Consider the following 53,315-nt stretch of genomic DNA (forward strand, 5'->3'; position numbering starts at 1 on the left):
TTTAGCCAAAAATTTCTAAACATCTTCTATAGTACAAGAATCACATTAATAACAAACAGACTCATATTATGACAACAAAACATATATCTATATCATAAAAAGACCAAGCAAGCACTCAAGTGCTAACAAAACAAAAAATAGAGGTAATATGTGTAGTACAAGTAGATATGTTTAACATGTAAGAAATTGATAAAGAGGGCCAGAAGTTTCTTCTCATTTCATCGAGAACTAATAATTCAGAGGAAAAAAAAAAAACTAAAATACTGGCTGGAAGATACTGTTCATGTGAACAGTACCACGTGAGTGGGCTGGCCAGCCAGCCGAATACCCTCTCAAACATTGAAATAAGCCCGGAGATACAGCGAGTGCAGGTCGACCACTCCCATCAGGAAAAATAGCAGCAAACTTATCTTCTCCTGCCGTAACTGTGATAGAAACCACCAGAACCCGCAATGTGGTGCCGTTGTTCTACTGGGGCTGAACGTTCATTTTCTTCAAGCTCAACTAACGCGGCAACAAGCTCCTCAATTGACGAATACCGAGACATGTTTGGTCGTAGCTCGCCAAATAAATCCTGCAAGAACACATAAAATATGTCCTCAGTCAAGAAAAATAATACATGTATTCAGAGTCATCAAACATTTCAAAATTCAAGTGTTACAGTATACTATGATTCTCTTTGAACTTCATGTAAACATAATTGCAGCAATATGATTTACCAATAGCTGATAGGAATATTGCCTCGACCAAATGTAGCATGCTGGTCTGAGAGTACATTGTGGGGTTGTTTTGCCAGACGTGCAGCCAGTATATTACTGGAGCACTGATTGTGGGCCTTGTGATTGTGAACCAAAGTCAGGCTCTAAACGTCATACACTTCCATTTGTCTATCATCATTTACAATTTATTAGGCTTTCCATTATCAAATTAAATGCCGCTGCCTAAGCACACTAAGTCAAATAGGAGTAAAGATGCAATCTTATTTGAAATAAAGGGATCTGGTCCCATTGATAAGAAAAAGTCTGCATGATCTGATAAAGAAGCAAACCACACACCAAAATGTTGACAGGCATGAATCATTGTGATTGTGGCCCACCACGACACCAAAAAAAGGGTCCTGGATGTCCAATGTTTAATTATACATAGGTAAGCAAATTATTGGATAAACATCAGATACAAATAAGTTCATTGCCTCATATTCAGAACATCAAACCTACCAAGAAAGCATTCTTGATCACTCACAACATAGATTTAACTACATGCATCATACAACTTCTAAATTGGTTTGACTTCATGATTGAGTCTGTAATAACATAGAAGTTTAATGTATGTATTCACGCATGATTGCAAGTTGTATACAAAAAGAACTAACCTGAATGTCAAACTCTATGTCGAGTGGTAAGGGCCCTTTACTAATAATGTATCTTTGAAAGTGTAGCAAGAATTTGTCGAGCTTCCTTTTTGAAGATCGCTTACTGAAATAGTGACCACAGGTCTGTAGAAGTGTAATGATCAACCTGATTCTGAAGCAATCTTCTGGTGGATCCAGCACATCTTGCTGCACAAGTGAAAGGGAAAATGTTCAATGAGAACTGGGATGCAAGTGGGTACTCAATGGTGTTTTTGGGTCAGCTAACTAATTACGGCCAAATGCCATTCTGGTTCATTTTTCCACTCCTCTCAAACTACGGAGATACCATTCTAGTTCGTTGGGTCAAATTTTTGGGTCGACCCGATGACCCAAAATAGTTTGAACTTGCATGCCTAATGAGAACAAATGATGGATCTAACATTGTGATCAGTCATCCTTCAAACATAAGCTTCCATTTGTTACAAAATATGAAAGAAGCTGGCTTAACATATAGTCATAAGCTTTGTGGTAATTCTTTATTGCCACGTACACCCTCCGTCCCAAAATAAATCAACTTCCAGCTCTTTTGGGACGGAGGGAATAGTGTGTAAGGAGGTATGATGTCAGAAAATGAATTTGATGATAGCAATGGTCCTTAAATCATTGTTGAACGATGGAATTACTTACTTCAGGAGTTCCATGACCAAACACAATGATAAGGTACAGTGCATAAAAAACAACTGATGAATCTATATGCTTGTAGCTGTATAGCTCTCCAAGGAACCGCATGTGGGCAAGCCGCCTTTGTTGCATCCCATAGTCATTCAACTCCAATCCAACCCTTATCTCTTCTAAAACCTAAATCAAAATAAAAAAATAAATAAACATATAACGTGGATGTCAATTAGTTTATCACCAGAGTAACAGCTGGATAACTGAAAACTGCCAGTTAATTAATGTGTTACAATCATCTTATGGTGACTACAACAGAAAAAGAAAAAAGAACAGACTCCAACAAATATTAAAAAAATATTCCTTTTTCCTTTATTTATGCAGTCAGCTAAAGGAACTAACCTCATCTACCACTGCGACAGCAAAGTCATCATGATAGCGGCTGAGACTAGCAGTGAGAAGAGCAATCAGATGAACTTGGCTGTACTTTCCTTTGTGAACCTTTAGAAAGCACTTCAGAAGGTAAAAAATCATTACAAAAGCCAATAGCAAAGAAGTAACAATCAGAAGCCAATATCCTCCAGCAGATTTTGAAATAATTATCCTGTAGCAAAATTTTGACATACAAGTTAAAATAGACAACACATACTGTCTGCAATATCTAAAACGAGGATTTCATGCAATTCTAGAATATTGTTCCAGTGTAGAAACAAATCCTCCACCTAACAAGAATTAAAACAAGAATTCTTCCAGCACTTGATTTGAATGATTGCTTGTGCAGAAACGCATTACTTCAACCACAAATATTAGCTCCATCTAGGTATGTCCTAAGTTAAGCTTTTTTTTTTTGACTTTGACAATCGACATACAAAATTTTACTCCTACCTATTCAAGAGAAAAAATTATATAGACTTCATCATGGAAACTAACTTTATTTTTATACATAACTGTTTCCATTTAAAGTAATATATTTTTATGGATTCTTGTTAAAGTTTTAAAATTTGACTTAGGACAAACCTAGATTCACTTATATTTGTGATTAGAAGAGGTATATATGAAATAAAAATAGTGAAAGAAATAACTACCAGGCCTTTCAGGGTTTAGGTTGCTCCGGCGGAGGGAAGTCTTTTGATCAATTATCTTTTTATATTCTTCAAGGCGGGCCTCCTGCATATATAGAGTGAAAGAATGTCAGGATTAGTGAGCAGGATCCTGATGTTTATGACACTTGAATTCAATACCCAGACAACTAATGGAAACAGGTATTTATAGGTAACACAAGTTTAAAATTACAAAGGTAAATCCACTCGAGCCGCATTCAAGGGTCCAGTTTTAAAAAGTTGCCTTGAGATAGGATACTAGAAACTGACAGACAGAAAGAAATTTTCATTTGTGGAGTGCTTTCACAGACACACGCTCTGACCAGAATAGTTTGTTGATGGAGATAGGTCCAAGATTTGTCTTTGCCCAAGTGGACAGATAACTGCTACTGGTGGCATTTGGTTGGTTAGCTCCATGACTAGAATTCAGAGTATGCAATGGTTACCGGTGTCAATATAGTGCTCTGTCCCACACCCCTCTCATCATTCAAACACTCTATGCCATAAAATATAAGTTAAACAGCTGCATATAGTTAGGTCAAAGTTGGGGGGTAATAATCAAAGTTTATCTGTGTTCCCCATTGAATCCACAAGACTTTATTATGGCAGGCCTATCAAATGCCCAACCGATTCTAGGCATAGCAAATAAAATCCCAATCCTACTAATTTTTTGCCCTATCAGTGCCAGGATCTGCCAATGAAATAAGATTAGAGGAGACTAATTTATCAGTATCATTAGGTGGACAAATTACAAGGCAGAACAATAGGATAACCATCAACAGTAAAATTGTGAGTTATGCCAGAAGAATCACCCCCTCCCCTCCGTTCGGTGGTGGTGCGGTCTCCAGTACCCGGACCCAATAAACAAGCAAACAGAGCGCACGAAACTAGAAGATGAACCAGATCTAGGGAAGATGAACCAGATCCTAGGTGCTCGGTTTCGCGCAGCAGGAAGGGAAGCGAAGGGGCCGGCATACCTGGGTGCTTGTTGCCGGTGAAGGGCACGACGAAGAACTAGGCACCGTGGCGGCGGCGTGGTGTACGCGTCGATGGGCGGCCAAACCCTAGGACAGCGTGGCCGCGCCAGGGGCCATCCGCCTAGGTCGACGTGCCAGCTCAGGGGCTAGAGAGAAGGCCGCGGCGTTCGGAGGAGACGACCTCGTCGGGGGGCGACGACGGTGGTCGGCGCTCCCGAGCACAGCGGCCGGGGGGGGGGGGGGGGGCGCTGTCGCGCCACCAACGCCTCACAAGCCAGCGGTGGGGGGCCGGCCAGGACGACGCGAGGTGGGAGGAGGAGGACGAGGGGGCGGCCGCAGCTGCAGCGCCGCGCGTGCCAGCGGCCATCGCCCTGTCGGCGTCGGGAGAGCGAGGGAGGGAGAAAGCGAAGAGGACGGAGGGGGTGAGAAGAAGCCTCTGGAACAACAGCCAAGTATTTATTTGTTGGAGCATTTGTAGGGGCAGCTGGTTATTGAGCCGCCCCTACAAATAGTAACACTGGGGGCAGCTGGTGAGTGAGCCGTCTCTACAAATCCGACTCATTTGTAGGGGCGGCTCGTATCACCAACCGCCCCTGCTATTCCATTTGTAGGGATGGTTGGTCTCTGAGCTCCCGAGCACGCTACTGTAGGGGCGGCTCCATCACCAGCCGCCCCTACAAAAAATTTGTCCCGTTGCTACAAACCGTTTTTCACGTGGTGAGCATGTTCACTAGTTGGATAAAGGTGATCGAAGCACACGTTTCTTCCACCAATATGCCTCTGAACGAAAGAGGAGTCGGGTTAATAACTTGTGACGGAAGGAGGTGTGGTGGTAGAAGATGAGGGGGCGATCAGGAACCTGATCTCTAATTTTTATAAGAATCTATTCACTGCCACTGCAGGTTCTCGTATGGAGGAATTACTGTTGCATATTTCCCTAGAGTCTCTGCTGGAATGAACCATTCTCTACTTCGGCCATTCACGGCAGAAGCGGTGAAGGGTGGGCTAGATGCGATTGGCAACTTCAAAGTGCCTGGTGCTGATGGTATGACCTCTTTGTTCTACAAAAAGTATTGGGATACGGTTGGGGAGGATATTACTAGAGAGGTGCTGCAATTTTTAAATTGAGGTGATCTGCCTCGACAGTGGAACGAAACTATTGTGGTTTTGATTCCAAAGGTGCCGAACCCAGAGAGCTTGAAGGATCTCAGGCCTATAAGTTTATGCAACGTACTATACAAAATTGCCTCCAAGGTGTTATCTAACCGGTTAAAATTGATCCTGCCTGAGATTATTTCACAGAATGAGAGTGCATTCGTCCCTGGGTGACTTATCACAGATAATGTATTGGTTGCTTATGAGCTAACACATTTTCTTCGGAACCAAAGAAGTGGCGGGGACTGTTATGCATCACTGAAGCTTGATATGAGCAAAGCTTATGATAGAGTTGAATGACATTTTCTTGCTAGGATGATGGAGAAGATGGGATTTGATAGCCGATGGGTAAAGCTGATAATGCAGTGTGTGTCCACGGTGTCATATAAAATCAAAGTGAATGGGGAGTTGACTGAGGAGATTGTTCCCACTCGAGGTTTGCGGCAAGGGGATCCCCTATCTCCATACTTATTTTTGATATGTGCTGAAGGTTTTTCTGGGCTGTTGAATGAAGCGGAACGGGTTGGAAATTTAGAGGGTGTCACTATATGCGAGGGTGCACCGAGTATGACTCATTTACTGTTCGCGGATGATTCTTTGCTTCTCCTGAAAGTTAATGAAAGTAATGCAAGTCATCTGCGACATGTGCTGCAACTGTACGAGGAGTGCTAGGGGTAGATAATAAACAAGGATAAGTCATCAAGTTTATTCAGTAAGAATTGTGGACAGGTGATGAAGTTGGGGTTTATGGCTGCTCTGGAGTTATCTCAGGAGGCCAAAAGTGATAAGTACCTCGGGCTGCCGGTTTATATGGGCAGATCTCGCTCTAAGATGTTTGCATATTTGAAGGATAGAGTATGGAAGCGCATCCAGGGATGGAAGGAGAAATTATTGTCGAGAGCTGGAAAGGAAACTTTAATTAAAGCTGTGGCACAAGCGATTTCGAGCTATGCTATGTCTTGCTTTGACCTCACCAAGTCACTGTGTGATGAGATTAGCACCATGATATGCAGGTGCTGGTAGGCACAACAGGAGAATGAGAAGAAGTTGCATTGGCTTTCCTGGCAGACACTCTCAAGCCGCAAGGAGAAGGGAGGGCTGGGTTATCAGGACCTGCATTTGTTCAATCTAGCTATGCTGGCCCGAGAGAGCTGGCGGCTTATCCAGTTTTTGGACTCATTGTGTGCTCGTCTACTAAGAGTAAAGTATTGGCCTGGTGGAAATCTGTGGGCAGCAACTAAGGTTCCGGGGTTGTCATATACCTGGCGGAGTCTGTTGAGGGGTCTGAGAGCGATGGCAGTAGTGTTCGTATTTGGGAAGAACCATGGATTCCATCTGGTTTTTCTAGAAGGCCAAGAACCCCTCGGGGTGGTACTCTGCTGTCCAAGGTCTCCAAATTGATTGATCCCTATACTGGCAATTGGGATACTGAGCTTGTGAAGGATATCTTTTGGGAAGAAGATGTGCCGAACATACTAGCCATATCGGTACCGTAACGCCATCGGTGTTACACCATAAATTATTTACTAAAACATGTCATGAGCATCAAGTTTATATGTAATGCATGTAATAAAGTGTGTAGATCAATTTCCATAACTCAAAATGATCAACTAAAATGCGAAACGGAAGTTGATTCGATAGTCATGTTATATCACTTAGGGTTTAAAACTAATTTTTATTAAGCAAAAATGCTATAGAACTTATATGTGTCACCTTAATAAAAATTAGAAGTACAAACTTTGTAGATGATAGTGAAATACTTGTGGTTGAAAAATAATGTTACTTGCTAGTATTTCTAATAGTCTAGAAACAGAACTTAAAATCAAATTCAGCTTAAAAACTTAGAAATTTTCAAGTCTGCCAACAGTTAGACACTGCTATGTTTAGCTATTTATTGTGAGAGATTAGGTTGAGCAGTGGTGTAGTGTTATAGCTCGATTTGGTAGTCTCATGTGCCATCTTGATCATGGTGAAGACGGTTTAGGTCCTAAAGCAACCGTTTGGTCATGTTGAACACTTTAAATTCGTGCGTGTCACGGTTTCGGGCTGGTTGGCCGCGTGGCCGCGATCACCGCGCTCGGGTGCTCGGCATCGCTACGTTGGTCGCGCGTGTGCGTGCGCGCCCTGCCACGTGCGGCCGGCCGTGGCCGCCTCTGGCCTAGCCATGTCTCGACTGCCGCTGGCCCCGCCGCACGGAGCCGCCGCCGCTGCTTCCAACTGCCCCGCTCGCGCCGCGATGGAGACGTTGCCGGCGCCATCAACTCGTCGTCGCGTCCGCACTGCCGACCCGCCTCGCGTCGCGATGCTACCGCTACCGACTCCACTGCGACGCTGTGCTGCTGCCGCTTGCCTTGTCCTAGTTCGCACGTGGGCTGCCCCGTGCCGTCATCCCGCCTTAATGGCGCTGTGGTCGTGCCTGCCGCGCCCCACCTACGTCCACGCGCGCGCACATGGTTTGGCCGCATTGTCGTGTAGTGGGTACAGAGACGCCGCCTTAAGTCCAGTCGGCCACGTCCCGCCAAGGCGTGGACGAGCCGAACCCACTGCCGCGCCCCGTCTCTCTCTTCCTCTATTTTCCGCCACCGTCGGGTCACGTCACGGTGATGCTAGAGAGCGAGCACCTCTCATCAATTCCTCGTGCTCGCATCTCCACCCTCACGTCTCCTCTCTAGCCGACCCCACCCTGCCTTGACTCGCGTCACGCTGAACTCCAATTTTGGAGCTTTGCCCGCCGCAGTGCCGTTAAGGCCCATCTTCGCCCACGTCGTGGCCGTTCTCCACCACTTCGCCCCGCACCAATTCCTCTACACCACTAGCTCACCTTGGCTCCCTCTTCGTCATGCGCGTTCTAGTCGCAGCTCTAGTACCGCCTCCTCGCTGCTGACGCGACCATGCCTTTGCGGTCCACCGTTCACCTCGCCGCGCACACGTGGCCAGCCTTGCTCGGGTCGTCTCCGGCCGAGCCAGCTTCTCGGTAGGGTCACTGGTGAGTTGTCGTTGCTCACCCGTTATCCCTACCGTCTTGTTGTTGCTGTGGCTTACCTGAACGTCGTCGCCATTGTCGCAGGGTGCCCGCCATCGTGGAGAGGTCCTTCTACAGTGTCTCGCCTCGTGCAACCACCACCCATCGTCTCGCGTCGAACCCTAGGTGAGCGTCCGGCTCGTAGATAGGTCAGCGTGGGTCCAGTGTGGCCGGCGTGAGCGCCAATGCCACCGCTCGCCGTGCCGGCGTGCGCGGGGAAGGTCGAGGGCCTTGCCGTTGTAAAGAGAAGAAGATCTGAGGGTTTTGTTGCAAAGTCGCTGACTATAGAAATAGTAACGTGGACTACGGGTTGTTTTGCTCATAGTCTAGGGGCGTTTTCGCTAATGTGCCAGCGCACGCAGGCTTCCTCGTCGTGGGCCGCCTCGCGTGCATGGACCGGTGCCACGTGGGCCGCAGCGCGGGCTGCCGTGTGCTCGCGCGTGCTGCCCGCGTGTGGGCTGCGTTGGGCCAAAATCAGTTTAGTTTTTTCGTGGAGAATAGAAATAACTCTTCATTTGTATTTCTCAGCTGAACTTTGATTATTAATATAAAATCATGTAGGTATCCAAAAATTGCGAAACCAATTTTGTTAAGTTCCTAAAATTGTGCTCTATCTGATAGTGTATTTAGTTCATATATATACTTGTTGATACCAGGATCTATTAAATCATTTGAGAGTGCTCAATATTATTAAGTTAATTATTGTAGGAATTTTTGTGGTAAAATGGTGATAGCTTTATCTTTGAAAATTTTACAGTAGCTTCATGATATTATTATGTGCTCACTGTAATTTTTGTAGCTTTAGAATAGATTTAACATAAGGGTAGTTAATTGCTCTTTGTTTCAAATATACATTAAATTATTAGTAGAAATAAAGATATATCCTTCATTTGTGTTTGTTAGTTGAACCTAACACTTTACTTGATGAAGATGATAGTTAACTTAGTATCTTAGTCATTAGAGCTAGCTTTGTAGTTTACCATTTGCATTCTCATTTTAAGAGTTGCTGTTGCTAAATACTAAGTGTTGCATCATCATCGCATGCATGTAGAGAACGAATTGACGGATATCGTGACCATCAGAGATCACGAGTTCGAGGAGGTGATCAAGGAGTACGAGGAGAAGATCCTCATGCAAGAGGAGGTCTCGAAGCCACCACTAACTGACTGAGCTGACACCGCGCCTGCCCAAGGCAAGCCCCGGTGCATAACCCTTATTTTGAATGATCACTAGATATATATATGTGATGTGCATTTATCTTACAGGATTTATATTGAAACTACATGCATAGATAACCTACCTATGAGTCCTGCTAGCATAGGTTGAGTAGCTACTATACTTAGGCTGTCGGTAGCGTGAGTAACCTGCCATTACTCACAATAGATGATTATTATTATCACTCTCATGATAAAATGGTGAAAAGAAATGGAGACCGGACATGGATATGGTACGGGTATTGGTGGGTATAAGAGGTTGTGTCCCGCGGCCAACGGGGCATAGTTTGGCCACACTATTTTCCCTATCCGTGTTGATTAAGGACTGCCGTTGCATTGGATTCTAGTCAGGTCACAGACTTATTATCCTTAGCATATGCTTGTTTATGAGAGTAGGGAAGGCTCATTGCTCTCTTGTCGTGGGTTATGGCTCTTTTCGGACCGACTAATTGGAGGGGGAATGGTGGAGGTCTAAGCACCACACTGAGTCCAGGACTCAGGTGTGGGGGCTTGGAGTCCAAGTTTAGATGAGGACCTGGACCCCTTGATAGGAGAGTGGTGGGTTAGTCCTGCTTGTGCTTGGGGTACAAGTGGGGCATGTGTTTCAGAGTACCTAGCTAGGCTACATTGATTCGTGAATCACCGTGTAATATGGTATGACTTGTCTACGATCTAGCACCATAGTCAGAACTAGAAGATGAAAGATGGTGAAATGGATCTGATTGCTCAACTGTTGCTTGAAAGTAGAATAGGTGCTTACCTAGAATGGTTAGCTAATGACTAATCATGACTACTAACAAAAACATACATAAGGATTCACTACTAGTAATGGTTTTTGCAAAAAGGAAACCCAGCAGACCATAAAGTTTATCATATCCGTTGGAGTCGAGAAATTATTCCCACTAGTCGGGTAAGTCTTGCGAGTATATTGTGTACTCAGGGTTTATTTACCCCTGTTGCAGGTGCAGCTTGAAGAGTAGCTTTTGTGTGTGGAGGATTCTTCTGGTGGACACAAACGGATCCTTGTACCTTATCGTTAGATGTTTATTTTGATTCTGCTGTTTAAATTCTGCACTCTAAACATGGTATTGTAATAATGTATTTCTGAGAACTGTTGTTGTATGAAATAGACTAAGTATTATAAATTCATTCTCATTAGTGGATCCTAGAGGAAAACGTGGATGGTTTGAGTTCTCCCTTAGGGTCTGCTCGATGAAACCGTCTCATATAGCTTGCTTTTGGGGTGCTTAGTGTCTGGTGGAAGACGAGCGCCTCTGGAAGCATGCTATTTTGGGCGGTTCTACCATAGATACACACTGATCGTGATGATTTTGTGGCATGGCGCTTTGATCAGAAGGGTATTTTTCGGTCGAATCGGCCTATCATGTGTTGGAAGATGAAACTAAAATGATGAAGGTCCGATAGCGGGGTGAATCATCTGTGCCTTCTAACAACAATGGTGAGAACCTATGGAAGAAAATTTGGAAGCTTCCTGGACCTCCTAAGATCAAGCAATTTGTGTGGAGGGTGGCTATTGATGGTAGTTAACATCCATTATAAACCGTCAATAAAACATGCATAAGGGCACAATTGAGATCACCAACAAAGGTCTAGGGGTTTAAACTAATAAATTCTATGAGTTTTGGTGAATCTGTGATTTCTGCAGGGTTTATCTAGAAACTGTCAAGGTGGACCTACATGTCAGATTTAATTGTGCTTATAAAAGGACCTTGATGTCGCCTAGAGGGGGGGTGAATAGGCCTATTTAAAACAAAACTCAAACTTGCTGTTAGTATAGGCGCAGCACTGCTGCTCCTAAGGTGCAGCACTGCCATACTAAAAAAGCAGCACTGCTACGCCTGTAGACAAGCTTGAACTATAATTCAAAAACTACCCAAGGAATATTGGATCAGGTAAATTACTGAACCTATTCCACCACTTGAATCACAGCGGAAGCTTAAGCACAAGTGGATCGGGACCAAACCCTAGAATCACCACAAACACAAGTAAAGCAATGCAAATCACAAGAACACAAGTGAGACATCGATTTATCCCGTGGTTCAGCTCGCCACTAAGGCTTGACTATGTCCACATTATTGAGGTTGCCACAAAGGCTTTGGGTCTCTTTCAACCCTTTTCTCCTTCTCAAGTCAAGAGAATGAACTCTTGAGATGAGGGGTAATTTCACTAGCTATTTGGGGTGATTACAAAACTCCTAGGGCTGCCACATAAGTTGGCAAGCTCCACAGGCAACGCTCTAGCAAGCTAAGAGCAAGCTCCAAGAGTAACAAACATAATCCATCGGCTTGAACACGAACCAAGTGCTTTGGTAGTTGAAGAACAGTTGAGGCTACTCTCTAATGCAGTTTAGAGGCTCAAACTCTCTTGGATTTGGAATAGAATCAAAGGGAGAAGCTTGAGGAGCTCCAATGGTGAGTTAAGTCGCACCTAGGAAGGAAATGGTTAATCTGAACCAGTGACCGTTATGGGAGAGAAGAGAAGGTATAAATACCCCCTGCTCCCAATGGTCAGTTAAGTCGCGGTAGTGCCACGGCTGAACTACGGTAGTGCCTCACTACAGTAGTGCCTCACCTAAACTACGGCAGTGCCTCAGTGTGGCATTGCCTTGCCTCAGCGTGGCAATGCCTCACCTATCAGGCAACACAAAAGATAGGATTGCAAAGCTTGCTGTCTTGGCTAAGGCTTTAAGGATATTTGGTAGGTAAATGAGCACTTGGTTGCATATTAAAGCTTATGCATTATATCCTCCTTTATAGTATGGCTTTTCCTAAACTCAAATTCAAAATATCAAAGAATTTAAATACCTTTGAGTTGGTCACCGCATCATTTTATAATTGGGGACTCCACCATCGAATGTATTGTCCTCATTCCCATTGTACCTTGAGCATGTGACTTGAACCATTTCAACACATGTGAGTTCAATCCATGGCTTCAAGTCATTTCCACTAATGATATGATCCTCAACACAATATGACTCCTCATAGCTCGATTAGTTCCTCGACTCAATGCAAGTACTCTCTTCTTTACCTTTGTCATGGTACCTCGGTCCTCAAGCCATCGCTTGCCCTTCACCTTCGCTTAGTCCCTCGAAGCCGTTTCCTTGCTATCTTCACCTTATTGAGCCATACTCAAGTCACATCATATTAAGCATCCATTGAAAAATCATTTCTTCAATATTATGATCCTTGCTTGAATTTCTTCTAGATATGAATGTTGAGATCAATCAAGCTTTAGGTGGATTTACATAGATTGAGATATATGAATCAACATCAAGATGGTCAAGCCAATTCATGATTCCTTGTATCCTTTTCATTTTGGCTTGACACTTCTAACATTCATTTCAATATATATCTTTATACTTCTAGCTTGATAAAACTAATGCACAGTGATTTTCCAAATCTTTATCCATACAAGTAAAGCAATGTAGAGACCGACTTATATCCAATATGAATTGTGTCCTTTGTCATTTGACCTTTGCTTGTCATTTCCTCAGTTATGCATTCTTGATTCATTCTTCAACCTTGATCAAAGCTAATTCACTATCAAACTCTTCTGGTTCATGAAAAGCAAGCCATCACTGAGACTAATCCAAAATCAATAACTCATGTCTCATTTACCATTTGTTAAATATGCTTGCTTTCTCCTAATACTATGATATCCCACAACATAGAAGTCATTTCATCAACTTCATTTGCATTGTTGTCTTTTGCTTGAACTAGATTGTTTCCATAATCTTCTAATACAACAATATACAATTTGGCCTTCATTTCAACACTATGTGGTATATCATCAAGTTTGCATTCTTGTTGAACCTTTATACACTTCTCATTCCACAATCCACAAGTGTATGCAATAGACTTAATTTCCTATTCACCACTTAGCAAACTTGTTAGACCTTTAATGGTGTTATCATTCAATTCACCAAAACCCACTAAAGGGCTAGATGCACTTACAGTTTATGCACCACGAAATGGGCACTAGAAGGTTCTAGAGGACATCAAAGGACACCACGTTGAGGCAGAGAGCGAGGGGCTACCAGGTGGGGCTGCCTGGCCCCACCTACAAGCCCCCGGCCCTAGGGCCCACCTACCAGCCTCTGTGTCGTCAAGTTGGTTTCCCACCACCTCCTAGGTTGCATCTACGTCATTCCTTAAGTTGGTTTGATCCAAGGGCTCACGTTGGATGCTCTGGGCTATATAATCAGCCCCTGCCCCCCTGAAGGCATCAAGTCATTTGAGAATACAAAAACCCTAATCATCCTCAGAGGTCCATCATATTCTAGGACATAGCTAGTTAGGCTAGGTCTAGAGGGAGGCAAGCATGTTTCACTTGAATTCCCGATTGTGTCAAGAGCGTGGTTCGGTATAATCTTTGTACCCCCTCTCTCTTTTGTATCTCCATTATTTTTATATGCTTGCTACAATTGTTATGGAAATATTAGTATTCGTCTTATTCATGTTCTTCATTATAATGTTCATCGCCTAGTTTGATTATATACCTAGTATAGCTGGATTATTATTATTATATCCATGCATATGTTCGTATAGCACTCACCCTAAGGATCCATGGGTGGGTGTCGATATTGTGTAAGTGTGCTACTTATACGTTGTTTACCTATGGATACACCCTATATTCTAGGTCATGTGGTAGATCATGGACGTGACACTCCCGTTGAGTCCTTTGTAGTCCACTCCCTGATGTAGGTAGCACGTAGGATCTGGTTATGAAGGGGGACAAGCTCTGTTCTTATCTCCCTTAGTAATATCCCTTATATGTAGATATGAAGATTATCTTAGCAATGACTATTAGGTGTAATTGCACTAATCAATGCATACTTTGACTTATAATTAAGAATGACTTAGGAATTATTCCTCTAATATTATACCTGACCATGCTAATGCCATAGAAAGGAGTACTCTGAGTGATTTATCATTATCATTGATCAATACTTATCATATATATATATATATATATCTTATCCTATGACTTACCCCTGTTATGAGTAGAATATTGGTTCTGGTTTACTTCTCCATCAATGGTATAAGTTATCAATATTTGTCCATACTAGACCTTTCCTATGGTAAAAATATAAATAATGATACCTGGAATACTCTCGGGTAAAGTGCTACAATGGTATATTATCTATGCGCTTACAGATCCCTTTTCATTCATATCTATATATTCCTCCTAGTCACATAAATTAATAAAGAACTATTTAGTATTATTCTAGTAGTAATACTAGATAGTACCAACAAGTATCTCTAGCAACATCACTAGGGATGACAACCTAGTAAAGTAATGTTATAAGATATAGGTTTATAATAGGTGGCTATTAAAATAAGTGACAAGTTAATAAATACCAACAAGCATTTCTAGTGCCGTTGCTGGGGAAGGTAGCTAGGCAAAGGAAGTATTGATAAACTTATACTTATTGATGTGATCGAGATAAACCATATACCCCTGCTCAAGCAGGATTACCCTTGTTTTGTCTACTTTCATATCTTATGTGGGGTAATGTATGACTGGTTTTGACATTTTGACAAACTACGTTGATAATCCAGAAGCATTACTTAAGAGAACTAGAGCTAAACTCAAGAAAGTTTTAGCTTTAGAGTCAGAAGACAACCAGATAAGGCGAAGCTTAACACCAGAATTTGAAGCCATGGCTAACAAGACTCTCCGTAAATTCTCTGCTCCAACTACAACTAACATCCGTACTAGACTGACAACCAATGTCAGAGACAATGGATTTGAGCTTAAGTCGGCTCTCATCAACATGGTGCAAGTGAGCCAGTTTTGTGGAAAGGCACATGAAGATGCTAGTGCTCATCTCCAACACTTCTTGGAGATTTGCAGCACTTTCACCATCAAGGGAGTAACCAAGGACGCCATACTACTTCGCCTCTTCCCATTTTCACTTTTGGGGAAGGCGAAGCAGTGGTTCTACACCAACAAAGATAGAAACACTACATGGGATAACTGCTCCACTACCTTCCTAGCAAAGTTCTTTCCCATAGGCAAGACCAATGCTCTGCATGGGAGAATTTCAAGTTTTTAGCAGCAACATGATGAATCTGTCCCTAAGGCATGGGAACGCTTTCAAGACTATATATCAGAATGTCCTCATCATGGGATGAAGAATTGGCTACTCATGCAGACGATCTACCATGGGTTGACCAACAGTACCCATGAGACCATGGATGCTGCTACTAGAGGTGCATTCTTATCACTTACACTTCTAGCTATGACCACTCTTGTGGAGAAGATGGCCTCCAACTAAGGTTGGAATGAAGAATGTGTTCAGACCCATAAGAGAGGTGGAGGTATGCATCAACTCAAGGAGGTAGACATGAAGAAGCTCAAAGACCAAGCTAATGAGAAGCAAGAAGTCATGCACAATCATGATTCACGCATGACGTGTGAAGTATGTGGCAACACTAGACATTCAAGGAACAGCTGTCCTGAAAACCAATGATCAAATTCTAGAAAATATAAGTAACAGAATGGATAGCTTTGCTTATGCCATTAAGAACCAGCATAGCTTTAATAAAATGATAGAATCACAAATAGCTCAGCTGGCGGCTGCTGTTCCTCCATCCAACAAAGGTAAGATTCTGAGACAGCTGAAAGATCTAGAAATTGCAAATCTTGTCGATATTCACAATGCAGCTTACTACTACACGGAGCCGTCGACGGGAAGGTGGAGAAATTATACCTTGCCTAACAAGAAGAGCGATCTAGGGAGACCTATCACCCCCATCGCCATTGGACCTCACATCTTCTAGGAAGCTGTCTGTGACTTCAGAGCAAGTGTCAACATCATGCCTAAGGTAATCTATGATAAAATTAATGGAGATACTTTGTTATACATAAACATGCATTTGCAACTCGTAGATCAGTCACTCTGCTACCCTAAGGGAGTTCTTGAAGATGCCATTGTTCGAGTGGGACAATCATATGTTTCCATAGATTTTGTGGTTTTGGAAACAGGTGGAGATAAAAGGACACCTATCATCCTGGGATGACCTTTCCTAAGCACCGCGAAGGCCATCATCTACGTGGACAGTGCCAAGATCTGTTTCACAATCAAGGATAAAAAGAAGTAGTTTTCTTTCAAGAACCGCATCTTACAATCTCATAGTCATCCACAAAAAGGCATACCTTCCCGAAGAGACAACAGTGACCAAGAAGAAGAACAACCAAAGAAGGAGGAAGAACAAGACCAGTCAGCCACAAGAAGAAATTGTCAACATGATCAACACACTCCAATCAGAGTACGACCACCTCCTCGCTTCACCATTCCTTGATAAGAAGGATGATCCTGGCATACCGACGATCGAGTGTACCATTGGAAAAAGAATCTTCCACAAGACCTTCTGTGACATTGGATCGGACATCAATATAATGTCCAAGGTAACGTATGAATATTTATTCAGTAACAAACCTTTGTTCCCTACATATATGCAGTTGCAGATGGTGGACCAATCAATCCGATTCCCTAAGGGAATAGCGATGGACGTTATGGTAAGAATACAAGATCACTATGCCCCTATCGATTTCATGGTCCTAGACATGGGAGAAGAAGACAATACACTCATCATCCTTGGAAGACCGTTCCTCAACACCACCAACGCGATCATTTACTTCAGATCTGGACAAGCCCACTATCAATTCTCTGGAGAAAAGGTATGTTGTTATTAATAGTTATACTACTTATGAACAGCCGAAGAAGAGCCACTATAGGAGGAGACGTCGATCTTCTCAACGTCAAAGGAACCAACACATATGGAATGAATGGGGAGATGAAGAACCTAAAGCACATGTGAAAGATGAACCTACTCTGCCTAAGACAAGTCCACAGTCTAGGCAGGTGTGGAAAGAAAAGGTGACATCATCATCAGAGTCACCATCACAAGATGTGCAGCCATCTGGGTCTCCACCGCTGAGACCGGATGATGCACCCAAGGAATGAAGGACTTCTCTCCAGTCAAGTCCTGTCCGAAGGACTTAAAAATCCAAACCCTCACTGTGAGGTAACAACGGTAGTTATCTATATTTACTTTCTAGCATTACATAAATTATTTTTCACTTTAGCATATTTACTTTTCTGTATTTGCCTTGCACTAATAAAAGAAAAATAAAAAGTTTCATTACTGCATATAAAATCTTAAAGACCCATATGAATAAATCTATGGTGTGTAAACACCTACGGAAGTATTTACTGTGGTGGCATAAAAAATAAAAATACTATGCATGCATATTTTTTCTTCTGCATTGAAAAGAATATTAAATGGACATCATGCTAAAATTCTACCAAAAGAAAATCTATCTAAACCCACAAGGACAACAAATCTTTGAATTGTTGACCGCTAACCCCTTATCCTAATCTGTGCCATGAGTTTTGGTGTTCTTGTTGGAGTATTTTGCAGGATGACACATAAGATCAAGAGCAAGTTTACCCGGATGTCTTCATCCACCCAAAGTACATCTTCCTAAACCACTGCTGTACTCGCTACACATAAGGAACCCAACTTCTGGATGAATGAGAAGGACATCATCTGGCAAAACCGCTCTGAGAAGGATCACTCAACATTCAACAATCGACCACAGCAACATCAGCTTGGGGGAGGAGCATCCCATGTGTATCTAGCTAAGTATTTCTTTCCTTTAATTTTACTATTATTAAGTTTGCTTCATGCTAGATATAATAAAATAAAAAGATGTATAACAAACTAAAACAAAATAAAAATTTATCTTAGCTAGTTATATATATTAATAAGGTGTGATCTTAAATTTTGAAAACAAAATAAAAAAGTATGCACCAAGTTTTCTGTTTTTAAGAGCTGAATAAATAAAATGGACTCTGTGGATAATCTCTTGCTATGGAAATGATGAATAGTTGCTCTATTATAATTCCTTTCAAGGACCTAGTTTACAGCCTTGAATTCTCCCAAGTTTTAGGTACGACTGTTTTGATATAAGAATTTACTCTAAACTTGAAACTTGTGGGTAGCATATGCTTGATCTAAGTCTAGATAATTGATGGATATGATATGAGAAGGTCTGAGTTGCTGTTTATCTTGTTTCTAGTGATACTAGAGTTCTAGAAATTTATCTTTTGAAAAAAACATAAAAATGCTTCATGATGAATTCCTTGTATGACAAAGCTTGAATTTCTGTCAGAGCCATATATGATACTTAGATTAGAAAAACTTCCACTCATATATGCTACTTACATTGCATTAAGTTCAGTCAAGCTTTGTTGATACCCTATGATAGGTTTGTCATGCTCTTAAGATCAAGATCACGTACACACCACCAACATATGCACTACTCCTACACTGGGGGTAGTCGCTACAACATGGCATTCCTTCTAGATCCACCTAAAAATGTTTTACTCTTACACTAGGAGTGAACACCAAAAATATACCCTATAGGATATCCACCAAATAAATGCTCCAAATTCTTGTTGCTATCTCTCAAAAGTTTTGGTGCAGTCAAAAGAAGCATGAGGCTATGCAAAAGTTGTTCATGAAAAGAAGAAAAAAGAAAAAAGAGAAAAAAGTGTTGAAAAATAGACAAGTGTCCAAGATATATAAAACAATGGGTACTCCGACGCCCGCCTGAAAAAAGAAGAGATGAATAAGATAACCCATGTTTTCTTGCAAAGTTGTTTCCAAGTTTCAAAAGAGAGATATGTTTTTAAGGAGCAAAGTAGAATTAGGTTAGTCACCATATACATCCACACACATGCACATCTTGATTTGATTATATGACTTAACTCTCTTTGGATCCGAGGTTTGACTTTATAATATATGTATTGTAAGTATGCTTTTTCCACTCCTATGAGCTCCACATAAGCTTTAGTTGTAGGAGGAGAAAGGCATAACATTATTATTGCCTTGGTGAGGATCCACAAATACTATATATATTGAGAGACTTGAGAGTGTCATACAATGGAAGTTCTGAGTTTTATTTTGAAAACCTATAAAAACTTCAGAATAATGGTTGAGCAAAGAACTTGAGACATAGTGCTTGACTTGATTGTTCCATCTTTCAATTGCTCAAGACCCAAGTGAAGGCTAAGGAGCTCCATAGTTGAAGGTAATATGGATAAGTTTGAAAGTCAGATCGGTTTATTTTAATCTGGAGGAGAATTCTTGTTTGAACGCATGTGTACTTTTGAGGAGTGAGAGCATTATAGCAACTCCTGATCCATTTTGCTGAGTTTAGCTTTGCTAAGGGGCTAGCAAAGGTTAAGCTTAGGAGAGTTTGTTGATGGTAGTTAACAACCATTATAAACCATAAATAAAACATGCATAAGGGCACAATTGAGATCAGCAACAAAGGTCTAGGGGTTTAAACTAATAAATTCCATGAGTTTTGGTGAATCTATGATTTCTATAGGGTTTATCCAAAAAACTATCAAGGTGGACCTACATGTCAGATTTAATTGCGCTTATCCACTGTGAAACAGACACTAGAATGTTCTAGAGGGCACTAGAGGACACCACATCGAGGCAGAGAGCAGGGGCTGCCAGGTGGGGCCACCCAGGCCCACCTGCAGGCCGCTCGGCACCTAGGCCCATCTATCAGCCTTCGCGTTGCAATGTCGGTTCTCCACCGTCACCTAGGTTACATCTACGCCATTCCTTAAGTTAGTTTGATCCAAGGGCTCTCGTTGGACGCTCCAGCCTATATATATCTGCCCCTGCCCCCCTGAAGGCATCAAGTCATTTGAGAAGACAGAAACCCTAATCATCCTCAGAGCTCCATCATATTCTAGGGCATAGCTAGTTAGGCTAGGTCTAGAGGGAGGCAAGCAGGCTTCGCTTAGATTCTTGATCATGTCAAGAGTGTGGTTCACCATTATCTTTGTAACCCCTCTCTTATTTGTATCTCCATTATTTTTATATGCTTGCTACAATTATTATGATAATATTAGTGTCGGGTTCATAAACCCGGGGTCCCTAATGGGCCCGCTTCCTAGCAAAAGCTCAGCCCAGTAGATAGCATTACAGACGACGCACAACTCCTAGGCCAGCCTAGATACCTAACGACAGGCTAGAAGAGCGATCCAATCTCTGACTGATAAGCCTCTGACTCTGACCGACTTCTCTAGCTGAAAGGCCTGGCCAAGGAGGGGACGATGCTCACTTCTAACTCCAACCCGCTTCTCCGACAGGAAGGCCTGGCCAAGGAGGGGATGATGCTCGCTTTCAACTCCGACCAGAAGTACACCGAACCTCTACTTACAGCTCTTTCTCTGACCAGTGTGGTTGAAGCCGACTAGGAACGACTGAATAGGGACGCCTGCTCGGTGAGGACCCAAGAAATCAGGCAGAGCAGATAAGGTGAGGCGTTCAAAGTCAACCACAATATCGAGGACCATACTCTACACCCCTGTAGGACAGTACTGATAGGCCATGCCAGAAGGGTGCTTTGCGACGTTTCAGACATGTTAGAACACAAATAGTGTTGTAGGCACCGATATTTGTCCTACAGTATGGTAGGTGTCGACATTTGCCATACTAGAAGAACATGATGGAGCCTACCACGTGCATCTGGGCGTCAACAGTATTGTGGGCGCTGACAAACCATCTTGTACCCGACGGTGTGGGCAACAAGACACACACACACACACTCCCTCTCTCACTTGTAAGGCTATCCCCTTCATTTATAATAGGGGATGTGCCCTCTCCCAATGGATAGACAACACAAGATAGAAAAAACGATAGACGGATCATCCTGACTCACTCTCTGCTAGCTTTAGACTTTCTAAAGCTACACAGAGCATACGTCCCAATACTTAGCGCACATAGGAGTTCCCATCAATCTTAGCCCTCTGGTCCAAAGTCCGACCGGACCTCTAACACCCCCCATCTTACTCCCACTCATTTGTAACCCTACATCAAACTTTGAGCACCTGGGCTTAGGAATAAAGTCACCAACCGACTCAAACTGGATATAGGACACATTGCCTGAACTAGTATAAACCCTATGTCATTGAGTGCTAGGCCACATCCAATCACAACGTACGGCAAAATAACAAATATTTACTTGTTGGTCACTTTTCACACCTACAGTTGGCGTCGTTCGTGGGGAGGACGCCGTACGTTCATGCTTTTGATCATCGGATGGCCCACCTTTCCGCCATCTCCGTCATGGCATTCTCGAGCGATATGATTCGCTTTGGCTCACTGGAGTTTCCCATACTCCCATCTGTTGGGATGTGGGTTCCTCCCGTATTTGAGCCATCCTAGACCTTCTTCTTTGGAAGCCTGGACTTCATCGCCGACTAGCTCACCGTGCTTTGCCTTCACGAGGAGGCACTTGTCCCGATGCTCGTCGGAGGAGGAGCGCCCTCCGTTGGCTCTAGGCCACCTGGCAACCTCAACAATGAGGCGCCTACGCTCCACTCTAAGCCCACGCTAGGCTTAAACCCCACTATGAGTAGCGTGCATATTGTTCTTTACTCGCTATTTAATATCTTTCACCAACTCTCAAAAGGGACCCTGTTGTCCCCACCATGACTAAAATGCAACCGGTTCCCCTATGGCCTCACGTCCCCCGTGGACACGTACGCATGGGGGCTCTGAAGGATGCTGACGCCGCCCCCTCTCACATCCAAATTCGTGGGAATGGTGGGCTATGCTCCTACCTCTTTCCACGACCTCATGGATGATGAGGTTGAAAGCGACAGCTCTAGCATCATTGATGTTGTGGCACCTAGCCACCCTCTGTCTCGGGAGTGAGCTATGGCGAACGCTCTAGGACTAAAGTGCTGTGGTAGCAGAGTCCCTATAGTCTCACACCCCTTCGGACCCTCACACGGAGGTGCTCGTGCATGCGTTGGAGCATGGCTAGTAGCTATGACAAAGGTGGTAGAGCCAGCCGCCACCTGCACCGACGCACTCAGCGCAGCATGCTGCGCCATGTGTGCGTAACCCAGCGAGCGGTGCCTAGGTTCGTGCCCGCTAGGTCTAGCGCAACATCATGAATGGGGGGAATGATCCCCCATAGTTCGCTTGAGCTGACCAGAACATCACCGCTACGGTGATATTTTTGTGTGGCCTTCCAGAGCCTATCGACCCCTAGGAGCATGCGGTGCACTAGAACCTCCGGGCGTTGGTGGAAACCGCCACCGTACAATAGGCGGAGAGCTCCGCATCACCACACCGACTCGCAGCCTCTCTCCCCACCGAGGGAATGGGGGTGCACCAGTCAAACTGCTCTATCTGCTCACTACTATAGTCATCGGGTGCGGAACAGGAGAAAACAACTACACCACGGCCTGACCCGGCGCCCGCTCCACACCGATCGCCTGTGCGTGAATGGCTTAGGCCAAACTGAGATGCTCGCAACATCATCAACAATCAACATCAAGCCTGACATGATGATGACGCCCATCAAGGGGTGGCGAGAGCAGGTGGCACGGGCCCCGGCCAGACCATCAAGGGGAGCGGGGAAATGTGCCCTAGGCATGGTCGCCAACCAGACGATCGGAGTCTTAGCCCAGACGGCCTAGGACCCCAGGCCTTTGGCCATCACATCTAGAGAGCACCGTTCCCACAGCGCTTTCGACCGCATACCAACGTCACCAAATATACTAGGGAGACAAATCTCAGTATATGGCTCGAAGACTTTCGGCTCTCCTACCAAGCCAGAGGAGTGGATGATGACCCCTTCATCATTCAATACCTCCCCATCTATGTGGTGGAACATGTTCAAGCATGGCTCGAATTCCTCCCACCTGACAGCATCCGCGATTGGGCGGATCTCAAGAGGATCTTCATCAGAAATTTCTATGGGACGTATGTCTGCCCTAGGAATTCCTAGGACCTCAAGAGCTGCCAGCAGGAGCCCAACAAGTCCCTATGGGATTACATTCGTAGGTTCTCAAAATGATGCAATTCCCTTTCTAATGTCGTTGACGCGAACATCATCAGCACATTCCTCTCCGGGACAACCTATGAGTCCCTAATCCACAAACTCGATTGTCTGAAGCCCTGTAGCACCTGTGACCTACTCGACGTCATCACGAACCACGCCTCTGGTGAGGAGGCGATCAGAGCGGTCTTTAGTGGAGGCTAGGACAAAGGCAAGGCCAAGCATGAGGACCAGGATGAGGGCCCCTCCACACAAAGGGGCAAAAAGAACAAGAAGGATTGGCGCCGACCGGCCAACTCCGCTTTGGTCACCATGGCCAATCGTATGGGCAAGCAGCCCCAGCAGGGCCTGCTCAACCACTTTGACAAGCTCATGGAGAGCCCATGCACCAACCACGCCTACCTCGTCAAGCACCTCTACAAGGACTACAAACTCTTCAAGCGCTTTCAGCGATAGGCCGGCGGGCCAAAAGAAGGGTAGGGCAAGGAGGCAGCGGCCAAGAAAGGAGGTGTGGCGTGCAAGGATGGGGATGACTTTCCTGATCCTGAGGAATGCCTCATGATCTTTAGGGGATCTAATGCCATCTACTCCAAGTGCCAGCACACAGTGCGCGATAGAGAGGTATGCGTCGTCGAAATGGCCATCCCATCCTTTCTTAGCTAGTCAGAATCTCCGATCACTTTTGATTAGAGGGACCATCCTTCCCACGTTGCCATACCGAGTCGCTACCCGCTCATCGTTGACCCCATTATACATAAGAAGTGTGTCACCAAGGTGCTAATGGACGGAGGCAGTGGCCTCAACATCCTCTACATCGACACCCTCGACGCCATGCGCATCCCCTGGTCAGAGCTCCGCCCAGTGAGCTCTCCCTTCCATGACGTGATCTTAGGGACATAGGCATACCCACTCGGGTAGATCGACCTGCTCATCATGTTTGGTGATCAAGCCAACTTCCGCTCGTAGGTCCTCACCTTCGAGGTGGTGGACTTCCCAGGGTCCTACCATGCCATCTTGGGGTGGCCATGCTACGCCAAGTTCATGGTGATCCCTAACTACACCTATCTCAAGTTGAAGATGCTAGGACCGAACGGTGTCATCACTATGGGTAGCACCTTTTCACACGCCTACATGTGCGACTGTGAGCATTACGAGCTCACCACTGCTGTCATCAACTCAGTCGAGCTCCCTTGGCTTGAAGAATCATTGACCCCAGCAGTCCTAGACTGCAACAAGCCAACCTCCTTGACTGCCTTCTGCCCACTCAAAGAAACTAAGGTAGTGGGAATCGACCCCACCGACCCAACCAAGATGGTGCGGATTGGGACCTAGCTCCTGGCCAAATAGGAATTCAAGCTTGCTGACTTTCTAGGCTCCAATCCTGATGTCTTTGCATGGAAACCTTTTGACATGCTAGGCATACCATGGGAGGTCACTGAATACACACTATGCCTCATCCCAGGCTCAAAGCCCGCCAAGCAATGCCTGTGTCACTTTGACGACGAGAGGCGTAGGGCCATAGGTGAGGAGGTCACCAAACTCCTGGCAGTCAGATTCATTAAGGAGGTATACCACTCCGACTAGCTTGCCAATCCTGTTCTTGTTAAAAACAAGACCGAGAAATAGAGAATTTGCATTGATTATACTGGCTTCAACAAGGCATGTCCAAAGGACCATTTTCCTTTGCCACACATAGATCAGATAGTCGACTCCACCTCAGGATGTGAAGTCCTCTCCTTTCTGGATGCCTACTCAGGCTATCACCAGATCACAATGAAAGAGTCTGACCAGCTCGCAACCTCATTCATCACCCCGTATGGTTCGTACTGTTATGTAACCATGCCTTTTGGTCTAAAGAACGCTGGCGCCACCTATCAACGGTGCATGTAGCAATGCTTCACTGACCAAATCGACCCGCTCGACTAGCCTAACCAAGTCGAGCGGCCAAAACCAACAATCGCTGTCTATGTTGATGACATAGTGGTCAAAATGGCTCAAGCTTGCGACCTAATCGCGAACTTGGCCGCAACATTCGTGAACCTCTAATGGTTCAACATCAAATTGAATCTCAAAAAATGTGTTTTTGGAGTTCCAAAGGGGAAGCTGCTTGGATACATCATGTCCAAACGCAGCATCGAGGCCAACCTCAAAAAATCACGGCCATCTCCAACATGGGCCCTATACACAATGTCAAGGCTAGGCCCTCTCTACAAGCTTCTCGAAAAGACAGACGCTTTCATCTGGACTGAGGAAGCACAATAGGCTTTGGAGATCCTCAAAGCATCACTGACGTCGGCCCCAATCCTCATCACTCCCAAATAGGAAGAGCCCCTCCTTCTCTATGTCACGGCAAGCAACCATGTGATGAGTGCCACCCTAGTCGTCAAAAGGGAGGAGCCGGGACACCACCTTAAGGTTCAACGACCCATGTACTTCATCAGGGAGGTACTCACCGACGCCAAGGTTCGGTACCCCTAGGTGTAGAAACTTCTATACACCATGTTGATGACGACCCAGAGGCTCCTACACTACTTCACCGACCACGAAGTCTTGGTCGTTACTTCATTCCCGCTAGGAGACATTGTCCGCAACTGTGACGCCACGGGATGGATCTCCAAGTGGGCACTCGAACTAATGGGCCATGAGATCAGGTATATCCCTCACAGCGCTATTAAGTCTCAAGCTCTCACGGATTTTGTCGCCAAATGGATGGAGGTCTAGCTACCGACCCTAGATGTCCCCCATGAGTACTAGATGATGTACTTTGATGGGTCCGTAATGGCGGATGGCTCGGGGGCGGGAGTGGTTCTGATCTCCCTAGTTGGGAGCAGGGTCTGCTACATGATCCACCTCTACTTTTTGGCCTCAAACAATGCTGCGAAATATGAGGCCCTCATCAATGGACTATGCATCGCCATCGAGCTCGGCGCTACGTGGCTCTACGTCCGTGGTGACTTAGAGTTGGTCATCGACCCAGTCATGAAGGAGTCCTCTTGCAAAAGCCCCCTCATGGCAGCATACTGCAAGGAGGTGCACAAGCTCGAGCACAAATTCCAGGGGATCGAACTACATCATGTCCCCTGAAAGGACAACAATGCCACCGTTTTTCTCTCAAAATTGGCCGCCATGCGGGTTCTGTCTCCAGATGGGGTCTTCATCAATGACCTTCATGAGCCATCCACCCGCATCCTAGAAGGTCTGATCCAGACACACCCTAATGCCAACCTAGCACTCGAGGGCTCCAACCTCGGTGCCTCTGTGATGACGTCGCCATGGTAGCACTCGATCAAGCTGACTGGCGAGCGCCGCTACTCACCTACCTCCTTGAGGAGGTTCTCCCACCCAAAAGGACTAAAGCACGATGGATCACTTGACGTGCCAAGATGTTCGTCACATTTGGTAATGAACTGTACAAGCGAAGTCCATCAGAAATACTCATGAAGTGCATCCTTACCAACTAAGGGAAACAACTCCTCCTAGAGGTCCATGTTGGAATCTATGGACATCACATGGCCCCGAGGTCGCTGGTCAGAAAATCCTTTAGCCAAGGTTTTTACTGGCCCGCTGCGCTAAGAGATGCATAGGAGGTCATCTGCAGATGTGAGGGATGCCAGTTCTACGCTCAGCAAACTCATTTGCCAGCATAGGAGCTTCAAACCATCGCCATCACCTGGCCATTCGTGGTCTGGGGCCTTGACATGGTGGGACCCCTCAAAAAGGGCCTAGGCGGCTTCACTAACCTACTCGTAGTGGTCAACAAATTCACCAAGTGGATAGAAGCGAAGCCCATCACCAACATTCGTTTGGTAGAGGTGGTCAAGTTCTTCCTTTACATCATCTACTGTTTCGGCATTCCTAACTATATCATCACTGACCATGGAACTAACTTCACCAGGAAGAAGTTCCTAGACTTCTGTGATGGATACTGCATCAGGATTGACTAAGAGAAGACAAAAAATATGTTAGGTTTTATTAGAATAAATGCTCTAGGTTCTTGATAATATTTCTCTACAAAATTTGTTATAAAGAGAGATATGGGTTATGCAAAAATATATAAAAGATGGATACAAAATAAGTCCAAAATAAATAAATAAAAGAAAAGGGGAAACAGAAAAAGATGAGAAAAGATAGCCCATGTTCTCGCAAAAATATTCCATAAGAGATAAATGTATTTCAAAGAGCATAGTAGAATTAGGTTAGCCACCAAATATTCCACGCACATGCACATCTTGATCTAACAGTATGACATTTCTCTCCTTGGATCTAGGATCTAACCTTACAATATATGCAAGGTAAGTACGCTACATATTTTATCCCTACCTAAAACTCCACATAAGCTTTTTAGAAGTAGGATAAGAAGGGACAAAACAATGCTTTGATGAGGAACTAAACACATTGAGCGATCTGAGAGAATCATTTGAGGAGCAAAGCTATGTTTTAATTTGAAAATCTTTCAAAAATCCAAGTTTTCTAAGCAGGGGAAGCAAGGATGATAGGATTCTAATCCGTTCCATTCCTCAACCACTCAAGATGGTATGGTAGACACTTCAAAGTTCACATGTGTAGGTGAGGCTTGAAATAAGCATATTTCCGTACTACCGGTTAACTTGTATTGCTATGATCAAACTTGGGGGGGCAGCTTCTAATTGGCTAAAGTAGATGAATAGAGATGCAGAGAAAGATCAATTTTGAAGTTATCAAGATCAAAAAGAAGATGGAGCCGATGCAGCTTTCAGTGGTTGCGATCAAATGTCATCGGCTTGGGAAAAGAAGACCATCGGATTGAAATAGTTCGAAGCATGAAAACTCATACTTCGAACTAGGGGGGCCTGTGTTTACACCAAAATTTGGTTAGCTTATCCTAGAAGGGAAGAGATCGGTCGATGATGTCAAAAGCGAGAAAGTTTCCTAATTAAGGGATATTTATGAGTCGGCCAAGAAATATTATTTAATTAATTTGAGAGAGACATGACGTCCAGATGCATATTAGGATAAAATAAATAAGGACACGTATCAAACAAGGAAGCTTCATCAGCAAGAATTCTACATAAGGGAAATTAGAGTCCATGTATCTTGGTATTTCTTTTTGTTATATAATCGTGTTTGTTTAGGACTCTTATCAGCCTAGGGTTTAAATATAAACCCCCGGCTATTGTATCAAACACACAATCAATCAAATACAAGTTATTTACTTTTTTGGCTTTGGCCACCCTTTAAGAGTAGGAGTAGAGTAGATCTCAGTGAGTTCTTCAGCAAGTATGACTGCATTGATCCGGTCGGCCTTCACTGCTTGTCTGTAAGTACCGTCATGGTTTATACCTCTGTTCGTACAGCTGCATCGATCCGGTCGACCTGCACTGCGACTCTGGTATGAGTTAGTTATCGACTCTTGTCTAGTTCAAGTACGGCTGCATTGATCCGGTCGACCTCCACTGCTCCAACTAGATTAAGGTCAAGTTATTGGCTCTATCTAAGGGTGGCGTTCCTTCGGATAGATTCATTAAGTTACCGATATTGCTTATTGCTTCCATTGTTTATTTAATTACAGCAATATCACTTTGCCCGATTGGGATTGATCTAGATTAGCCTTACATCTTTGTTAACCCATTATTTGTTAGTCTAAACCGATTTAATCTACACTTTAAACGATGAATTATGTTTTATCGGCTATTTTATGTCAATCTTGATCATGCATAGCGTGCGGTTAAGGCGTGTTTGATCTTGAGTAGATCTATTGGCTAGCGAAAACTGTTCCATGGCCCGTTATCATGGCCTATGTGATTCTACCTCACACCCCACTGTTAGCACCGTGGAGTGGGGACTGTTATTTGGTAGATCTGTTCCTGAGAGGGCATGACCTTAACTGTGTGTTATGCCTGAATCGACTGTTTTAGCCGATATCGAGAGCTTTCATGAAAGGTTCGCATCACGAGATCGTTGAAGTAGTGATAGGTTGAAAGATGTGTTAGCCCCATGATCTTATTATTGTATTACGACCTACATGATTCTGCATCATGCCCCACTGATATTAGTAATAAGTTAGGGTCGTCGAGTCTATTGTTGTTTCTATGGCCTACATGATTCTACCTTATGCCCCACTGGTCATAGCGATAGATGAGATCTAATATATTTATTAGATTTGTCTCTATTAAATGGTTGAATGATGATAAATTGTTTCTTTCATAAAAAGGGGTTCGGTTACTTGCGGTCATTGGTTTAGCATGAACTAATCACTGTTGATATCTTTTTGCTAGTGACCAGTATTTGTTTAAACAATGATATTCATAATGATAACCGATTCTTCTTACACAACCCCATGAGCTTTAACCTATTTATTCTTACGAATATGCTAAAATCGGCTATTTAGTCGATCTCCTTTCATATCGGCTCTCAGAGCCGCACATTTAGGACTGTCTGGCAACACTGGCATGTTCCGCCCTTAATTACTGATAAGCTTTCTCTCCTTTTCATTTGTAGGGTCAAATTGATTAGCACGTCTCGAGAGGAGTGCGTAGGATCAACCACCCTTGCGTTGAAGCTAGGCGGATCCCCAGCTCCATCGAGCAGACCCTTCTGGCTTGCTCATGTGTCCTCGACATAGAACAAAATTCCGTGTCGACAAGGGTAAAAACAAAGAATGGATGGGACAAGCCTCCCCTTATGAAGTGATTCCATCACAAAACAAAATTGATGTATTCATGAATACAAACTATTCACATGGGGGCTTCCCCACAAACTTATCCTTTACATATGTTGATTACTTCTACTTTAAATTCTATTGTGGCCACCCGGCGGCATCGGCTAACGGCGTGATCGATGAAGATAAGGGCTGCTCGCTCTCTGACGGGGCGACGTTCAGTTCGGTCAGAGGCGGGATGACGCTCACTTCTGACCCGGCCTCCACTCCATCTGTAGGCTGGATGAGGTCTTATTGACGCACAGCTTCAGCCACGCTCGCACGGTGAGCCTCCATCACCCAGCACGGAGACTTGCTTGGCAACCATCTGCACGCATAGCACCAAGCTCTCCCCGAGCGCGTGGATGGCGTCCATGCTCTAGCCGTCAGCGTACCCTCTGTAGACGGTGGTGAAGTCTAGGTCCAGGTGGTGCATCACCACTGAGGTCAGCACCCCTGACGTCCCATAGAACATCCTGTCAGAGATGAGCGCCCAAACCTCATTCGGGACCTCCGCTAGCAGGATGGCGGGCGTGTTGGTACTCGGCGCTGACCCGAACACTTCTAAAACAAACGACCTAGGCGACATTGCGGATCTGGTCGAGCTCCCCCTTGAGAGCACATCGCTCTTGAAGGGACTTCGCTAGTGCCTCCGTGCTCCGACCGATCACTGCCTTGGCTGTCTCCAGCTCCCGCTCCAGCGATCCAATCCTTCCGCCCAGTTCTGGAAGAAGGACGACAAGCTCAGAAGCAAAGAAAAGGAAAAACCAAGGCATCAACCAAAGGCGTAACAGGTATGTATTGAGGCAGGAGTTCTCGAGGATGGAGAGTCCTTCCTCCTGCCGGACCACCTTCTCAAGCAGCCGAGTTTTTGACACCTTCGCCCCAAGCACTTGCCCCCGAAGCGCAAGCACTTCTTGATCGACCTCTGACCAGGCCTTTCGCTCTGTCTCCAGGGTCTCCAAGTACTTCTGGAGTGCCATCTCGGTCTTCGTCAGGTGGACCTTCATCGCCGTGAGTCCCCGCTCGGCAAAGGTCGCTCGTTCCACCGCGAGCAGCTCCCACGCCCACACTCCCATCACCTTGGCCGCCCGGTCTTGGGACTCGTGGTGGGCGGACTCCAGCTGGTGCTCGAGCTCATTGACGCACCATGACATCGTGGCTTCTCGCTTCATCCAACCGTGCTCCTTCCGAAGGAAACGAGACTTGCGAATTGACTTCGCCTCTAACTCCTGTAAAGCAAGAAGCAAGCATGCTAACACAACCAGCGGAAGACCAAGGAGTTGAGGACAAGCACTAAAAGCATAGAAAGCTTACCTCAATGACACATAGTAGGTCAACTAAGACCGCCTGATGGATGAGCTCAACCCGCTCCAAGGCCTCCCTAAGCTTTGCCTTAGTTTGGGCGAGATCGGACTCCATCGATAGCCCTCTCTCCTCCATGAAGTGCTAGAGCGCGACCTCCTTGTCATCATGAAGGACGAACCGAGCCTTCCTCGGGTCACTGAGGTAGGCCACACCAGCTCGCGGGTCACCTTGAACCGGATGGAAGATCCAGTCACCGCAACATCGTGCGATGACTGGACCACCGCCAGCTCCTATGACGGCGGGATGGCCGGTGGCTCCACCCTGGTGCCTGCCTCACTGAAGTAGGGGATCTCCACTATCTCAACCCCATGGCCCACCAGCAGATGTTCTACCTTTGGCCTAGTCGAGTCACCTCCCGACACCTCTAGCTCTGACCAGGAGGGTGAGCCATGCGTCCCTCCACAGGGCAAGGCAGGGAGCCCGATCTCCCTCCTCTCTTCCGCTGTAGCTGGTGCGGGGGGATCACAAGGGTCACCTTTGACCTAGCCTCTACCATCGCCACAGGGATTGCCGCCATCACCGTCGCTGCCGCTGCCACCGTGCTCGTAGCTGGCCAGGAGGGCACAACCCCCGAAAGGGCAGGTCACACCACCACCAGCCTGCTTTCCCCACTGCTCATTGTAACTCGCTATAGGCTGGGTCTCCACTCCTCCCGCACGGGAGGCGGGGCGATGCTCAATCCTGTCAATACCTGGCCACTGTCAAAATAAGTACAGGTCAGTCATGCTCAAAGAACTCAACTGTGAGATCAAAAGAAACATAGATACATACCTAGACGAAAGGTTTAGGGCCCTGAAGCCCTGGCCCGCTGGCAACGAGTCCGCTGGACGAGGACCACTCATGGGTCATGACCAGCGCCCCCTCGTATCGACCGAGGGAGGAGTCGACCCAGCCGATTCCCGATTAGCCCTCAAATGGCCGCGCCTATTGGCTCATGGCGTGCCCACTGGAGAAACTAATGGGGCCTCTCCCCATTGTGGCTCATGCACATGCACCGACCCCAAAGATGTGGGGGTATGGGCATGCTCCTCCGACTAGCTAGCATGCCCCGCCATGCTTGGAGTAGGGGCGGTAAAGCCAGCGACACCTCCAATGGGCACGGCGACCGTGCCCGCTTCACCTCTCTCTTGACGGCGGCATCTGAGCTCATGGCGCGCTTTGTTGACACAGGAACATCACTGCGCCTCTCCGTATCCCACCCACCGCCAATGGGCGCGGCTGTAGGCGCGCGATGCTCCACCGAGGTCACGACGACACCCCTATCTCTATCATCCTTGGAGGTGCTCACGTCGCCACCCATCTCCATGGGCTCCTCTGTCTGGAGCTCCCCCTCCACGTCGCTTAGGTTTTCGCCAGCCCGTACCCACCGGGCGATCTCCTTCTTGTGCCTCCTCTGAGCCTTCTTAGCTTTATTCTTCTTCTTGGTGTCCGCCGCCTCCTTCTGGGCAGCTTACCGAGCCACGCCCTCTGGCTCCCTCGGGAGATGCGGCCAAGATTTGTAACCGACAAGTCCCTACGAAGCGGATGACTCGAAGTCAAAATATGGGAGAGCAAAAGGGAAAACACGGAATAAGGAGAGGGGAGCGTACCAGAGTGGACAGCTTCACGGCGTGGAGGGGTCTAGGCTTTCCTTCGAGGGACTCTTGGGCCCTCAGCTACAGCACCCGATCGAGCCGACTCCAGACCTCGTCCTTTGCTAACTCCTCTGATGACACGCGATCAGGATCTGTTGGACCCAAGTAGTTCCACATTGGTCGCCTCCTCTCTGCCAGCGGGGCAACCCGATGGCGAAAGAAGGTGTGGAACACCCATAGCCTATCGAGGCCGTGTTGCACCAGCTTCTGGAGCTTCGCCTCGATGATCACCAGCTTGTTCTGCCGACTCAAGGGCCCCCATGACTAGCTCTCCCGCCTCCTTTCGGTGAACGGCGGGAACGACACCTCCACTAGGTTCCTGATATAGAACCACTCCCCATGCCACCCTCGATTGGAGTTGCAGGGGGAGTACATGGGGTAGGAGCCCCGTGGCCTCGGCTTCTTCTGCAGCGCGAATCCCCCAACCGGCATGACTTCCCCTCCGACAAGCCTTGCCCGGTGAAGATTTGCCAGAAGAAGTCCACGTGTGGCTCCATCCCAAGAAATGCCTCATAGACGGTGATGAAGCCAGCGACGTGCAGCACCCCTATCAGATTGAGGTGTTGCAGCTCCAGGCCCCACTCATTAAGGATCCCATGCAAGAATCAGTGCGTGGGATGTCCTAGCCTATGCTCGTGGAAGGCGAGGAAGGAGACAACCTCGTCGGACCAAGGTCACGGAATAGCCTCCCCTGGTGCCGGAGCCCTCTAGTACGCCACCTCCTTCGGTGGAAGTAGCCCCTTCTCGGCGAAGGCGGCCATCACCGCCTCATCTACGTTGGATGGCCTCCAGTTCGACATTGTGCTCTAGATTCACAAACAAATCTGTGAGTTCTCCTCTCCCTCGCTTCACCCTCTTTCTCCTAGGAACCACCGCGGCGCGCGAACGGGCTTGGCGAAAAGGAAGAAGGAGGAGAAACATCAGTTGGAGAATAGGCGAAGGAATGGACGAAAACCCTCTCCCTTCCCCTATTTAAGGAGGAGACACAGTAGTTGGAGAAAGGCGAAGGATTTGGGTGAAAACACTCTCCCTTCCCCTATTCAATGCGGATAGGCATGCGGTGGGACGCGTCCTGACCAATGGGATGTGCCCTACCCAACAAAACGACGCCTGGTTATACGGGACATGGCCTAGGCATGGCCCACCACTACCGCATGCCGAGCACAGGAAACAAGGCGCAACCGCACGTAGACGGCCCTTCGCCTTCCCAAGCTAGACTTGGAAGGGCCCAACGATGGGATCTTCATCAAGGAGAGACCAACAGGCTTCCTGAGTCTATCGGATGGCTTAGGCGACTGCCGAGAGACAGGTAAGGAGCAGTGGGACGTCCCATGTGGGATATGCCGTCTCCATCACGAACAACGAACACGGATCCCATTTAGACATATCCGACAAGAACTCCTCAAACCCATCACTCGAGTCATCAAGGTAACTTTACCAAACCCTCTTACTTTATTTTTTATGCATGATCATTCATTCATCCATTCTCATGCACGCATTCACACATTCATTCATACCATCATCCATTCATCTCATACATCCAAAGCATCGCATATGCAATTAATGCATCACAACGCTTTGTGTTGTGTCATGAAGCGGTAGTTGCCTCATTCAACATGAGCAATGATCGATCGAGGTTCAAAGGTAGGCCCATGAAGGGCTTAAGACTGCCTCGTGTCAAACAGAGCTAGGGGAGAAAACACAGATGAGCCCCAATGGCCCTCGCCCAGTATGCTTAGAAGCAAACAGGGTCATCTCAACCTTCTTGTTCGATCCTAACCTCGAGCCATGCCCACAAAATCTCCATCGAGAGGAGGCGAGCGGGCCACCTGAGTCGGTCTCCGGAATGACCTGGGCATCTACCGAAAGATGGGTTAAGAAGCAAAGGAATGCCACATGAGGGCTATGCCGACCCCATCATGAACGACGGACCCAGATTCTGCTCGAACGCACCCGTTAGTGAGCTCATCGAGCGCGACACTCGAGCCATCGAGGCAAGTGACGTTAGCTCAGCCCCTCGGGTTGCGAAAACTATGGATGGGGTAACACACGGAACTAGACCAACCCCTACCGAACCAACAGGGCTTGGGGGCTCAGGTCGCTCGACGCCGACTAGGGAAATCAATCGACCGCGCACATCGTGGGTGGGACAAACATGGGCGAACACCCCGAACGGCAGAAACATGAGTCTGCGGCCCTAGGAAAGAGTGTCAAGATACTCAGCCTCTAACCGACTCAACAGTCGGATGCAGGCTCAGGGGCTACACCCACCAGGTGCGCTCGCCCGCACCCGCTTGCAAGTCAAAAAAACCCTAGACGATTCTACCAAAATCGCTCGAGGGCTACACCCACCGGGTGCGCTCGCGCGCACCTACTGACAAAACGAAGAATCCCCCTGACGATTCTACTCAAATCGCTCGGGGGCTCCTGTCGGGTTCATAGACCCGAGGTCCCTAATGGGCTCGCTTCCCTACAAAAGCTTGGCCCAGCAGACGGCATTACAGACGACGCGCAACTCCTAGGACGGCCCTGATACCTAACGATAGTCCGGAAGAGTGATCCGGTCTCCGACCGGAAAGCCTCCGACAACGACCGGCTTCTCCAATCGGAAGGTCTGGCCAAGGAGGGGACGATGCTCGCTTCCTACTCCGACCCGTTTCTCTGACCGGAAGTACACCGAACCTCTGCATACAGCTCTTTCTCCGACCAACGCGGTCAGAGCTGACTAGGAATGACCGAACGGGAACGCCCGCTCGGTGAGGACCCAAGAAATCAGGCGGAGCAGATAAGGTGAGGCGTTCAAAGTCAACCGCAATACCGAGGACCGTACCCTGCACACCTGCAGGACATAATTCCTCCCAATTGAAGGATGTGCTGACTTCGTCGTCAAGAGATATGTCCATCGGTGGAGGTCTGTTCATGAATCTTCGCAGCTTTCTGCATGATAGTTTTAATTGTATACAACCTGTTCAGTTGACTGGTTCGTATCGTTGCTGGTTCGTGAAGAAGTACTGCTGGCTGGTTTGTGTGAGAGAAAAATATTGTTCCGACTGATAATTTACAATTATTTACGACAAGCCACAGCCAAACGAACAGGCTGATAAGTGTTCTTGATATTCCGAGGTCTTGTAACTCAGTCTGCGCACGAGCTTGCTAGGTTGGGTATGAGTTGGGACCTGGGTCAAGTTTGCCTCTGGACTGACCCCTCCCTGAATTTGTAACTCTGTTGGATTGCTCGCGATTTGGCTAAGCTTGAGTCTCTTAATACAAGGCCGTAGAGCCTGGGTACGTATCAACAAAAAAAAAAAAAAACCTGAGCTCTAGGGAGTGCTATCGTGTACTACAGAATAAACTTTTAGAGCCCGTGAAAATTAATTTCTAGATGAGTTCAAAAAAAAACTGAATAGATCATTTTTTTAGTACGGAGTTCGTAACCATATTTTGGCAAAGGCTTTTAGGCGAGTAAATAATTGTTCCTAGTCATTTGATTTTTCATGCCAACTATGTGCGTTCTCCAGGCTTTGAAACCGTGACCTAAGCGTCGCTACAGTGTTGTTGGCAATAGAAGAACCTTTCCTTAATACTTCTGGTTTGGGAACAATTTCTAGGAAACACCACCTTTACCTCCTTGAAAAGAATTTCAAGAGCTGTTTATAATATATCAAATCATCTCTAAAATTAGACTCTATTTATAAAGACGGTTTATCATGTGACCTGCTCTTAAAAATAGAACTTTTTTTATAGCGGTGCTGTCACAGAAAAATAGATATTTTCATGACTATTTCCACTTATAATATGTTGTTTGTGACAACAAAAAAGATAATCAATAGAGAATATTTCTAAATATCAATCTAAAGCAACTACTTTTATAGCATAAACTTTTCGTATGATTAGAGTAATTGCTGGTAAAAAATTCCAATGTTGCCTTGTATTTTGAAAAGACGGAGGGAGCAATAAGCCGCAAATGTCTATATCAACGAGTTGCCGATAAAAATCCTAGCAGGAATGTGCCATACTCGACAAACGGCACCTGTAAAAAAGTAAGCTGGTTACTAGGCACAGCGCCACTGGGCGCTATCACCGTTTCGGTCGCCGGAGATGTGCAAACAATAAACTGGCGTTTTCGCGCTGTCGCTGGCAGCTTTGGAGTGTGGTGACCGGCGAACGAAGACATTTCCTCGTCCAGGCGTTCTGAATACTACTCGTCAGTCGTCACCGCGGTTCCTAGTACAATTGCTCGAATGCCGCCGCGGCCTCCGCTTGCGTCGAACAGTCGCGCGCGGGCGAGATGGGAGACGCCGGCTTCGCTCTCCTCATCGCGTTAACGGCCGCCCTGGCCGCGCTGTTCCTCGTCCTGCTCGGGGCCGTCGTCGTCCGGCACTGCTGCTGGCGGCGCCGCGACGACGTGTCGCCCACGCGCCGCGGCTTCGTCCTTTTCGACGTCTGCTTCGCCGAAGACAGGCAGCGGGGCGCCGTGAGGCCGCCGTCGTCGTCCATGGAGAGGAGCCGGGGGCGGCGGTCCACGGGGGCGAGGGAGGGCCGGGACCACGCGCCCGGCGGCGTCGAGGCCGCGGCGGCGGACGAGCAGGTGGAGCCCGACGAGTTCGAGATCGCGAGGTGGAAGAAGATCTTCGGGGGCCCCAACAGGTCCCTGTCCACGATAGACGAGGGCACGGAGAAGGGCGGCACGACGCCGATCACGACGCCCTCCTTCTGCACGCCCCCCGAGTCGCCTGACCGACTGGACGCCCGCGCCCTGGACATGGAGACCGTCGCGGTGCAACTTCGTCAGGCGTAACACTAGGTACTTCCTCTGTGTGTGTTTTGAGTATGCGACACTAGGTATTGTTGGTTACGAGTATGCGACACATGAGCAGTAGTGACGTACAGCTAGTTGAAATCATATGCCGCGAAACAAGAGCATCATTCTTGTACAAGATCATGTACGTAGCTAGTAGTAGTAAACTATTTTTGCAGGTGAATGGAACTTTCTAACCGAGCTGTTTAGTACTGTTTGACAGTGAGTAGCGAATAAATTACTCCAAGTAAACGTCGTGCCTGTATACTGACCTACTGTATGGTTGCATAAGCCTAGCCCGCTGAAGTATCCAGTCATCTCGGTCCCTTCGGGATCAAGGAAGGAAGTGAGGCGTGCTGCGTGCAACCACCATTTCCATCACCTCAAGATCGACCGCTAGCTAGCGATCGGTGCCACGGTGGTCCGTGCTCAGCATTCAGGAATCACAGGAAGCAGTTACTGCAACGTCCTGTCGTCCCCCCCTCCTACGCTAGTCGTAAACATGTGGGCCTCTCCCTCTGGCGTGGTCATCGACGGACGACCTCAGGCCTCAGCGGCGACCGTCACCTGGTTCGTGCTCAGCAACCCAACTTTGAACGCGGACTCGGGGATCGACCGACAGCGACACCCTCGCATGCAGGTCTGCCCCGTCGTCCCTCGCAGCTAGATGGCTGCCAGGCTGCGGCAGCGGTGCCGTTAGGCCGGTCTCGGTGGGAGGTTTGACCTCCCAATTTTCAAAACGTGACATTAAGAATGAGACTCAATGCAGAGTTTCATACACTAGCTTTAGCATTTCGTATAATGTGTTGTAATCAAATGTGGTTTGTGAACTATGTAGCTTTTGGGCAATGCTACGGTACAATCTTTACCTACGAGGAAGTAAGATCTCAAATCAATCTGAACCATTGATTTTTCACATTTATGAATTACTTAATAAATTAAAAAATCCAGTAAAATAAGCTAGAAAAAGAGAAAAAGATTCTCCGGATCTTGTAATCTTGGGATAACATGGAAGTGGGTTGGCCTTCCTTTGTATACATGCATGATGATTAAAAAAATATGTTAAGATTAGCAACCAACGAAAGTTCAAAATAAACACGGATATGAAATTAAAAAAAAAAGTTGTCACCTAAGTCTAACACGCTAGCTAATAAAACAGGTAACACAGGAGGTATACGTACATGCATGAAAAAATCGATCAATTACGTTTAAAGTCTGTAAACTAATACAGGAGGTAACGTACGTGCATGCATAAAAAAATCAATTACATTCAGAGTTTGTAAACTAACAGATGGAACACGTACATACATCAAAAACAGTTGCTAACACGACACGAGCTAACATAAAGGCGTTACATGCACACACAAAAAAAAAATAACATGCTAGTTAAATACATCATGTCCAAAGTTTGCAAACTAAAAAGATTCACTATATCCTATAAATCATGCATGCATCAATTAGATCTACAAAAGAAAAGTTATAGCTAAAACTTTCTTAATTTATCATACTTTACAAAATAAAAAATAAAATAAATACATATTTCATCTATTACCACCTCCTAGAGGTAATAGATGATCCTAGCCATCCCCTACTAAAATGGTGAAATTCTTCTAGTGTTTTTAAGTAGTAATAAAACACTGCCACTAGTCATAGCACGTTGGAATATCACTAGGCATTTAGTAGAGAAAATTTATACTAAATTTTGAATGTTAAAACATTAGAAGAAGCCCACCTAAGTCTAAAATTCTGGTCGTGTCCGATCTATTTGAAGGTACCACATCAATGCCCGTAGCTTTTTTCCTCGCAAAAAAAACAAACAAACTATGCAGCCTTTTGCAGCGTCAGTTTATACACATAAAAAAACACAGCATTCATATGTGATCACTTCAGTTTCACGTTCAGCTGCGCTGGAACTGAATTGAAAAAAAGGACAGGAAAGCTGGGCACTGGAACACAGAAATGGGGAAAATCGGCAAGCTGTGTTTGAACTGAATCTATCTCAAGCCTGGTGCACATCATGCCGCTGAACAAAAGCAGCGGCTACTGCTGTAGACATGAAGTTGCTGTTGCTGTTGAACAAAAACAGCAGCTACTAATTTTAACCACAAGACATTCAGTTCTAAATTTTAAGACTTGAAATTCACACACAATTTAGAACCTGTGCATATCAAAATGATCATAGATGTCAAACCAGCAGTTCAGATCAGGATGATCCTTAAATCTGTAGACTTGCATAAATGAATGCTCGTTGGTTGCATGATGGCTTCTACATATTGCTTTTCTGACAGAAATTTATATGCAGGCGCACTAAATTCATACTACAGAAAATGCATACTAGAGCATCATACTAAAGAAAAAAAGGACCAATCAAAGAAGAAGCAAGGTATTTTTTTCAGGCATCCAAATCATTGCAGAGATACATCAAAAACACTTGCAGGCATCAAAATCTCTATCTGTAAAAATCACTTGCATGCATCAGACCACTTGCAGGCATCAAAATCACAGGCGAGGAAGCTGAAGGCGTTCGTCCCAAACAAAGCACGAGACAAGCAGCACACCGCACACAGCGAGTGCACGCGGCAGCGGACAACCAGCACGCGAGCGGACGCGGCGACCGCGACCTGCGTGTACCTGCGGCGGCTTGGGCGAGCGGACGCGGCAGGGCGGGCGGGCGAGCCGAGGCGACCGCTACCTGCGTGTACCTGCGTCGAGCACGACCTGCGTGTACCTGCGGCGGCCTGGGCGAGCGGACGCGACAGCGCGGACCGTGCGAGCGGACGCGGTGGAGACGCAGGGCGCGTCCTGATGCTTGGCGTGGACAGAGTAGGCGCGGTCGCGGGCGGAGCAAGACGTAGTCGGCGAGGAGCTCGTCGTGGGTCTTGAGCAGGACGGCGCGGATGCAGGCCGGTGTTGGAAGCGGTGTCGTGGTCGGCTGCGGCACGCCCGACGCGGCTGCAGCGGGGTCGGGGAAGGGACCGCTCCTGGATCTCCGACCCAGCTGCTCGGCTCTACTGCACGGGAGCAGGAAGAAGAACCGCACGAGCAGGAAGAAGAATGGCGGGAGGATTGGGGCGGGGCGCGGGAAGGATGGCGATGGGGGCGGGGCAGATTGGGGCGGAGCCGCGCGCAAGCAGCAAGGGATCGCGCGGTGAAATCTTTCCCCTCAACGCGGGTGTCGTGCGATTTCCAACAAGTTGGAATCAGTGCACGGTCGTTTCGCCCGCAAGAAACGTTTCTCTTCTCTCTCCTGCACGGAACATGGAAAGATTTCATTTTTTATGAATCGTCGTCCTATTTAATGTGCATAAAACCACATGAAGACCTTACTGAGCTGGGCTACTTACGGTCGGTTCCTTGTGCTTTCTTGGTTCGTACTCCATACCAAAATCTCCATCGTTGGCTAGAGCAAGGCCACAGTCTCTATTTTATCTTACTATTACTAATTAGAGCCCCTAATGAAAACATCACGTTAATTCTCACCGGACGCACTAAAAAAAAAGATAAATCTTAGAAATTCTCATAATAATTACAAACATCTGGCCTTTGATTTGGTAGACTCTAATCATGATCACCGATAATAGCCATTAGATCTATTGTAGTTTATTAAAAATTTACCCACCACTGTCATTATAAAAAATACATAAAGTAACACCCTAATTTTACATCTAAATTACCCATCTTTGCCATTACAAAAGATAATTCAAAATAACACCCTATATTCAGCGGCGGAGCTAAGGAACTTTCGCGACTAGGGCCAATATTATGAACCACTAACACCAGATCGCATGCTAATGGACAAAAGTAATGCTAGTATATAGATTTAGGTGGAAAAAACAAAGGAATTACTCTAGTGTTTTTTCTCACGCCTGGGGCCATGGCCATACTGGCCCTAGCCTTATATCCGCCACTGCCTATATTTGTTTGTAAATTATCCACATATGTCCTTCTAAAAGAATTAAAACAACTTCCTCAATTTGCATCTAAATTATCCACATTGGCAACATAATTTAAATTAAACCCCTATAATATTACACCTAAATTATCCAGCTTTGCCATTATAAAAAAAATAATTTAAAATAATCATCTAAATTTATATCTAAATTATCCACATCTACCTTATGAAAGATAATTTAAAATGACTCCTAGTGATTTTATAAATTATTAGCCTTTATCATTATGAAAGTTAATGCAAAGTAATATTCTAAGTTTGGATTTAGCCTATCCATATATGTCGTTGTGAAAGATAATATAAGGTACTATATTTATATTTGTATGTATAGCCATTATAAAAAATAAACAAAAAAATCTTTGCAGTCTACACGTAAACAGTAATATATATTATTACAAGAAAATAAATCAATATCCATAAAGTATGATACATATATATTTTAAAATTTCAGACTTCTATAATCAAGAAATAAAATAACTATAATACTATGTTCGACCATGTATATCAAATATACATGTATACATTAGGATAAATATTTATTTTAATAACTTATGAAACATAGAAAAATATTCACTTAACAAACAAAAGAATATATATGTTTAGTGAACATTTTTAATATTTTTAATAAAAGATAAAGAATACATGAATACTAGAGTTTCTATTTAACATGTGAAATATTGCAACAACTTGATTAATAATTACTCCCTCCGTTCTAATTTATAAATCGGTTTGACTTTTTTTGGTACATCTATTTTGCTATATTTTAGAAGTGTGGGGATCACTGGTAGCTATATTTTTTCTAGCCATTTAAGAATACTTTATAGTAAAAAGTCAGTCATTATTAGTTTAAGTATTAAAATACTCTTGAGGTTAGCACTGCTACCCTGTTTGAGATCTCACTTCAAACTCTATGACTTATCTTAAGCGATATGGTGTATGTTTCAAATAATGGCTTATGCTATTGTAGTGCTTAAGAACATACTCTATGACCTAAAATACATATTTTTAAAAAGTTCAAAAAAGAGAGTTAATGAAAGATACAATCATCACAAGGGTTTCAACTTAACTTTGAGGAGAGAAAAGTCTCCATAAGAATAAAATATAAAAATCAAAATTTAGATTCATGACTTTCATAAGATACATGATGCAACAAGAGACACCTTGATTAATACTAAGGTTTCAAAGTAATTGTAGTTTAAAAATCTACAGAGGTACAGGTGCCATGCAAAGGGAAAATACGAATATGGATAAAAGAATATAGATTAGTTCATTGAGAAATAGTAATCAATAAGTTTATGATAACTAGATATATAGACTAGAGAGTATCTATTATGTCTATTGTGTTAGAAAATAAACAAAGGGAATTCTTTATTAGTTAGATGTACTCTCTCCATTCTAAATTATAAGACGTTTTGAATTATCTAAATACATAATTTTTGTTATATACTTAGATGTATTGTCTAAATATATAGTAAAAAACAATATATCTTAAAAAGTCAAAATATCTTATAATTTGGATTGAATGAAATAATACTTATATATTCCATAATGCTAGCCCGTGTGAGAGCATGCGTTGATAGACTAGTTGCTCCAAATAAAAACTGATACCTGATAGGCCGAACGCAATACAACGACTTCACCGTGGATTTCACTTTCGGCATCATGCTCGCGATGCTTTCACGTGCCCCTCCATCATGACCATTCTCATTCTCATCAAGTGCATGGTGATGTGCCGATTATTGGGATCTTCTTGGACGGGACTCCACCACCTGGTCAAATTGTTCCGTTTATTTAAGTAGTAGTTTTTTCCAAGCGTGCAATATGTTCACGTGAAAAAAACAAACGCTCCAATATGTTTTTTGATCGAGGAAATTTACTGTTCGTTCGATCGCGCATGACTTCAGAGGTACGATGTTACGTGCATCCGTGGTGGTTCGTTTGAGATCAGAGAGAAAGAAAAAAAAAGAACGTAGCCTCGTAGGTACATCATTCATTGACCAGAAGTCAGAATATCTAGGCCCTGTTTGGGGCTAAATTTTAGTCCAGTCTTTTTAGTCACTCGTAGCCTTGTATGTATCTAACTATGAGAGCTAAAACTAACGACTAAACTTTAGTCTGTTCTTTTTTCATTAGCCCACCAAGATAAGCTAAAGACAGCTAAAAGTGGTCTTTCTGGACAAAAGACATATTATTCCCACCCACCCGAGCGTACCCTTATCTCTTGAGGCTTTTACATGTATACCATTAAAAAAGTTTATAATTACACACTAAGTCATTAAAAAAGTTGACCGTACACGAGTGCCGTCGTTCTGAACTTCTTTGCTCTTCAAGCCATTCCATCGGTGTTCTATTCATTTTTCACCGTTACATGTAGGCCCGGTCAGTATAAAGGTCCAGAATACCCTTCTCCACACTGCTCGAAAAGGCCTTTCTCCCACTCGCAAAGGCCTTTCTCCACACTGCATCTGCTACGTCGTGCAAGGCACGGCCACGGGGGCCACAAGTCCTGGCGGTACGCGCGGCAATGCGAGGACAGTCCCTGGCACCAGCGCGCCCGGTGCGTAGAGCAGTGCAGGGAGGAGGAGCGAGAGAAGCAGCAGGAGGAGCGGGGCGGCAGGCACGAGCACGAGCACGACCGCCGTGGCGACCGGCGCGGCGAGGGCTCGTCGGGAGACGAGCGTGAGCAGGAGCCAGGCCGGCGGCCGTACGTGTTCGACCGGCGCAGCTTCTGCCGCGTCGTCCGGAGCGAGCAGGGGTCCGTGAGGGTGCTCCGGCCGTTCCACGAGGCGTCCAAGCTCCTCCGCGGCATCCGGAACTACCGCGTGGCGGTCCTGGAGGCGAACCCGCGCTCGTTCATCGTGCCCGGCCACACCGACGCGCACTGCATCTGCTACGTCGTGCAAGGTACGCCGGTGACCGTGATCGAGGACGCCGTCATGTACGTTTGTTGTTGTGCTTAGCTGATCGACTGGATTTCATTGGTTGCTAGGCGAGGGAGTGGTGACGACGATCGAGAACGGCGAGAGGCGCTCGTACACCATCAAGGAAGGCCACATCTTCGTGGCGCCGGCCGGGGCCATCACCTACCTGGCCAAGACCGACGGCCGGAAGAAACTGGTCATCGCCAAGATCCTCCACACCATATCCGTGCCTGGCGAGTTCCAGGTAATTATTATTAAGCTCTAAACAAGACATCATGGATTGTTGCATAACCCAATCGACTGACGTGTCATTTTTTTTGGCAGTTCTTCTTCAGCCCCGGCGAGAGGAACCCGGAATCGTTCCTGTCGAGCTTCAGCAAGAGCATCCAGAGAGCTGCTTACAAGGTACGTAGTACACATGACATACATGTCTTACATGTGCAGCAACGAAGTGTCGACCTGTGTGTGTGCTCACTGCTCACATCGCGTTCATGTCGCAGACCTCAAGCGACCGGCTGGAGAGGCTGTTCAGGAAGCGCGAGCAGGACAAGGGGGTCATCGTGCGCGCCACGGAGGAGCAGATCTGCGAGCTGCAGCGCCACGCCTCGGAGGGCGGCCACGGCCCGCACTGGCCCCTGCCGCCGTTCGGCGAGTCGCACGGCCCCTACAGCCTCCTGGACCAGCGGCCCAGCATCGGCAACCAGCACGGGCAGCTCTACGAGGCCGACGCGTGCAGCTTCCACGACCTCGCCGACCACGACGTCAGCGTCTCCTTCACCAACATCACCGCGGTGCGTGCGCGCGTGCGCCCCCTCTAAATTAACCGTTGCTAGGCTAGCTTGTGCTTGCGATTTTGATGAGCACTTCGTTACATGGGTCCATGAGCGCGCCATTGTTCAACACCCGTTCGTTCAAGATCAGCTACGTGGCGAAAGGCGAAGGGTCCGCCGAGATCGTGTGCCCGCACCACCACGAGTCGCAGGGCGGCGAGCGCGAGCGCGGCAAGGGCAGGCGGAGGAGCGAAGAAGAAGAAGGATCTGAGGAGGAGGAGGAGGAGGAGGAAGCTGGGCAGGGGTACCACACCATCCGGGCGCGGCTGTCGCCGGGCACGGCGTTCGTGGTGCCCGTGGGCCACCCGTTCGTCGCGGTGGTGTCCCCGGACAGCAACCTCGAGCTCGTGTGCTTCGAGATCCACGCCGAGAAGAACGAGAAGGTGTTCCTGGCCGGCGCCGACAACGTGTTCAAGAAGCTGGACCACGTGGCCAAGGCGCTGTCGTTCACGGCCACGAGCGCTGACGGAGGGGATGGCGGCCGCGAGCGCAAGCGGTGTGGAGAAAGGCCTTTGCGAGCGGTGTGGAGAAGAGTATTTTGGACGTTTATACTGATCGGACCCACATATAACGGTGAAAAACGAACGAAACACCGACGGAATGGCTTGAAGAGCGGTCAACTTTTTTAATGACTTATACATAATTACAGACTTTTTTATGGCATACGTGTAAAAGCCTCTTATCTCTTCAGTCTCACTTCCACCCGCCGCCAGCTTGGTTCGTCACTTCCACCCGCGTCGCGCGGTTCTCCGCCTTTGCCGGCGCCGCCCGTCACCATCTCGGCCCTCACCAACGCCTCTCCTCACCACCACCGCCGCCCCTCACCACCACCGCGCCACCACCAGATGGACGGCCATGGCGGAGACGAGTACAGGGACTTCTTCTCCCAGCCGGATCCAGTGTCCCTCTCCGCCGGCTTCGACGTCTTCTCCCAGCCGGCTCCTGGTGCCAGCAGCGTTCATGCTCCACGGAGCGGCATGGAGGGCCTCGATATGAACTCCCAGGCGGATTGCTTCCCTGACCTCGCGTCGTACGAGCAACTCCTGCAGTCCGGCCCGACCGCAGGTCAGGGGCTTCCTCCCCTTCGCATCCGTGGCGGCAGAGACAGCGTGGCTGCGAAGAACCCCTTTCGCGCTCCTCGCTCGGAAGGTGGAGGAAGCGGAAGTCAGGGAGGACGCGGAGGTCGCGGTGCAGGCGGAGGTCAGGGAGGTCGCGGAAGTCGTGGAGGTCGCGGTGCTTGTGGTGGATCGACCGGTGCCGCCCCTAGTACTGGTCGTCATGCTGCGGACAACTTCATGACGACGGAGGACGAAGGTGATGGACAAGACGAAGACCATGGCGTCCTTCAGGTCGATGGCACCTCGTTGGTGAGCAAATTTTCAATCTGAACACTGCTAGATTGTTTGATAGTGATTGATTGTAACTTGTGTTTAGATTGTTTGATAGTGATAGATTTTCTGATACCTTGCTACTGTATAGTATATGAAAGCAGTGCATAATTTTTTCCTTTATTAGATGAGAGTTGATAAGGCAAATTGGTCCGAAGGAAATACTTTTCTGTTTTGTGACTTGTGCGTTGAGTAAATAAGGGCAGGGAACTGCAATAATGGAACCATGACAGCAAGAGGCTACAAGATTATCTCAACTAAGTATTTCATGGCCACTGGACTGAGGCATGACAGGAAGCAACTGAAGAATAGAATTGGACAACTTAAATCTGTGTATTCATTTTAGCTGTGTCTCAATCAACAGGCTGGTTTAGGCCGTGACAATGGTAAAGTTGTGGCCTCTCCTGCATTTTGGAAGAAACACAGAGGTAAACCTTCATTTCGGCAGTGTGCTTTTTTTATGCATCCCTTTTTGTTATGTATGATATATTTTTATTTGTTGACAACAGGGCAAACCAGAATTGAAGAAACTTAACATGGTCCTCCAGATTACCTAGATCAACTTGAAGAAATGTTTAGTGGTATTGCTGTGGATGGATCCTCCTCCTGTATCCCTGGCCAAATGGAATTAGAGGAAGAGGAACGTGCTAGGGAACAAGAGGGGGATGATGATCAAAGCCCCATGAGTACCAGCAGCCGCAAGAGGGCTAGTAGTACTAGTACCACTGCTAAAAGTCCTGAAAAGAAGACAAATGGACTGCTGACAGAGATGCTACCCATAAGGTCTATGAATCCATCAAGAATAAGGAAGACAAGATGGCGTAATCCATGAAGAAGTGTCAGGAATTGGCTATAGAATGTGGGGCAGCTTCTAACAGTGTGGAGTATTTTGTTGCTGGAATGCTGTCCAAAAAAGCAGAAAATCGGCAGTTCTTCATCAACATCCCCAACCCTGAAGATCGTCTAATTTGGCTGCAGAGATGGTGCAAGAAAAAGGATATCTACTGGTCTGAGTTGGCTGCAGTGATGGTGCAAGAAAAAGAGATGGCTACATAGTTTCGAAATGGCCCTATGGCAAGAGGTAAAAAAGAGACATTTAATTTCGTGCATTCTTCTCTTAGAAATGTCATCGCGCGATCCTTTGGAGTTTTGAAGATGAAGTGGAGGATTTTGTTGGATTTGCCAAGTTATCCGATGGCAAATCAAAGCTCAATAATACTTGCATGCATGACACTTCATAATTTTATTAGAGAGAGTGCTATGGCGGATCAAGGCTTTGAGTTGGTAGACCGTGATGAAAACTATGTACCATTGGCAGAACCATCCACTACTCAACGGAGGAATGTGCCGAATGCCCAAGAAGAGGAGGAAGATCAGAACATGAATGCATTCCGTGATCAAATAGCGAATGGGTTGTTCAATAGGTCATAGAAATTGTGTATGATTTTGTTTAATATGTGTAATAATGTTTCGGATCATGACAATTTGTATGGACATATATATGATTGTGATGTGTGATGTTTGTGAGGGAGAGAGCGCCAGGCAGAAAGCATATCGTGACGTGCATGGCTGTGCACTTGTGCATGGGTATAATAATTAGAGGCAATAATTAGGGGCAAATGAGTCATGTTATAGTAAAGGGCTAAACAGTCCCATGAGGTTAAACTTTAACCCTTCGTTCGGCGTGTTCAGCTGTTCGCTTGCATAGTGGATTTTAGATTATTTTGAATGATTCAATAGTGTTATGTGATAGAGAATAAGCTGAAACAAGCTGAGAAGTAAACAACTGAACACGCCGGGCTAAACTGTTTAACCTCTGAGCCTCAGTGTGACAGCCATCCTTGACAAGGGAAAGCAGTTGGAAAGCACGTACGTGTCCGATATGGCAGAGCTCCGGCCTGCCAATGTTTTTTTTTAAAAAACAGAACATGTCTACCGTTTACTACTACCAATTACCAGTTCGCTGTGATCAAATCAAATATTCAAATATACGTACACTGTCCTTTTGTTTTCTTATCTACTGTATAAATCAAGCATGCATTGATGAGTAGTACTTCCGAAAAACTGGTTCGCCAGATTTTATGGGTTAACGAAGTCAGCGACGCTGTGCAACGGGCACGATCAGCCCAACTTATCAGCTGGTTCTGGCTTATTCTCTCTCACAAAATACTAATGAATCAGCCAAAAATTTGCGTGGTTTTTTTCAAAGATAAATAAATAAATCATAACAAATCTAAGGATTAAGGACAATCAGGATCTATGTATGCTTTCCTATAGTTATAATTAGTTAGTCGTAGATAAAAGAAAAATCAAGCAGAAAATGACAGTACACGAACTAAGCAAATCGATCAACTCATCCGCGTACAATCAAACCTATTGCTCGCAGCTTCCGCACTCTCTCTCACGGGAAGTCGTCCACATGGCACTGCATCAGCGTGAACCCCAGCGCCACTGCCGTGGCGTTGCTCGGGTCCGGGACCCTGATGTAGCAGTCCACATCCGCCCTGTACTCGACGCTGTTGACAACGATCACCTCCAGCCGCACCCTCGTGTGGAACTTGACGTTGATGCAGAAGAATCCCTCCTCCTTCTCCCTGCCGAACAACGCCGCCGCCGCCGCTAAGAATAGTGATGCGATGGGGCAGAGTCAAACGGGCGAGGACGACTCAAGTCGGGGGCTCGAGGCAGAGGAAGGGTGCCAGTGGGAAGACGAAGGGGGTCGTCGAAGGATGACCACGAGTGGCACCGGCAATGGGACAGGGTCCGTTCACTCCCTCTCAACGCACATCAGAATGGGAATGTGACAACATAACGAACCTCAATCTCCTCTATTCCTGGACGGCTAGATAAGGTGGGACAGAAGGACAAAAAATGGCCGGTTAGGTGCCCTCAAATTTTATATTTCACAAAATGTTTTATAAAGTCCTCAAAATGCATGTTAGCCTGCTGGCCTTGTTATATAATGACATTTCAGCAAAGCTCACTCTAAAGATGGTATTTCAACCAAGTCTACTTTTGAGAGTCCATAATAGTAAATCCAAAATTTCTCAATGCTGCTGCAGGCGGTCCTGTGAAATACGAGAACCCCTGAACCCCTAATTCAATAGACAACCAACCCAACAATTCTCCTCTGATTGGATTTTGGTGGATCGATCGGATGCCATGGCCATCGTCGCTGCGGAACAATTCTCCTTCTCCGATTGGATCTCGGTGGATCGATCAAATGCCATGATCGCCGCCGCAAAGCCCCGAAGGCAGCGACCACAAGAACGCCATGTGCCAAACTGACGATGAGTCACTTAACACAATGGACTACAAAACCAAACGAAACCCGGAAACAATTACTAACCTGTTGATTTCATTAAAAAAAATACTACCCGTTGATCACGCAAAATAGTAGACAAAAGAACATCACTCTGCTAAATGAAGAAAAAAGAACAAAAAAGATGGAACAATGGATTAGGATTTTTTTTGAGCTTAGAACACTGGATTAGATGGACCGGAGTTTCTTGGTGTGGCGTGGCCCATCCAGCGATGCTCAACTTGCCCAAAACATCACATGAGGCATCACAATTCACAAGCAGGAGGCAACCGCCGTTTCCGTTTCTATCGTCGTTGGCGTAGACGGACGGGCCAGGGCCCAAGGAAGCCGGGCGCAGACTTTGGACTCAGATGTGGGAGCCAACACAGAGTCAAGCGGGGACTGGACAAAAAAAAGGGTCATCAATCAAAAATTTCTCATGCTACTGCGGGCGGTCCTGTGATCCTGTGAAACACGATAACCCCCGAACCCCTAATCCAATTGGCAATCGCCGCTGCCACGCGGAGCCCATCTCTAATCGATCCAACAATTCTCCTTCTCGGATTGGATTTTGGTGGATCGATCGAACGTCATGGGCGAAGCTGCCGCGGAACGATTCTCCTTCTCCGATTGGATCTTGGTGGATCGAAGGCAGCGGCGACGAGAACACCCGCAGCGTCCTTCTCGATGTTCGAGCCTACAGCGCCGCCACCAAGAACGCCTCCACCGCCAGATCAAAGACGAGCACCGGCCATACCATCGAGGTGACTTTCTGGACCGTGCCCCCGCCTGCCCTCTCCCACATCTCCGCGCACTGCCCTGATCTGCAGCTACCACCAGACGATCTGAGCCTGGCGCCCCGCGCTGTCGTCGCCGCCGACGACCTCGTCGTCCTCCGAGTCCCCGTTAACCCTCTGGGCAACGATTTCTTCCAGCACAACGACTACTTCGTCTACAGGGCGCACCAAACTGGATCTCCTACCAAACCCGTGGCCCTATTGCTTTGGAGACCAAGAGATCGCCATACTTAGCCGCGGCGCGGTAACCGCCGACGGCGGCAACCAGTATGTCGTTGCCGCCCTCAAGGTCTACCCTTTCACGCTGCACCTGTACCGCTCCAAACCTGGCGGCGAGACATGGAGGTGGACAGTCCAGCCGGTTTCGGTGGAGATGCCGGTGAGGGACAGCGTGTGCCCGATCGCAGACACGGCCAAGAGGCTCTTGTACCACCTGACGACGAACGTGATCACGCTTGGAGGCACCGGTGGGCTGGGTCGATCTCTGGCGCGGCATCCTCCTCTGCGACGTTCTCGAGGAGCGTCCCAAGCTGCGTGACATGCCGCTACCGCTGCCGGCCAAGGGCAACTGGAGAAGGTTCCTCCGCGACGGCGAGCGCTTTGTCCGGGACATCACTGTCAGCCAGCACAAGGACTGCATCAAGTACGTCGAGATGGAAATCGTTCCGCCGAGAGTGGTGATGAACACCGTGTCCTCCCCTGAACCTGCCACGTATCTTGAATGGGTGCGCCGCAAAGACTGCCTGTCTCCGCCGACGCGCTCCGTGGTCCCTGGTCGGTGGAAGGCCACTAGAGCATGCCTATCCCGGTCACTTCATGGGACGACTGGCGCACGGAATGCACCGCCGAGTCGCAGGAATTCCACGTCGGCGACCCAGGGCATCGTGGGCTGCTGCAAGAGCTTTTGAGCAGCAGCGGTGGTGACTGTGAGGAGGAGGAGGAGGCCAAAGAGGCAGCTTTGTCCCTGGGATCCCTGCATATGGGTTACCCCGCCTTGAGCATCGACGATGATGTTGTTTACCTGTCGTGCAAGGCTGCCAGCAGGGGTCTGATGGGGTTAGTGGCTGCTGTGGACGTGAGGAAGAAGGAGCTGCGAGTAGTGGCCAAGCTTGACATCGAAAGGAACACCTGCTTCATGCGTAGCTACATTGCCACTGTGATCTCCAAATATATCTCTAAGGCTACAGGTACTTGTGCGGCACCATTCCGATCCTTGCCAACAACTGCTTTTATGTGAAACGGTCTAATATACATGCACAGCTAATTAGTAAGCGTAGTTTGATCGGAGGAATTAATCTTAGTGTGAACCTTTCTGTGTGTATGCATATCTAGTTCATTAGTGATCAAAGTACAACTACGATTGCTTGCTAGAGTCTGCTTAAGTAGCGACAGGTTTACTTTCCACACCTCATAAAGACCTTAATCTTAATGTGAACCTTGATAATAACATGTTTAGTATAATAACCCTTAAAACTATTAGTCTGCTCTTTCTAGTCTTTGGAGCCACCGCAATTGATTGGGTCAAGTGTTTTTGGCATAAACTAAAGTTGTCGCACTTTAGATTTTTATTAGAGCCCAATTCAAAATGACTCCCTATTTGGACAGTCAGTCATTTCAGTAAAATTATTATATATCCCTTTCATTCAAATTTCTAATTAGTAATAGTAAGATATAAAATAATTTTTAGAACAAAATGATTTATTGCAAAGTTCTCAGGTTCGAAATACTTACTGGTGGGCCAATAAAAGAACAATACCACTTCCTATCACCATGGAAATTGGAACTGCAAGCTAGTGCTAGATGGTTAACGAGTACTTTAGGACATGTTTGATACACCTGGCTAGTTACTAGGTGGAGCTAAAAATTAGCCCAAATTAGTTATGGTTGACTAGCTAGTTGGCTAACAATTAGTTAAAAAATTGGTTAAAAAAATTAGTCTATCTATTAGCTCTCATGTTTTAGATACATTTGAGCTAATTGTTATCTAGCTAGCAATTAACCCTTGTATCCAAACAGGTCCTTATTCGTGCTAAAATAAATTAACTTTTAGAGCTATCATAAATCAAACAATTTAAGTTTAGTTAATTTTATAAAGAAAAATATCATAATCTATAACATCAAATAAGTACATTGTAGAAATATATAGATTTCATGATGGATATAGTGATACTAATTTACGGTGTCATAATTTTTGGTGTCATATGTTTAGTTAAAAATAAAACAATTTGATTTATGACGGTTCTAGAAGTTG

General features: G+C 46.3%; 3 protein-coding genes, 1 long non-coding RNA gene, 1 other non-coding gene and 1 pseudogene across 8 annotated transcripts; 4 read left to right on the top strand and 2 right to left on the bottom strand.

Moving 5' to 3' along the window:
* Nucleotides 1-404: 404 nt before the first annotated feature.
* Nucleotides 405-4,213, bottom strand: LOC136459507 (regulator of nonsense transcripts UPF2-like). The gene is made up of 6 exons (XM_066459354.1): nucleotides 4,101-4,213; nucleotides 3,114-3,190; nucleotides 2,426-2,627; nucleotides 2,039-2,209; nucleotides 1,373-1,558; nucleotides 405-574 (listed from the first exon to the last, which is right to left on the bottom strand). The coding sequence occupies exons 3-6, from the start codon at nucleotides 2,555-2,557 to the stop codon at nucleotides 407-409; spliced, it is 657 nt and encodes a 218-aa protein (XP_066315451.1). The 5' UTR covers nucleotides 2,558-2,627; nucleotides 3,114-3,190; nucleotides 4,101-4,213; the 3' UTR covers nucleotides 405-406.
* Nucleotides 4,214-15,538: 11,325 nt separating this feature from the next.
* LOC136461960 (small nucleolar RNA R71) lies at nucleotides 15,539-15,647 on the bottom strand. The gene has a single exon (XR_010760494.1). It is a non-coding gene; the product is annotated as a small nucleolar RNA R71 (small nucleolar RNA).
* Nucleotides 15,648-37,273: 21,626 nt separating this feature from the next.
* On the top strand, nucleotides 37,274-40,602 carry LOC136459508 (uncharacterized). Of its 4 annotated transcripts, XR_010760209.1 has the most exons (3): nucleotides 37,274-37,884; nucleotides 40,181-40,261; nucleotides 40,358-40,602. XR_010760209.1 is itself a non-coding variant. In XM_066459355.1 (2 exons), the coding sequence occupies exon 1, from the start codon at nucleotides 37,369-37,371 to the stop codon at nucleotides 37,876-37,878; it is 510 nt and encodes a 169-aa protein (XP_066315452.1). In that variant the 5' UTR covers nucleotides 37,274-37,368; the 3' UTR covers nucleotides 37,879-37,884; nucleotides 40,181-40,264. The 4 variants fall into 4 exon arrangements, 3 of the variants coding, with proteins under 3 accessions (XP_066315452.1, XP_066315454.1, XP_066315453.1); XM_066459355.1 differs by lacking the exon at nucleotides 40,358-40,602 and having other exon boundaries at nucleotides 40,181-40,264; XM_066459357.1 differs by lacking the exons at nucleotides 40,181-40,261; nucleotides 40,358-40,602 and adding an exon at nucleotides 38,171-39,300.
* Nucleotides 40,603-43,721: 3,119 nt separating this feature from the next.
* Nucleotides 43,722-46,207, top strand: LOC136461193 (globulin-1 S allele-like). The gene is made up of 7 exons (XM_066460596.1): nucleotides 43,722-43,733; nucleotides 44,202-44,206; nucleotides 44,310-44,731; nucleotides 44,817-44,992; nucleotides 45,073-45,153; nucleotides 45,249-45,538; nucleotides 45,622-46,207. The coding sequence occupies exons 1-7, from the start codon at nucleotides 43,722-43,724 to the stop codon at nucleotides 46,205-46,207; spliced, it is 1,572 nt and encodes a 523-aa protein (XP_066316693.1).
* An 87-nt stretch (nucleotides 46,208-46,294) lies between these two features.
* On the top strand, nucleotides 46,295-48,468 carry LOC136459510 (uncharacterized). Its single transcript, XR_010760210.1, has 3 exons — nucleotides 46,295-46,945; nucleotides 47,094-47,394; nucleotides 47,476-48,468. It is a non-coding gene; the product is annotated as an uncharacterized lncRNA (long non-coding RNA).
* A 2,170-nt stretch (nucleotides 48,469-50,638) lies between these two features.
* LOC136461194 (uncharacterized) lies at nucleotides 50,639-52,301 on the top strand (annotated as a pseudogene).
* The last annotated feature ends 1,014 nt before the right edge of the window (nucleotides 52,302-53,315 follow it).

This window comes from Miscanthus floridulus, chromosome 6 (assembly GCF_019320115.1).
Source record: "Miscanthus floridulus cultivar M001 chromosome 6, ASM1932011v1, whole genome shotgun sequence".
NCBI classification, from domain to species: Eukaryota; Viridiplantae; Streptophyta; class Magnoliopsida; order Poales; family Poaceae; genus Miscanthus; species Miscanthus floridulus.

What these genes read in the sequence shown, in the direction of transcription:
- LOC136459507 (XM_066459354.1), bottom strand. Translation starts at nt 2,557, where the DNA reads ATGATTTTTTACCTTCTGAAGTGCTTTCTAAAGGTTCACAAAGGAAAG. An exon ending in CTGTCGCAGTGGTAGATGAG is followed by an intron (nt 2,210 to 2,425) that starts GTTAGTTCCTTT and finishes ATTTTGATTTAG; the next exon opens with GTTTTAGAAGAGATAAGGGT. An exon ending in ACATAGAGTTTGACATTCAG is followed by an intron (nt 575 to 1,372) that starts GTTAGTTCTTTT and finishes GTGTTCTTGCAG; the next exon opens with GATTTATTTGGCGAGCTACG.
- LOC136459508 (XM_066459355.1), top strand. Translation starts at nt 37,369, where the DNA reads ATGGGAGACGCCGGCTTCGCTCTCCTCATCGCGTTAACGGCCGCCCTG.
- LOC136461193 (XM_066460596.1), top strand. An exon ending in TCCAGAGAGCTGCTTACAAG is followed by an intron (nt 45,154 to 45,248) that starts GTACGTAGTACA and finishes TTCATGTCGCAG; the next exon opens with ACCTCAAGCGACCGGCTGGA. An exon ending in TCCTTCACCAACATCACCGC is followed by an intron (nt 45,539 to 45,621) that starts GGTGCGTGCGCG and finishes CACTTCGTTACA; the next exon opens with TGGGTCCATGAGCGCGCCAT.